General features: G+C 40.7%; 2 long non-coding RNA genes across 3 annotated transcripts; both read right to left on the bottom strand.

Annotated features, from left to right (window-relative positions):
• Positions 1-14876: 14876 nt before the first annotated feature.
• On the bottom strand, positions 14877-24808 carry LOC149915966 (uncharacterized). Of its 2 annotated transcripts, none has more exons than XR_016471219.1 (4): positions 24616-24808; positions 21623-21689; positions 17021-17102; positions 14877-15205 (listed from the first exon to the last, which is right to left on the bottom strand). It is a non-coding gene; the product is annotated as an uncharacterized LOC149915966 (long non-coding RNA). The 2 variants fall into 2 exon arrangements; XR_016471218.1 differs by having other exon boundaries at positions 24621-24808.
• A 7090-nt stretch (positions 24809-31898) lies between these two features.
• Positions 31899-54232, bottom strand: LOC149915965 (uncharacterized). Its single transcript, XR_016470971.1, has 8 exons — positions 53418-54232; positions 52794-53152; positions 51559-51666; positions 48768-48920; positions 47277-47421; positions 38179-38258; positions 36777-36869; positions 31899-32789 (listed from the first exon to the last, which is right to left on the bottom strand). It is a non-coding gene; the product is annotated as an uncharacterized LOC149915965 (long non-coding RNA).
• Positions 54233-72089: the final 17857 nt, after the last annotated feature.

Genomic DNA, 72089 nt, shown 5'->3' with positions numbered 1-72089 from the left:
AAAGCAGACATGCTTCAAGAGTTGCAATATCACCAGCTTTTGTTGTACTTGCTCAAGCAGTAAGCGTAGAGAACACACTTGCCAAACCACTGGTAAGTTATTTGCTTTCTACCAAAGCAAGCTGAGAAGAGAGGAATGGAAACTGTCAGAAATTACCTGAATCAGGCATATAGCATTTTCTTTATGCAATGTGACCTTGTCTCAGACTTAAATAGGGCACAGCTGAATTCGTAAATAGTCCAGCATTCACCCTTTCGTCCTTGTGTAAATTAAAACACAAACCTTTTGAACAACAATTCTGGTGTCATCTGCAATCTATTCTGGAGTCTCCATTTGGAGTTATCTTCACAGGTGACTTAAATCTTACCAACTCCGTATTTCAGGTCAACTGCTATTCTGTAATTTTACATCCCTCTGTAAAATTCTGTAATTCTACCCCCTCATAGCTCCCTAACAATGTGATACCTGCCTTTGGCTAGATGGACATACATGAAGTATCTACACCAATTCTACAAGTTTATGTGTTACTCATCTCTTCAGGAATAACTGGATTTAGAGTCCAGCGGAGGGCCACAAAGATGGTGAAGGGCCTGGAGCATCTTCCCAGGGAAGAAAGGCTGAGTGATCTGGGTCTGTTTAGCCTTGAGAAGAGAAGACTGAGAGGGGACCTGATCCAGGTCTATCAATATCTAAGGTGTGGGGGGCAGAATGGTGAGGCCAGACTGTTTTCAGCAGTGTGCGGAGACAGGACAAGGGGAAATGGCCGGAAACTGCAGCATAGGAAGTTCCACACCAATGTGCACAAGAACTTCTTCAGGTGAGGTGATGGAGCACTGGAACAGGCTGCCCAGGGAGGTGGTGGAGTCTCCTTCTCTGGAGATGTTCAAGACCCGCCTGGACGCCTACCTGTGTGACCTGGTGTAGGGATCCTGCTTTGGCAGGGGGTTGGACTCGATGATCTCTGGAGGTCCCTTCCAACCCCTACAATTCTGGGATTCTTGATTCTGTAATTCATCTTTTAATGCTCTATGACATTGCTGATGCTAAGATAATACAATATTATTGCATAGCAGTTAAAATCTAATACAGATACAATCTATAAGGTGAGGGAAAAGCTTAATTGAAAAAAAAATTGAAGATGGAATACTTGGAAAGTTTCAAAATGTGATAGGGCCATGTGCTAATTTGCACACGATGCAAATCCGCATGTAAACACATTGCCGTAAGAAGAAAACATTGCTGTTGTAAACCATTCCATAGAGTTCTTTTTTTTTTTTTTTTTTTTTTTTTACAATTAGTTTTATTTTCCATGGAAATAGACAAAAATGTATGAGGGCTGCTCCAAAATTAGTGTCTCCCATGTGATGCTGGCCCAGAGGCATATGTTGGTGGTGTGGCAGTAGAGGTTGAACCTTTCCACCAATATCCCATTACTTTTGTTGCCATGTGACAGATGGCAGCAGAGGGGCAGTGTGACAGCGGTGTCTGATGTGGAAGAGCGTATGTAGCAAAGGGTAGAATTGAATTCCTCCACGAGGAAGAAATGGCACCCTCTGACATTCATCAATGCTTGCTGAACATTGATGGAGACCAAAGAGTGGATGTGAGCACAGTGAGGTCTGGGCAGCCGTCACCTCCTCTAGTGCAGATTTTTACAATCATGGCATACAGGCTCTTATTCATCACTGGTAAAAATGCACAGCTAATCATGGTGACTATGTTGAAAAATAGTGTTTTGTAGCTGAGAATTTGCTCTATCAAAAAGTGTTATTGTGCACTTTGTCTGTTGTAGTTCTCATGGAAAGAAATAGAAGGAATTACTTTTGGAGCAACCTACCTATTTTAAGAACACAGAGCTGTTATTTTTAATGGGACCAATCCTCTGCTAGAGGGAAGCCATGTCTGACTTTTCATGGTGCGAAAATAAGTAAAAGCAAGAGCGTACTGCAGAGGTGACATTGCCTCAGAGGTGAGCTTTGGTTCTGACTCTGTTTCACACACAGCCATGACTGCTTTTGATAAGCATAAGAAAGCAAGTAAATGTACCTATATTAAAAAAAAAAAAAAAAAAGAGGCCTTCTAATCTTCTACCCACACCCTCTACGCACCATCTCTCTGCTGACCATGCTTGAAGAGTTCTGTTGGCACTCGTCTGTGCCAGGCCACAAACACTGTAAGCTGTATCTTGATAAATATTTTTCTCTTTCTCATTCATACCCTGACTTATGTATGATTTATGATATTTCTACTGGGAAAGCTTCATAGGCAAGCAAGCTTTCCCTTGTGAGGTTTTCTATATCACCATTTGGAAACATCTTTTCACTTTTACTATGGTAATATTTTCTACATTGATTTTCAACTTCCTTGTTACTGGAAATTGCCTAGGTAATAATTTAAAGATGTTAAAGAGCTGCTGGTATTACATGAAAAAGCCTGACAAACATTCAATTAAAAACTGTGCTGGTGATAATTAATCAGAGGGCACACTTCTCTAGTTCCTTTTCTTTATTTCAGACCTTGCCACCTGACGTTATGCTCTTAATTTCTAGGGGCACAGCTAGCCCCTGTGCCTCTTGTCTGTGTTCTCTCTGGGAGAAGGTGCTGAGTCAGAAAGAAAGAAACTTCTATCATAAGCAGTCATTCATACTGCTCAGCACAAGAGAAACAGGCCTGAGATACAACAGGGCTTCAAGTTTCCTTTACCTCAGGATTCTACAAAAAAGGCCAAGCTGAGACCCCCCACAAATGGAAAAGAGATAGCAGGTTTATTGCTACAAATGCAAGACCATCAGGTTCATCTAATGCAGTACAGTGCACAATAACAAGACGGCAAAAATTATGAGTATCAGTTCCGCAGTGTTTAAGAACTGCTTGCAGACATTTTCCACTTGAAGTTACCCTTACCAAGAGTTTTCAGTCACCATTCACATGCTAGACATAGGGTGAGGAAGTATTCATCTCCTTACATTTTTTACCTACATATGACTTTCATAGGTACAACAAATTAGCGACGTTTCCTTCCATTTTTTTCGTGAGCGCTTTGAGTTTAAGCAGAAAGTATTCAGACTGCACGGATTAATTAGATGCTTTATTAAAAAAAAACCACAACAACAACAAAAGAAAAATGAGTTGCAGAGTATAATATAAAACACAGCAGGCTTTGACTTTCTGCCTGGAAGCTGTTTAAAAATAATAATAATAATTAAGTAGGAAATGAACAGTACACTGTATTCTATGCATAAATCAGTGATACTAAAGGCAAATATTTGCTTTTAGATTATGATGAACTCAGATTTATAAGGAAAAAAATGGACTTGAGATGTTAATGTAGCTAAATATGAGCTCTAATCAGCTATTCCGCCTGCATCATCTTCCATGGCTATGCATAATAATAGTAGAGGTGTTCACACTGTAACGCAACCTCTCACTGGAAGCGAGAGCCCGAGGATGTTTTCTCCCCTTATCCTTGAATCCCCTTTGCACAGCCCTAAGCCCCATCACACATTTAGAAGAAACAGTTCAAAAACTAGATGGAGTATAATAAATTAATCTGGACTTAGTGGGTGGATAAAAGGTCCAGCAGGGGTTTGTTACGGACCCTGGGGACAAGAAGAGAGAGGAAAATGGAATATTGCACAATGACATTAGTAAGGCAAACAGAGATAATACTGCGTGTGTGCCTGTCTGTGTGTGTCTGCAGAGAGAGCTGGGGGAAGGGTGCCTTTGGCACGCGTAGCCTGGCCTCATCTTTGTGTAACAATGACTGAATGCTGCTAGCCTACTTCCAGAGCTCCAGTGAAGAAGTGTTTCGACATCTGTGCTTAAATTATCACACAAAACCAAACCACAGATAGGGGAACTCCTCCAGCAAAAGGAGAATGGCACTACAAGTCTCCATTCTGGACAGCCTTCCCTACAGATCTGAAAACATCGTTCTGTGGCCAGATCACTTAGAAAAGGGGTGGCTGTGCTGTCTGGATCAAGCCATTACTATACGACTTCCTAATGGTAAAAAAACCAAATAATTAATTGCTGCCCTTTTGAAAAACAAAGAAATGCAGGTGGTAAATATCAGAAACAAGGTCTGTTCTTCTGCATTCTCTTTAAACATATATACATACAACATATGCAGTGCCATTTCAATGTTGAGAGTCAAAGTGCCAGCTCCACTGGGTTTAGCCACTATAATCATCTTTTTTTAAGAGCAATTGACAGACATTAAAAATGCTTTTGTCCCGCACAGAGTCAGCCTTGTTACATGCTATGAAACACCTTCAGGCAGGATATCAAGGTAAAAATGTACAGTTTTATAACTGATACATCACAGAATGCAGGGAAACATGCAGCAAAGTGGAGCACAGGGAAAAGAAATAACAGGTTTGAATGCAGTGAGACTCTCACTGCCAGAAGCCAACAAACTGACAGGTTTGGGAAAGTCATTTCCAATGATCCATTTGAAATTTGTACCTAAAATTCTAACAGCAGGAGTGGAATGTTCCTGTCTTTGAATTTATATTCATCCAAAGCTAACATGCAATATGCACTTAAAAACTGAAACAAAACACAACTTTAATGTCATTTGAAAATGTACCCGAATTCCAGTTGCCCCTCATTCCCTCTTCTCACACCTATTGCAAGTAAGGGTTTTCCATCACTTACACAACACAGTTGGGCCACTGCACATTATGCTGAAGAATATAGATGTTAGTGCTTCTCATTTTGCCTTTTTCCAGCATTCTACCACAATGCACACAAGCAGTGGGAAACGCACCTCAGGTGTGCAGGAATCTCAGAAAACACAAGTGAATGTCCCCTCTGCCACCTCTGCAATGGGCAGAGCCTTCTTGCTTTCAGCTCTCCTCATGCTGCTGAGGAGCAATGTGAGTTGAAGAAGAAAGCTGCAAACTGGAAGTGACGCAACAGGAGTTTCTCTTGGACCCATGCTCTCACCCATACTCTGCCAGCAGCATTCTTTTCTAGCACAATGCCAGAGGTGCAGCAGTGTTTTACTTTTTGAAGAAGAATTTCCAAGTAAGAGCATCGCTTTAGTTTGAAAACATCATTTTTACACATTCTCTCGAAAAGTGCCTATGTGAAAAAACACCTTTGGAGTATAAGAATTACCTTTGGTTAGTGGCGTAAGCGTGTGCTGGATTCCTAATGGCCTACTTGTATCTCAAGATACACAGCTGCCACTCCTGGATGCTGCACAACATCTAACAGTTCTAATGCAAAGAAATGGCAGCAGTTCTGTTCTTCACATCAAAAACTCAGGTATAATTATCACACGAGTCTTACAACATCTGACTGACTAAAAGTTTGTAAAAGAAGCAGCTATGGAGCAGGCAAGTACATTACGCAGAAAGGTAGATGAGCAAGGGAACAAAATTAACACTTGAATTTAGAGGAGAGATGTAAAAGCTAAAATAACTGCAGTGTTATCAGGTAGCCAATATCCTAGTTAGCATCCAAAATTTGGAGATATGAGATTAAGTGGACAGTTTGGAACAGTGCTCATTTTGAAGTCACAGCAACTTCCCCCAACGGCTGGGGCTGCATCTGCCTGCTGCCAGAAAGCACTGTGTGCTGAACAGCTCTCTTCCTGCATAACTCTTATTCACAAAACACAAAAAGAACACAAACAACATTTTCCTTTCATTTATTTGGGAGTATATTTTAGATAAAGGTATTCTGATGGCTTAGGACTCTTTGTTCAGATTGCACAAGCTGTTTGATGTCAGAGTTATTTCAATCCTGAGACGAGGTATTACAATAGCTAGAAATGATGTACGAATAGGACATAAATGATGAAGATGGAAGGGCTGATTTAATAAATGGAAACTTAACCTGATAGCATGAATGAGAAAGCACTAGATTTGCAGCTCTACTAATGGGGAACATGGAGTCGGGGAGAACTGAGGAGAAATGCTGCATGTCACCATGCCAGCCAGTATTTATCATAGTACTCTGAGAACTGGACATGACATTGGGTAAGCTACTAGAGCTGCCAACTTGCAGACGATACATAAAGCTGACAACCTAATCATCTGTGGCATTAAAGATCCTGTGGCACTTGTTGTAAAAGACAAGGAATTAGCCATAGTGAATTGGCCTAATTTCAGTCTGCATAATTACATTCCGCACACCTATGATTCATTGGCAGTTTCTTGGAGTGGGGAAAGAAAGCGTTCTTCCCTTGCTGTGACCATTTTCCTAGCACATCTCAGATACAGATGCAGTTATCTTGCACTTATGTCTGATGTAAAACTGTTAAATTTGCAGCACACTTTGAGATTTATTCTAGAAGGCAAGATCATTACTGCAGACATCTCAAAGGACTGCATACTGTACCCTACCTGCTTCGGTAACTAGGCAAAAAAAGAGAAAATTGAGACTTTGATTTCTGATTCCTCCCCTTTCTTTTCCCTGCCTGTTTCTATGCTTTTGAAACATAAGTCATAATGCTGTCTGAACGTTTTTTTCGTGGTTTAATAAACATAACATGCTTGCACTTGTTTTGCATGTTAATAGCGATGCAGAGGCAGTAAGACACTTCCACAAATATAAATGCGTGCAATTACACAGGTATTTAAGTGCTAACTTTTTGTCAGACACATACATCAATTAAAATTCTCTTTGGGTTGTTACCCATGGGTTGCATGGCTCTTTGTCTTCTGGGTGGGCACACACCATCTCTCCAGCTGCAGCTGGTGGGAACTGTTGCTCTGTGGTTGTAGGGGAGTTAGCTCCAACAGAGACTTACTGGTGGTGCCTGAGAACTGCCTGTGGAAGGGGTCATGCTGTCAATCTGACAGCTTTTAGTTCTTCCCTTTGCTTTCTTACAGATGGTTTCAATATGAAGGGTTCGATCCCTAATTGTCATATACACCTGATTTCAGAGATAGTTCTGCTTGCATTTATTTGTATTTTCCCTCTTCTACTTTTTAACTACTTCTGTTGTGCTTCACATTCCTCTATACAGACAGAAATGTAACCTGACTACATACCAGCTCTGTTAACCCATCAGAGTATGGCCTCTTCCAACACAGCCCAACTATTCTGCTCCAGCAGAGGGCTATGACAACACTGCACCTTGTGACTGCTGGCAGCATCAGTTCTAAGAGCCGGAACGTACAAATACTGCAAACACACGAAGTTTGGTTCAGGACTTCAAAGCCCTGAAGTATTGCAGTGGTCTGTCCAGGGTCTGCGCTTGACCCATTTTAAATACTTTCTGTCTACTGCAGAAGTAGACCCTCATTAACCTGCCCTGAAGTCCTTAAAAATTAAATTAAATCTCACTAGGAAAGATTCAAGTAGCAAAGTGGCAGTTTTAGTTTTATGGGATATAGCTGTGCAGTGTTAGTATTTCTGGTTTTAGTCCACTACGTCTTTTTCTTTCTTGCCAGACTCAGGGTAACATTTCTACCATTTTTTGTTCAGAAGTAAATTGCACAACCAGAATTGGTGTTAATTCCAGGGTTTGGCTCAAAGCACTTGTAATAAAAAGACTCTTATTAACTTGGTAGTTCACCTACAGTGCTCAGCAGAGTTCTCAGGCTAGTATGAGCCACAGTATGAATGTGAAAACTTCAGTATTTCATAACATGGGCAACACTGAATTGGCCTGTGTTTACACTAAGTAACCTAACTTCCTTGTGTGCTTCATATGTTAACACCCATAAATCAGCAGCATGATTTTGTATTCAGCTCTATCATGTTGTTACTCTGATGATCACTATTAAATACTTTTAATAAAATATTTTTTTTAATAAATATTTTGTTATGACCCAAAGAGAAGTTTTCTGCTACAGCCTTCACTACTGTAGGAAGGATGGACACAAGTATCTTAGCTTATATAAGGAACTGCCGGAGGACTTGAGGTAGAACACCAGCTCTGTTCAGGAATCCAATTGGGTGTATTTGTATGACAGGCTGAGGGAGTTGGGTTTGTTCAGCCTGGAGAAGAGAAGGTTGCGGGGCGACCTCATTGCAGCCTTTCAATATCTGAAGGGAACTTACTCCCAGGAGGGGAATAAACTCTTCATAAGGGCTGATAATAGCAGGACACGGGGAAATGGTTTTAAGTTAAAAGAGGGAAGATTTAGGTTGGATGTTAGGGGGAAGTTTTTTACTAGGAGGGTGGTTAGGTCCTGGAACAGGCTGCCCAGGGATGTTGTGGATGCCCCGTCCTTGGAGGTGTTCAAGACCAGGTTGGACGAGGCTCTGGGCAACCTGATCTAGTAAAGGTGTATGTTTGGTGGCCCTGCTAGGCAGGGGGGTTGGAACTACATGATCCTTGAGGTCCCCTCCAACCCAGGTCATTCTGTGATTCTGTGATTCTGTGATTCTGTGATTCTAGCAATAGTCAATTATTATGTTATTAAATCCTCTCTAATCATTAACTGAATCTTTTCATAAATACCTTTTTGCAAAATGGATCTGACCTAAAAATTTAATTTCTTGGATGTTTACAGGCTTAAGAAAAGTGACTTTATGATAGAAAATCAGAATGACTTCCTTTCTAAATAACCCCAGTCGGTGCTGTAATTGAGAAGAGCAGGCTATATTTTTCCACACAATAAGCTGATATGGGAGTTTTGTTTCTCAAGAGGCTTGCTTGGTCTGCTCTTTATAGACATTCAGTCTCTGTAAATATGCTTTTGGTTTCTTTATCAGTAATAGTATTAGACCTGAATGCTTTCCTATGCAGTATAACATAATATAAAAGGGCTTTATGTAAAGTTTTAGGCAATGAACACAGATTGAAGGATATTCTTTACAAGCAAACTACCATTTACAGGGATTTCCTTTTATTACTTACTTCTTATATTTTTAGAGAAAATGACATTGTTTACTCTGTTGCTTTTTTATTTTGTAATTGTTTTCCTTTTCTTCCAGCTTGTACTTTGCTACAGAGCCATCTGACTCTGTGTTGCCATGGGAAGGACTGTAATGCCATAAATTCAGAGAAGTTACAGTGTCCTTTTTTTCATTTTATTCTTGCACAATCATTAGTGCAGATTAGCTCCTTTCGTAAGGGTGTCCTGGCACTCGAGCAGGACTGAAAAATGTTCCATTTTGGAAAACATACAGCAAAAACATTTTGCATGTTTCACAGAATGGCACCAACTGACACAAGCAAAAATCAGCACTTCCAGACTTGTAGACACCGGATTGTTGGAGAACCGAGCCAAACTGTGGGCAGTTATCTATCCTGCTTGCAGTAGCTAATGGAAGTTCTGGAGAAGTTATAAAAAAAACACAACACCGAAACACCTGTACCACAAAAAGCCTGCTACATGCCTCAGGGGATTTGTAATACAATACAGACATTTTCATTTTTGAACTACTGGTTAAATCCACAGCAGGCTGGTGGTGACTGAAGTTTGCTGCCTTCTCAATCTGCAGTGTGCTCTATCTGCAAGCAGCCAGCAGTCTCAGCTCAGCTGCTGGTGCCAGCTCTTTCCACCAGACAAAGGAGAGCTTCCTTCTACAGACACAATTCCAGCCCCAAAATAATTGTCTCTGGAAAATGACCTCCAGGAGTCACATCCACTGAAGCTAAGAAGGTCCCACTTGAGCATGGGGTAGGCAGGATCACACTCTGTACCCAAGTTCCCCAGCAATGCCAGGCAAGCACGTTTACATATTGGAAGAGGTTTCCCTTTACCAGCTGGCAGGGCCAGCCACGTCCCCGTGTTAAGGCAGCCGTGGCCCAGCCCCAGGACGGGGATGGTCCCTCTGGATGCAGCACCAGAGCATCAAAAGAGGCAAAGCTACATCCTTAGCTGGGAACTTGCAGCGAGCATCAGCTAGTCCCACTGCATTTGTCATCCAGCGTTGACAAGGGTAAGAACTTAATTGACCAGTAAACAACAGAAAGACGATTCAGAAGATACGGGGAGCAGACGTGCAGAGCTGAGAAAGCCAAGAGCAAGGAGTTACTGTCCTGACTGCAACCACGTGTTAATCTCGCTTTTGGCTGGTGGCTGTGTGCTGCGCTGCTCTGCTCAGTGTTTTGCATGTTGATTGGCTTGTTATTCACTTCTCCCTCTGTTGGAAGCCAGACTAACCTGTGGGGGAAGTGTTGGAAAACAATTACAGTGTATTGAAATGGCCATACAAGTACAGCATACTGCAATACTCTACATAATTTATTAGGTGTTACTACATTTGCTGGCACTCACATGACAAAGATTTTAACAAGACCGACAAATATGACAACATCTGCATTTCTGGGAGAATATGTGTGATGAAAATCTAAAATTAAACCAAAAATGCACTTACTCTGGTGCAAACTACAGTTGTGGTCTGTCTGGACTCTCAATGTATAATGTTAATGCAGGATGGCTGCCAGAGCATAATAGAAATGTTTGTTACAGCAGCAATTAATTGCTTACTATTTTTGAAAATTAACATTTAATGTACATTTCCAAACCAATCCAGTATTACTCTGAATTTTCATGCATCATTTCTTTGTTTCTGTCCCTATTGTGCACGCAAGGTCAATTAACTGGCAAATACAATTATTTTACAAACATAGCAAGCTGCAGCTATTATAAATAACAACTTATTTGCATGTTTCCTTGTTTCTGCAGAGAATGAGGAAATGTTACAGGACTGAAAAATCTTTGAAAATATAATACAGGGGGACACAAATTCAAGGAAATATTTATTCTGCTTAAGGATATATTCTAGTAAATATGCCATTTCTTAGATTGGAATCAGTAAGTAGAAGCCAGTTTGCAGATTCTAGAACTCGCTTCATTTGCATCTTGAAAATGGAAGGGAACTGAAAGCTTTCAAGCTTTATTGTTCAACTCTGTAATTCTGTTGCTCTTTGTTAAATGGAAACAGGAAAGAGATATATGTGAATATATCACACATTTCAGCATAAATGAGCTTTTCGAATTGTAAATGAATATAATTGTAGTCACCTTCACAGTATTCCTGAAGTTCAAGCTGTGACAGAATTTTGTGAAGGATTTGGGAAAACATGACTCACAAGATTTTAATGCTGGCAGACAAAGACCACTTTCTGATTCTATTTTTGATTCCCAGGGTCTCTTTAGATAAAGAAGATATTCAGCACTGAGGGACAATAGAGAACAGCTGTAAGGATGATTTCTTTCAAAAGGAGAAATCAAAGGGCAGCACTTCTAATGCGCAGTATATATGGCAATCCCTTTGTCTGAAGATTGAATAACTGGTTGGTACTAGCATGCTGTGCTGAAACTGCATGGCTATAGAGGTTTTCCTAGACATATTTCTTGATGACAACTGCATGCTGTTGGATTTGTTTCAGTGACTGTGAGCCATGCATATTGTGTTCCATTTGCTACTTCACAAGAAAAAAAATATTTAGTGAGCTTATGGCCAGCAGAACAACTCCTTCAGGCTGACTGGGGCACAAGGGGTGATTTGTAGATTCAGACATGCTGACTTCCAGGCGCTTTGAAAAAGCTACAGTGGGTGAATTTGAGATTTATCCCCCAGCACAATTAATGTATTGGGGTGCTCCTACTGAGACCTACCAACGGGAGCTGACAGCTGCATACAAGGCACTGGAAACACTTTAAAGCTTGCTGTAAAGAAAATAGAGCAGTCTACGCCTGGCGGGGAGGAAAATCGATGACTCGGCACTTGGCAGTGGTGACCAGCAGGATGCTTCTGATGAGTGCTGAGTCATTGATTTCCCTCCCTGATAAGCAGCAGCTGCTCCATTCACACCGCAGAAAGCCTTCTTGCCAGGACTAACTGTGTCAGCAGGCTTTATTGTCGTTAAAGCAAGAGGTATTAGATGACAAGACATCCAGTTTATGTATTTTTGGTTTTGATATCTCTACTTACACTTTCAAAGTTGCTTCTCAGCTAGCACACCGAAGAGGACACACATCAAGCATGGCGTTCAATAGCACAAGCAGCTTCACAGGCACAAGTGATATTTGTGTGATGGATATGTGAATGCAGCCCAAGCTTTCACTTCCTTTCCTTACTGGTCTGCACACATTTCATGCACTCAGAGATCAGTCAGACAGAGGTTAGGATACCTTCTGAGAAAGCAGACTACAAGTCAGCAGAGTGCTTAAGGTATGGAAAACTTCCATGTTTAAAGTTAGAGCTGTAAATACTTGGGTGGACTGAGCTCTTCTTACATGTTATGTCTTCATTGGATGCTGTGTTGTAATATAGGATAGCTGAAAAGTGAAGTATAATTGTAGTTTATCATTTTATGAAAACAAAAAGGCAGCAGGTAAAACAGGTGAGACTGCACTGGATGACTGCAATAAAAGCACAGTTGGAGCAGGTTATTACAAATCTCAGCATTTTTATGAGTATGTATTGATTTCTCAACGTCTTCTGTTGTTTATTACATTGTTTATATTACTGTCATTATTACTTAATAAGCTAATATTTTTGTTTGAACTGATCTTTGAGGGTGCAGTTTACAGGAGTCAGAAGAAAAGAAGGGGCTGTCAGGAGATAAAAGCTATCTCTGCAGATTAAAATGGACTGGCGCATGCTCTTCATAGTCAGACACATCACTGTTGGTCACAGTGCTGAGTTTCTTCATTTTGGGTTCCCTTCATCACCGAGTATACCTGACCCTGCCTCAGAGCTCCTCACAGGATACACCACAGCTCAGGCTTCCTTGCTGGGGCAGCCACACCAACCATTTTCTCTCAGCTCTGCAGTCTTTGTTGTAACCAAAAAGCCGCATTTTCCTGGTTGGTGCAGCCGCACGTGGGCTCCCCTCCTTCGGCAGGCACAAGCCCACTTCTAGTCATTTGTTTTTCATTGTGGCATCATCTTCTGGCTCCAGTGAGCCCTTGCTGCAGTTATGCCAACTCACTGTTTTGGTTGACATAGATTGTGCTGTGTACATCAGGTCCATACAACATCCACTCAGGTTTTAGTGCTGTGAGTGCATGAACTCTGGAACTGAAGATAAAATCACTGCCAGCATCTTTCCTTTGCCTTATCTCCCTACATTTCTGACAGCCCTCCTCCATTCTCCTATGCCAAGGGGCAGCTGAGGAGGCTCCTCCTTGCACTTACAGTTGCATTAGCAGAGAAGCTTTCAAGGATAACTGCTGCTCCTCGGGGAGGACGGTAACAAGAGCAGGAGAGAGTGCCCTCATTCTTTTATTCTTTTGCACATCTGGGGTCTGAAGTATCTGAGGCTGTGCTAAAAAACTGCTAACTTAAGAAACAAGTCTTTGAAATCCGATTGTCAGCTATAGCGCAGTTAATGAGCCATGTAACATCTTAAATCACACACATATCACTTTCTTCAAAGTTGTTGACCAAGGGTATAAAGAGTACAAAAGAGAAATAGTAAGTGAACTCCAAAGTATGACGTGACCCCTGTCCTGTGCCTGGGTTTCCTTGGCGTAATTCACGTGAACTGAAAAGAATCTCATAAGCGAACAGTTGAAACTGATGCAAATAGATGTGTCCTTACAATTATCTATTTAATTTTCCAATTGTTTTAGTAAAATATTAACTTTGCAAAGTGCAGGCAAGATTCTGGTACTGACTTATGGTGAGGTTACGTCTCAAGTGCTGTGGACTAAAAGAGAGATCAAATGAAAAACAAAACAACTACGACAGATACAAGATAATACTGTCATCAACCAGAAGCTAAGGATTGTGGTAATCACTATAGAATTCAGAGAGAATTGAGTGTTTAGTGTAAAACATTTAAAGTTCCTGTTAAACTGATCAAGTGGGGGGGGGGAATATGCTGCTCATAAATAATAAATGTTCAATACAAACATTGCAGTTTGGGATGCAGTCCAATTTTTGGATAAAAAAGAAGTTCCATTAAAGAGTGTTCCAGTGAACAAGATCCTGCTGTATTTAGATCATATCTGTCTAATAAACTTAAGGATTTAGTCATAATTAATGGAGATGCAGGCATTTACCTAATTAAAATGAACTAGGTAGAAAGAATTGATTATACATTTCTGTTATGAATGAAAATAAACATAAAAACTAGTGTTCTTCCAAAGATAATGTATAACTTCAATGCTTTGATGATAGAAATCTCACATTATTAGAATGTAAGATCATTACTGATTGGAAAAAATGTAAATGATTACAATTAGTAAGTCAGATCATCTAAAAGAGCGAATGAGTTGATAGAGCTATGACAACTTGTAGTATCTGAGAATGTTCTTTTTATCTCCAACCAATGAGAAACACAGAAGCAACATTCTAAAAAGGAGCACTTCCTTCAAGCCGCTACCAAACACAATCTTTTTCAGATGAGAAAAGACAACAAAGGACACTGCAATGACTGTCACTGTAACTGGGACACAGAAAGCCTGTGTATGTAAAATAACAATGTTTGTATGAACCCAATGATGTGGTGTTCTGAGAGAGGTGTTAAAGCTTTTCTTGAGCTCCAAAATCAGAAACAAATCCTTGAAAACAGTCTTTATTACAAGACTGTCAATATTTCTTGGGCTTTTCATACAAGGAGTATTAGAAAGCTTTCTCTTTTTTGGTGTGATGATGGAAAGTACCGCTGTGATGCATCTCTTCCAGCATTCCAGCTTCAACAGAGAACCAAGAGCAGGATGCTGCTTGCTTAGATCACACAACCATAGGGGCTGGAAGGGAACTTTGGAGATCCCCCAGTCCAGCCCCCAGCTGCAGCAGGCTTCCTACTGCAGGTTGCACAGGAAAGCATCCGAGTGGGTTTCAAATGTCTCCAGACAAGGAGATTCCACAGACTCTCTGATGTTCATAAAGACGTGCAGTACCATGGATATGACTACATGGTTAAAACAAAAACAAAAGGAATGCATGAGTCTAGCATTTTGCAAGCATCCTTTAATGCTTTGTTTGAATGTGGGGAGGAGATTTGGGTTATTTTATTTCCACTGGTGCAAGAGAGAACTTTTGCATTCAGCAGTGGTCAAAATCAGAATGGGAAAAATTTGTTCATAAAATTTCTAGGATCCCAGTTCTTCTGGTATGGCAAACAAGATGCTCTGTTGCACACAAGAGTTCTGAAACCAAAATATTATCTCTGTTGCTGTACCTTTGTTACAGTATGTTCATTTATAAGTAGAAGCAGAAGAATGGAAAGTAGAAAAATGAATATGAACCCCAGGGAGCATACCAGCCTGCTTGTAGACAGTAACATTTGGAGTTGTTGTGCTGTATTGTACGTAACCTTTCTGTTACATCCCTGAAAATAAAAGCAGAATATTCAGGAACAACACTAAGTAGCCTTTTGGATACAGAAGATGTTCTTAGCTTATAATCCACTAGCTTTCAAATGCTCAGAGAAACAGCAGTTCAATTTTATGTCATATCACTACACTATTCTTTCTGCAAAAGACAGACCTAGCATATTCAACGTAATTTCCTGGCGTGTGTTCCTTTGCATCCATTCTTACACTGCTAATGATAACCTGTGCATTAACAGCACTTCTGTTGTACCAAAGACGCTGAAGATGATGCTCTAGAATGAACTTTCACAGACAGATCTTCACGAATAAGCGGGCCGGAGCTGCCAGGTACCTTCTTTCTTGAGGACATAATTTTATTTGTGCTAAAGACATCTGGTCAATATTTATTAAAGCTTGTAGATTGGTTTGATGATACAGAGCTAGAAATATAGCTGATGTAAACAGGTCTGGCTATAACATATTCATCAGAGAGATGCTAGTTTAAGATCAGCACAAAATCTCTCCCTGAAAACTTCAGTATAGCAGCACAGTAAGTACGTACCTACCTTTCAGAAACTGATTTGAACTTGGAATCTTCATTTTCTCTAGATGTAACCTGGGAATTTCTGGCCCTTAAGCAAAGCTATTTGAAGCTAATGTCCTAGTGCAGATAAGAACTGAATTTAATTCAATGTGCATTCACTTGATACGTTCCATCCTGTAAAACTGCCTCTCCCCACCCAGCAAGACAAATATGTAGGGCAGGCAGTACAGAGTACTATTGCATTTTCTCTCCTTTTTTTAAGCCTTCTCCTTCAGGTGTTGTGCATGCACATATTTCTACCCCTACCCCTCCTCCTCCATCTCATGTCTCTGTGGGCACCAGAAGTGCTTTTCAGATGCGAAGGCAGAGCTATAAAATTGACTACCATTCTAGTCAATTTGCTTCAGTAGCCATTCCATGTGTAAAGCACTTTATACAGAAGGAAGCTTTATAGACACTATGAACAAAAAAATCCTTTTAAAAATTATTATTATTATTATTATTATTATTTATAGAAAGGTTTCAAGAATTCATGTGAGGACAAAATTTGTCAGGGAACATATAAAATAAAAAACAAATTAAAAAAAAAAAAAGCCCATTAAGCTCTTGCAATGTGTTTCCCCTTGTTTTTCTTATTAGCACAGGAAACACTCTCATGAGGAAAATCATTCGTTCTAGAGAAGAAAGTCTTAGCCAGGAACAAAAGGCAGACTGTACACAGAAGCACTTCTCGCTGCCTCCTACTGTCTGAAACCAAACTGCAGTGTTATTTTAAAATGAGAAAGCCAAGAGCAAAAAAATTACGTGGCTGCAACAAGCTAAAGCCTCCCATGTTTGATATATTTGCTATACCATCCACAGATAAGTAGCATTCTTTTTGGTCTTCTAGTGTTTACTCTAAAAATTTTTTTCTGGTCATATAATTTATACCTAACCCATAACTTAAATCAGTGCTGTGCCTTTAAACTTTAAGGATGTCTGGGAGAAGGAAGGTGGTTCTGTTGGTTTGCTGAAGACCAGTCTTGAGGACAAACATACTTGGTTTTGTTTCGATGTTCCCTGCAATCTAGAATGAAGGTCATTACAGCCGAAAAGATGCATCTGCTGCTTGTGTGTAGGGAAACCCAGCAGCCTCCCATGCAGCCCAGATGACATCAGGCTGCTACAAGAAATAAATCTTTGTAAGATGCAGAAGATTGATCAGTGCATACAGAGGTGCACAAAGGCTGTGAGGCTACCAGTGAAAACAATTCAGATTACAATTAATTTCTAGTATCAGAGGGTTTACCTGGCTTTCAGATATCATCCATGCTAATTCCGCTCTTGTTTGCATACTGGTAAGAAATACCTCCATGCTGATTTCAGTAGTCCTTTATATAAAATGACAGATTATAGACCTTGGAATCCCGTAGCCTTGGAAGAATATTTAGGTAAGGTTATATTAAGAAAAAAAAAACTACCCTGTGTATGTATGGTGTGTATGTGTGTATATATTTGTATTTGTTTTTACTGGAATGAGAGAACTGAAATGTCACCTTGGGACTCCCTCTCTGTGACCATGCAACTTGCTGGGACCCCAGGAAATCACCCTCTGGGATGCTCACCAAGGGAACTAGTAAAAAAAAAAACTTAGCCAAGTGCTAAAATACTGGTGTAAGACCTAGGCAAGACGTAAAGGGGGGATCTGCATTGTTGTGTAGAAATCCAGAGAGAACCCACACACTTCAGAAAATGCAGAGTGGAGGTTCTTACATCTCAAGGAGATGGCTGGGGCCCTGGGAAACTCTGAATGCTGACTGGAAGCTATGAGTCAAAGTCAGACCCAGGATGAGAAGGGGAATGAGGCTACTGCTGAGATTCCCAAAGCCTCTCAATATCCTTAGTAACAGATCAGAGAATATTACAAAATATGACAGGAGAGAACTTTAGTGTCCTCCCTACACCTCCAGACGTGATGATGAGACCCTTCTAATTCCCAGTAGGCATTTTTCTAACCTCAACTTAAAGGAAAAATTGAAAGGTTCAACAGAAATCTGTGGATAACTGTCTGCATTGTTCAAAAAACTCTTGCCTAAAGTGTGCTCCAACTTTTTTGCTGTACTTTAATCACTTATTGTCTGTCCTGTCCACACAATTACTCCCAGGGGACTTGCATCAGATTTTTATGTATTTGAAGACAGCAATCATGTTTCTTTTCAGTTTTTTATAATCTATTCTAAACAACACAAACCTCATAACCTTTTCTGATATGTCAGTATACTGCTCTGTTCAGGCCTCCTGCAAAGTGTGAGACTCAAAAATGAACTTAGCTGAGGCCATCCCAGGGCTGTGAAAATGAAGAATGTTTATGCATTTTCAGGCTATGCTCCTGTCTGTACATCTCAGAATGACATTTCCCCCCCCCCTTTTTTTTTTACCATAGCACAGCATTGCCCATTCATGTTCAAACTGTAATCAACTTCAACCCTGGGTTCCTTGATAATAAATTAGTCAGGTGTTTCTCACATATTCGATGCTAACAAAGATTCTTCTTGTCTAAGCGCAGAAACTGGACTTGTCTTTAATTCCTTCCTGCTTTTTTTTTTTTCATACCATCTCTCTAATTCGTCAAGATTCCTTGGAATTCTAATCATGTTGTCCTCCATTGCTGGAGCCTCCAAAGCTTTGTGGCATCTTCAAAGATAATAAACACACTATTCTATCATTGAATTCACTAATGGAAAGACTGTTAAAGCATCATTTCAGGACAGATCCTTGTGGAACCATGTTTGTTACATCCTTCCATATTTACAGTAAACCACTGGTAACAGTTCTTTCAGTTGGATTTCCAAATTATTTTCCTAACACTCCATAGCAGCTTTTTCTAGATCCCATTTTTCCAGTTTGCTTAAGACAATGTTGTGTAAAGTAATAATGTTTAAAATCAACTGTGAAGTTAGAAACTGTATCTTCAAGAGAAATGGTATACAAAGACTTCTCCTGGATACCTTTTCCAATACCTTAATGCTCTCATCCCACCTCTGCCCCTGGTTTTCTCCCAGCTTAGAGCACGTAGGAAAACACAGAGTGGATACAGAAATTCATGGAGCTTGGACTTTTACTAAGTCTTGAGATCAATGTTATGGGGATATGCCACCTCTGAGCTTGCTCCTTCACATCCTGGAAAAATCTCTTTTTATTTGGAGATCCCTCTTCCCACCTTGTAATTGCAGAGGGATTCTGCAGGCGTGTGCAACAAAAATTATTGCCTCCCAACTGGTTCATGCAATCTAGCCAGTTCCATCAGCTTTAACTCTTTCACCTCCACCAGTACTTGAGAACAGAGTATCCAGACCCATACCTTGTGTGCTAGCTTGTCCTAGCTGGGGATCAAAGGAAGGAATGTTGGCCTGAATTTCCTCAGTAAGGTGCATTACATTAGGCTCTTATCGTTACTTTGATGTTAGTTTTTGTGGTTTAATTATATACTGCAAAGAATTCTTAGGTAAGCCAGAAAGAGCTATCCTTATGACTCAACCATCCACTTTTTGGCCAGTTGACTATAGATTTAATTAACATCCTAGGCATCAGTTCTGCAGGTCTCCCTACCCCAGGCAAATCTCCCATCAAAGGGAATGGGAGTTACCATCTGTGAAGGGCTGAGCACAGAGTCAATAGTACAGCACTACAAGTTTGGGCGAACAGTCAATAGCTATGAATTTTTTAGTAATGCTGTTAAAGCATTCTGAGATTAAAATATTCTTTTTTTGTTTAAAGATATTTGGACTCTCTTTATCTGATACATTTGAGAGTCATTTGTAAGCAAGATATTGGTGAAAGCATTAAGAAAGGTCAGTTTCATTCAACCTTATTGTTTGTATCCCTTCCTCTATGTTGGGAGATTTGAGCATCTTAGAGGAATCTGGTAAATATACGTATATGTATAAAGTGTCTATGTACCACATCAACTGCACAGAAAAAAATTCCAATGTAGATAACTGTGTATTTAGAGTTTCAGATCAAAAAATACATTCTGGTCAATGTCTAGGGGTAGCAAATGTTTTAGCGCTTGGCAGTAGGCTAACCCACTGAAGTCAATGAAGATTCTGCTGTTAATTTAGTAAAAAATATATGTATAAATAAGCTATGCTTTCAGAATGCTTTCATATGCTTCCAAAACACTGTCCTAGAGGTTTTGAATTCTGGCATTAAATGGATATGCTTGGAAAGCAATAGCAATAGATGTTCTGCATTCAATTTGAGGGGACAAAATCATTTGGATCTTTTACAACACTGGTGTCTAAAAGAAAGTATAATGATTCCAGGAAGTCCACAATACTATCAAAGATTTTGGAAATGGCTGCGGATTTGGGGGAGCTGAATCTCGTGCTAACCTCCTCCTCTCCATGGACAATCTCATGTTGCTGCTACCAAAGATGCAGCTTCTACAGTGGTACTGTGTCCCTTCTTTAACTCTGCTCACCTCAAAAGCAGGTCAAACCCCACAGACTTGCAGACCCCCCTGCCAGCTGTGCCTCCCTGCAAGCTGTCTGGGTGACAGGGTGGAGCAGTAACTTTCAGCTCTCTGCATGTCCTCCACCAGTAGTGCATAAATAGGACTGAGTGGTTTTTTTTAACAAGCCAGTGGAGTCAGACTGCGTACCCTGCCATCCCCAGAAACATCATTTACATTGATAGAAATCAACATGCTTTGCCAGAAATGCAATCAGCTTACTTCCTGCAACCACAATGGCCACAAGAAGTACCAATAAACTGCTTCCTTGATTCAGGGGAGAGTTTCTGCAGAAACAAAAGATGCTACTTCATTTTCTGGAGCAACACATAGAAAAGATTTTCCCTGCTTAGATTATCAAAAAATAAATTAAATTTTGAGTCTAAATTTTTCTTTGCATTGTGTTTAATTTTTGAGGGGGTGGTTGGTGGGGAAGATCTTAAGGATCTAGCTCTCTGTAAAGGTTTTCAGTCTAATGCTTTAAGCACTGAACTGTGCTGGGCAGAAATCTATCTTGTACTTGTCACATCTATATTAAATTATCAACTTTTTTCATTTTACAAGGGAAGACGTGAGCAGAACATTACTCAACTGTCAGGACACAGGACTGTGCTGCTGAGCAGAGTACAAGTGAATATATTCTGTGAAGCTGCAAATCTAGCACAAAGGTACCAGCGGAGGGATTTGTGTCACCAGTTTTACCTACTGTGCTTCTTGGAAGGCAGTTCTCAGTAGGTTTTGTTTCTGCTGCTTTTTGCTGTGATAATATTTAAACCTGATCAACAACCCTTTCTCCTGAATTTGGTGTTAAAAATAAGGCCTGGGAAAATATTTTTAGCTATAGCCAATAACAGACTGACCAACATAAAGACACTATGATGACTTGTGCAGATGATCTGTACCTTGCTATTTTAAGAGTGGTAAAAGTAGTTCTTGCAACTCATTTTTTAGTACATCTTGCAGGTATTCTGGCTTATCTCCTCAAAATATAGTCGGTTATAAGATAATTAAGACACATCCTGAAAACATTATAGATATAGATATAGATGTCCTACTCATTCTTCCCTAGATTATCAGTGAGAAATTGAGAGAAGCCCACAGAACCTCCTGATATTTTTCCAGTTTTGTCTTGCAAGCAGACCTGGTCAGCATTAGGCTTCACTGCCATCCATTTTCCCACTTAAAGGAATAAAAATGTAAAAGAATATCTTATATTCCTTTCAAGGATAATTCTGAAAACACCAGTGTTACCAGCCTCCTGGGCTCAAACAAGCAAGAAAGGCTTGAATGGCTGTGCTGTGACAACGGTGGCTGGCTGGCAGGGGACATGCTTGGGGATGGAAAAATGGTGGATCAAGGAAAAATGAATGTGGAAACTGAGACAATTTCTGTGCCTACCTTTTCCTTCCAAAATATTTGCATGTCCTGAGCTTCTTACTGCATCTCCCTGTCAGGTAAGTAGTCTCTACATATAAAGAGAAGTTGAATGAAAGCTTTTTTTGCATGGGAAAGCTATTGTACAGCAAAGGCAGGATGTAATATTACAGCATGTTAGTAACTTTGCAGTATGTGGATGTACTCTGTACACTGTAAAGTAACCTCCCCTTGTGCTTGCTTCTCACTGAGAACACCAGCATGGGATGATGATATTATTCTGCTACTGCTGATTACACCACATGGTGAGTCTGTCACACAGAAGAGTGCCAGGACACAAGCAGAAGAGTAAAATAAGAGAAAAAGCAAAGTTAATGTCACTAAATAAGCAATTGGGAAGTAAAAATACCTACCCTAAGACATTTCACAGAAAAATACATGCAGTTCAGTCTCAGGTATTCCCACCCCAGTGCATCAACGGGCTGGATGTTAATTGCTTGCCAAAAACACATTTAATCTAGAAGCTGCAGCCTCTGTCACCAGATGTGCAAGAGGTGCACACAATGCATTCTCCCAGCTCATTTTCAATGGGGGAAAACACCAGACCAGCTGCCAAAACAAGAGCAATCTCGTGTCATCAGAAAGCGCTCGCTTGGGCTGTGTCACTGCTCCCTTTCATTTCCCCCTCACAAAACCCTTTCAGCTGTTGTGCTTCATGTGGCATTTGGTTACACACAAGTCTGCTCAGCTCTTGTTTGATCTTATTTGTTTGCCTTCGTCATGTTATAAGCGCTAAATCTATTTTCCAGCTTATGACAAGGGCTTTCATTACTTTTTCTTTCCCTTCTAGCATTCTAAGCATCTTAAATGCTGGCCACAGAAATGCTACTGTTTCCTAGTTTCTGTTTTCTCATTTGACAGCAACATTATACACAAGTTTATGTGCAATTTGAGTTTTAAAATCCACTGGGCTTTTCCAGTTACTTGCTGATATGCTGAAGACAGGGACAAGCTTATCTGATTTAATATCAATATTAGTTTTTAGTTTATTTGAACTACTTCGGGGAAGTAAAAAGTTGAAGTGACAATACTATTATGAACCCTCATGGATGCCTTTCATCATCCATTTGTCATCTAACTGTATGTAAAGATGGAAGAGCAGTGTTCTGCCTTAAAATAATGAGACTCCACAAGAACTTACCAAAAGTCTGTTTCATGAAAGGCACATTTTTTTGTAGTGCTGAACATCCTGCACTACTAATAATTTTGTAAAGAGAGTAAAAGACACTCTGCTCAGCAGGAAAAGGACTGAACCTTGTATTTCTTGTAAGCATAAATATATATTTTACAAAAATAATTTATAAGACAGACCTCATATCTCTTTGCACCTCTTGTGTTTACTGGAGTCACCACGAGGATGTAATTGGTCCTTGTACCTCGGAATGTCCTTAATGAACACCTATGCTCATTTACAGCGTGACTGCTTAACTGCTAATAATCAGCACTCCGGTGAAAACAGAAACTTAATATATTTCAGAGTATGTTTCCATGTATTTGTGCATTCCAAATTACTTTTCAGAGGCACACAGTTCTCATCAGGCACCAACTCATTGCTGGGGCAGCAGGATCCAGTCTGAGACACCCCATGGTTTGCTGCTCAGAAGCAGAACATTCTCCCAAGAACTTTTCCCTGACACTTATGAGTTCGGATCTTTCTAGTCCCTTATACCACAGTCTGATAGAGCCAGCAAAAAAGCAAGAATGCTCTGGATGCTTCACAGTTAGCCCTCTGCCCAGGAATGGTTTTCTTAGCTTCAGCTCTGTCCCAGCTGCTAGAACGCGAAGTGCTGAAACGAGCTTCATCAGCATGAGGTGCTGCACTAAAGCTCTGCAGACTCCTGTGATGCTCATCCTCAGTGCCTGCCTATTTCCAGAACTTGCCCTCATGCCTTTCTTTACATTTAATCTGCTTTTTTTACTATTACTTTCAGTTTGGTACATCAGAATAAATGCTCTGCCCCTATGCAAGCGAGGTAAGCAGGAAGAACAAGACAGTTGCAAGAAGAAAATGAAAAACTAAAAATAGAGATAACACTGTTAACTAAAGAATAAAACACAGTGATCTCCCTAAAAGAACCTCACCATACACTGATTCTTTAATTCTCTTTGAGAAAAATAAAACAGTTGACAAAAATTAGATAACATGATACAGCTCATCTACAAGTGATTTACCCTTTGAATTCTGCCCTCCTGGCAGTTTTACTTGTGGTTTTAGAGTCAAATGCTTTCTAAGGTCACTGAACTGGTTTTGGAAAAGGACTGTGCTTTTATTCCTCATTTACATGTCTTACACACCTACTTATTTACCTGGTAAAGAACAGGAAGGTTTCACATGGTTTGGGAACTCTGATAACATTCTGATTAGAACTTCACCTGAAGTTGAGAAGAGGCCAAAAGAAACACTGCGAAGGCCAAACTTCCCAGCAGGAGAAAAGTATTTTTTTAATCTGTAAACCTTCAGAAACTGGAAACCATAGGCTGAGAAGGCCAGAGAGGCCTGGTGTGGTGGGCAGAGAGGGTTGGGGAGGAGAGGGACTTGGCACACCTGTGCCTACAAGCACCTGTAAGCACTGAGCACATCCACCTCTCGTGCTAAACCAAACGGGTTGTGCTCAAAGCCTTTCCTCAAAGTGTGTTGATTTTGTTGTTTATGTTTGTGACTGTACAGTGAAACAAGTCCATCAGCTGAAGGATGGGAAAACAAGACAGTGGACCTCTTTAAGTGTCCTGCCACACTAATAGCAGTCCTGGAAATGAAGGGAAGGTGTTCTGAAAGGCCCCACTGTAATAATGGTGTCAGATAGGAAACCTGTGCCAGAAGCACGGCAGGCTGGTGACTGCAGCCAAGCCAGGGATGTTGGGGAGGTTCACAGGCATGCAGTCAGTGTATCTGCAGATCCAGTTACAAGCTCATAAATGTTGAACTTTAGGAATGTCACCAGAGCTGTGAAACAGACCTTACCAGTAGTGCTGCGTGGGAACACACAAACCAAACTACTGCCCAGGCGTGGGCTATTAGCAGCAATTCCAAAGAGCTGCTTGGTGTCACCAGGATGAACTGATTAATTCAAGTACCTCCACACTGCTCTGGTTACAAATCTTTCATGAAGTTCAAATCCCACAGCAAAGTATGGATCTGAGCAAACCCAGATTGTCAGGCAGTTCTAGAATGTTTGAACTATGATCTAAATGAATTGGTTTTACACTACAAGTTGCACAATTACTTCATAATATGTAATCATCTGGCATCCATATGATTTGCTTGACAAAACTGATAATTTTCAAGCACAGAAAGAAAACCAAGAAAACATCAATTTTGGAAATGAACATCAAGGAGCCACTGCAGCCACTCAGTCTGCCTGCATGGCATCCTACCTGCACAGCTCTATGCCTACAGAACTCCATACTGCACAGCACTATGCCTGCACAGCTCCCCCCCTTCACAGACCTTTACCTGCTCAGCTCCCTACCTGCACAGCACCACACACGTTCTCTGTGCAGTTTCCACACACGGAGCTTGTAGCCAAATCTATGGCTGTCTGGGTGCAGGCTCAGCCAAATTCAGCCCCAAACAACTTCATGAATAGAGTCATAGGTAATGCTTGTGCACAGCACGGATGGTTTTGTGTTGTTTGATACTGAAATTTCACATATGCCCTTCATTCTGAAATAATCAGTGATCATAATTTTGTCGCAGGCTGGGCACTCTCTACTCAGACCCCACACAGAACCCATGACTGCACCATCTGCAAATGCATTTGAACAAGGAAGTTTTGGGCACCTGCCAGAAAGAGGAAATTCAGCAGGAAAAAAAAAAAAAAAAAAGAAAGACATTTACTCAAAGAGGATGAAAATTTGCCTGGTAGCAAGAATAAGCCTAACCTCACCATCACACTGTGAATTGGTGTTGTAATGCATGTGGGTTGTGTGCCAGCTCTGACACCAAGTGAGCAGCCTGCTGTTTGTATGAGCAGGACAGCATCTCTGCCAAAAACAAAAGGACCTTCGGAAATACCAAGTCAAGTTGCCCAGAAGTGCATCTCCCCGTTTTTATTTTTTCGGTGAGAAGAATAAATTGTTTAGACAATTAGCAAAATAGTGTTAAGAGGCTCTCTCCTGGAAGTTGCTGAGAGAAAGCTAAATTTCATTTCTTTTATTGCTTTCTCTGATCGTTTCACCCGGCTTTAATTGTTCCTATGTATCTGCAGCAGTACTGACTGGTGAATGTCTCCTACATAGGCTTTATATATTTTTTCCAGAGAAGGGAAACAGAGGCCTAAAGCTATGATTTTGTCTTCATGTCTGTGTGCAACATATCTCAAGGACAGAGCACTGGACTGTAAACAAAAGGGACAGCTGTAAGGTCATGAACATTCCTGGAAGCCTGCTATTCACAAATACAATGCAGAAGGAATATGGAAATCAGACCGAGTTCTAGCAATATTCATTCTGTGCTGTTTTACATGTTTCTAAGAACTCAAGCTATTTCAGATTCTATTAGATCTTTTGTGTTGTATCATTTAATGTATTACAAAGCAGCTTTAGCTAACAGGGAAGAGGTGGGGGAGAAGCACAAATCTCACGGCACCGCACAATGCAACCTTCTTGAGTCAAAATGTTTTTGTTGTTACTGGAAAAAAACAAAATAACCCAATCTAAAAGAGGAGTTTCAGGGCTCACGATAAAGCACCACATGGAGACTACTGAGAAGTTACGAACGGGAAAGAGAGTAGAAACATCATCTGTTTGTATTCTAGGATTTTTGCCATACAGTCTTCTGTTCTGCTTCTGGACTTCCTTTACACTGACCCACTCATTCTCTAAATAAATAAATATAAATCAGTCGTCACAGCCTGGTATTAACAAGGTTCCATAATTTTGGAAAAGGGCAGAAGCTCTGCGCACTTTTTTTTTCCTACAGGATAATATTTTCAAGACATGTCTTTCCCTGCACATTGTGCTTACACAGACTTTCCGGTGGTGCTCCAGTAAAAAAATGTCTGCATGTGCAGTTCTAAAAAGTCTTTCAGAGATGTAAATCATTAAAGACACGGGGACTGAAAACCATGTAGACACAGTGAAAAGCAAAATCCCTGTTGGCTGCTGTTCATGACTGAGTTGTGTTGCTTTCTCCTTACCCTCATTAAAGTCTGCACAGGAAAATCATTCTCTGCGGTCCCCTTTCTGTATCAGGTGTTCAGCATTCTTCTCCATCCCTTTTGGAACTCTGCTAATCTACCAAAGCACAGAGGCGATGCAAATAGATCTACTTGCAAAACAGCTCCTGTTTTATTTGCTTACCGTGCTAAGCACCATTGCCACAGAGGACTTGGATTTGCCATGGAGAGCTGCCTTCATGTCCTGCCCAGCACAGTGCTGTGATGGAGCACAGGTCTCCTTCTCTCAAACTCACTCCTAAAACAGTGCCTCAGAATGGCACTAAGAGCACTGCTGTGGCATGGGAAAGCTGCCAGTATTTATTCCAATCATAATCCTGGCAGTAATAATGTAGTTAATAAATTCACTTGAATTCTTCACTAGAATTCTTCATTTCCCATGTTTGGTTTGGAAGTGCTCCCGTACACTGCAAGAGTTGCTGTCTGTGGAAGAGAAGAGAATGATCCAAGTAGATCCCAGGAATCTGTGCTGCATGTATTGATTGGCATTTGGAAAAATCCTTACGATCATTAGATGAAAACAATTAAAAAGTTATAAATGTCTAAAAAGAACTGGGATGTATTGGCAAGCAATGGCTCTTAGAATTCGCACGTTTTCTTGTTGAGTCAATAGAAAAGGATTTTCTCTGCTGATACACATTGCTGCTGAATTTGATGCAAAATCTGGAATGCATTATGCCTACATTCGCTTACATTTTTTATATCACAAAGACAGCTAAATACACAGCCTGGCTTATTTATTTATAATTGTATGGCTTTGATGCTTCTGATTCCTAGGAGATTCTAAATCCAGCTAGTTTCTTTCCACTGAAAAGCCCCATCACCTGCGTGCTGATGCACGAACCTGAGCAGCATGGAGCTGGGGCTGCCACTGCTCACTGCTGCCTGCACGGAGTTGGGCAGCCTTCTTGGCATGTACTCCTGGTCAGAATGTAACTACAAGCACTGGCTGAAACTCCCTTATGCTAAAATTCTCTCATGCTACAGCTGTGGCATTTCCACTTCCTTCAGCAGAGCAGTTCCAGTTTGCAACTACAGAAGAACCAGACCCTTTTTAGGACTAGTGGGACGAGAGGGAATGGCCTCAGGTTGTGCCAGTGGCACTTCAGGTTGGATATTAGGAAAAATTTATTCTCAGAAAGAGTGGTCAGGTGCTGGAGCAGTCTGCCCAGGGAGCGGGGCAGTCACCATCACTGGAGGTGTCCAAGAAACGTATAGATGTTGTATGAGGGACGTGCTTTAGTGGGAAATATTGATGGGAGGTAGACGTTTGGACTGGATGATGTTGGAGGTCTTTTCCAAGTGATTCTATGATTGTAAAATTTCAAATGAGAATTCACATCAATACTGGGATCGTGAAGTGCTGTATCAGTGCTGTATCACTGTGTGGGCTGTCGGAGGAACAAAAGGGGTTTCTGTAACACATGCTGAAAACTGAAACTATCATTAACAGTGATGTTCTGACTGTGAGGCGTTCCTCAGCTTTCACAGAGACCAGGAGCAGTGCTGAATGTGGGGCTCCTGTAAGCACTGTGCTGAGCTCTGGAGTCTGTTCCTCAGAGCTCTGCTCACACCTCAGAGGAGCGCAGAGCAGAGGGGTGTAATGTCGCTTTCCTATTGCAGCATCTATCCTGAAAAAAGAGCTGAGGGACACAAGCCCATGTATACGTGTGTGTGTGTTTGCGTTTCTTTCACAGACGTAAATAAAGGTACATATGCATCCAGATCACTCAAAACTAAAGCAAAATCATGTCCAGAACTAAAAAAATCATTCCAAGTGTTAAATATTTCAGAGTAAAGTGTCACTGGGGTTTTAGGAACGAAGGAGTACTGCAGGTAATTTAAATTGCAGCTTGAAAGGAATTATCCTCCAGGAGATTCTTGCCATAGAAGCAGTTTCTTTCTTAAAAATCATTTTGTCTTTAATAATCTCTAAAAATTATGTACCTGCAAACATGAAAAAACTGCTTTAGTGAAGAACTCCGCACACAATGCTCTGCTTCTTAATTTGTATTGCAAATGGAAAAATGTGTGTTGTTTTGAATTAGAACAGAAATAATGCAAACGTGTAAGGCCTGTTGTCAATCTGATCGACAGACGGCTGCCTTAAAATCATCGAGCAACTCTTATTAATAAGATCTTCCATAAAACAAATTCTTCCACTTGTATTAAGTCTTTATCAATTCGAGTACACTCCACTTCCCATATGTACAGGTCTTTCCCATTGCCAAGTAGAAGAGAAAATGCTATTAAAAATGGGTATAAAACCACAGAAAGACTGGCAAATTTCACAGCAGCTGCAAAATAACTTAATCTTGAGCTCTTATTCAAGTAAACCACGAGCAGCTTCAGACACCCTTAGGTAAGTGCTGAGAACCTCCAGCACCACATGTGCTCCATGAGAGCAGTGCTGTGGCACAGGCTGTGGCACTTCTCTATCTGTTCCTACATATTGCTACAGGCGCACAGCAGAACAACAGCTGATGGATAGAAATCTGCATTCCCTCCAGCAGTGCCAGGTTGGTGCCCTGCAGTTGGGACAGGAGCTTTCCCACCCAGGCGTGGAGTTCCATGCAAAAGCACCCGCACAGACCCCCAGCTGCACCTCTCAGTCAGGTGCAGGGCTGTCATCTCATGCAAACAAACTGATTTTTTTAGCTGCAGGCCGGCATACTGGTTAATTTGAAATCTCAATGCAGGTTTTTTCAGCAAATCTTCTCTATCTATCAGCAGGAATAAAATGCACGCATGCTCCACATGTGACTTTCCGCTCACATTTTCAATTTAATAAAAATAGAATCCCTAAGTGTTTGAATGTACAGTTCCCACTTTGTTTCTAAATTTGGGACTTTACTTTAAATTATTGCTGGAAGCATCCCTCACTAAAGGAGACTGGAAGGAAAAGGACAATGTCTGACTGCAAAGTCGTGATTGTGGAGGAGTTTCCTTTTACTTGATGCTCTGCAGAAAGCTGCTTTGTGGCATTGCAGAATGCTGTGATTTGTTGCCTGCTACTGCAAGGTGAAAGAAAACCTCATCATCTGATCACCACTGTATCTTTACAAGCCCTGAAGATAAAGTATGGAAAATCTATAACCTCAATGTTATGTCTGTTGCTGCCGCACTCTTTATTAATCAATCAATGCCTCTCCACAGAGCTCTTTCAGCCTCCTCCTACGGCAGTAAGACCTGCAATCAGCTCGACAAAAACAGTTCAGAGATGCATCCTTTGTGCTTCTATGTAATTTACATATACTAAAAAAACACCCAGCGCGCTATTCATAACATGTTATGGAGTACAGAACGCGGCATATTAGAGTGCTATAATCACAGCCATTATTCAAATAGGTTAAAATGCTTTTTACATTCTAGAGTAAATTTCACTGTGAAGACCGAATGGATTAGATCGTTGTTTCCCCATTTCCATCATAAGTAAAGCACAATGGTTAAACAGCCCCTTGCCCTCCCTGCACATGTACGTGGGACGAGTGTGCTGTAGCACAAACGACTGCTCCGACACTGTGAACACGTGTACCTGCTGCACAGAAACCTTCCAGCTGACTTCTAATAAATAGAAGAACTTGCCGTATTTTCTGAAATTGAACAGCAGACATCAGCGGAGCAGAAAGCATTTCCTGCTGCATCGACAGGAGCTGTTGCTGCTGCCATTATCGCAGCATTTCAGGCTCTGCACTATCCCATGGCACATATTGATCTGCTCGGCTTTCCCTCAGCACAGTTCTCCAGTGGCCTGGCTCACCTGCGTTTAGTCCAGTCATTTTCACCCCCTACTGTTTTAATTCAGATTTAAGAGTGTTAGAATTGCAGCTATTGACTACAAATAGGATTTGGCTTTGCTCTTTTGTAGGTAAATCATCTGGAGGGAAGGGGCAAGGAGCCTTCATTTTGCCAGCTCATCTGTCCCTCACCAGAAGGCCAGTCCCAAGCTGCAGCTTCCAGCTCACCAGCACTCTGGGCAGCCACAGAAAGGCTCTCAAAGGAAGTCATCTGTTAAGTACTCAAGCAAAGATTTATTTATAAAACCTTGGATGGGAGGCCAGTGAGGTGGATACAAAGGATAAGAGCACCAGTGAGGAGGTCATGTCCCAGGCACTCTACCTGCATTCAGTCCACGGCTCACGGTGGGCTGGGCTGCACTGTGCCCTAGAAACAGCAGCAGCATCAGCTAGCTTGGTTGTAGGTATTTTGTCTGATCCTTATAGAGCCATCATGAACCAACAAAATGTTACTCTTAGTAACACGTTTTATACTTACATAAGCTTTTCTGAAAATGTCAGCATGGTAAGAGGTTTTTTCTATCCCATAAACAACTCAGTCCAGCTCCGTTAGAAAATGTGATAGTACCTCAGTTACTGAAAGATCACGTTAACACATTACAGGAGATGCATATTTGATGCAAAAACTATAATATGAAAATATGTTATGCTCACTACATGCACGATGATCTTTGTAGATAGCCCTTGGTTAGGCTTTTTGATAATGGTAAAACCCGGGATTTCTCCAGAGAGGTCTCACTTTTATTCACATATCTGGTTCCTGTCATTTTCTACTTCCAGCTCATTAGAACACATTTTGATTTTAAAAAAAGCAAAAAAATCTAGAACGGTACCAAAGTGACTGTAAGAGTAGAGAGAGCTTCTCCCTCTGTCTTCCATCACACCTTTCATGGTAGTATCTAAGAAGATGTTAAGTGAATTTGGATGGTTAGAGGATGATTCTCAATGACTGATTTTCCCTTTGAGAAATTCACAACAGAGCACATTCTTATCTTGAATATGAATTCTTAGGAACCATCATTGGCTACAAATGAAATAAAGTACTTCCATCTCCATCTTGAGAATGATGCTGTTAACCAGGTTAGTTCAAATCAAGAGTAAAGGCGTGAATCACAAAGCCAGAGTTTAGTCCTCCAGAAGCTTCACTCGCCTGCATCACTTATTACCCAGAAAACAGTGTTGTTGCAGATTTTTTAAACTTCTTATTCCAAATGCTATCTATCAGTGTTATGATCTTGTTGATTTTCAGGGGTGCAGACTATTTGAAGGCAGTAGACAGAACTCTTCCACCAAAGAAGAGTCAGAAATTCAGAAATTGAGCAAATCGTCTCCACATCAGTGCTGAACATCCCTTTGTTATTTTAAGGCCTAAATCTCAGTCCTGACCTGAATAGAGCAGAATTTTGTGAAATCCAGCTCTCTCTTTTGCAGTCTGAGTCCATATTTACTGATGCAAATCAGTATCCGAGGTCTGATTCAACTTCATTTCAACTTCATCTATATCCCTGTTATCTCAACAATACATCTTGGGCTGTATAGGGGGAAGTGTGGCAATAAGACTTTCCCTGAGGGTGAGCTATATTGGATGTAACATGCTCCATATATTTGCATTCAGCAGCATGGCATGAAACACACAACTGTATTAGCAAATCTCATTGGACAAGTCTGGAAACCACAACAGATGCTGGCAATCACAGAGACAGTGTTGAAGCTCAGCTCACAAATTATCCTCACCCTCTGTGCTGTTATGTTGCATTCTGACAGGGGACTGACCTTTAACGTGCTGCTTTGGATAGACACAGTCAAAAGATCTTTTCTGTTTGTCTGCTATCAAATAAATGGTTTTTAATGTTTGTGCAGTATTTTAACAAAGATATCTTTAACTATGTAGTCCCAACTATATTGGAATCCTGGTTTATTTCGAACAAATACTTTGATGGTATTATTAAAATAATAATACTTTGATACTAAAATAACAAATACTTTGATAGCAGGTTAAAATTCTCAGTTCTGCAAGAGGGAAGTGTTCAGGCTGGTGGAGGTGTGGAGTACATCAGTGTCCCTTCTGTCTCCTGCCAGGCAGAACCAGGACTTCCTCTGCTTGGGATAAAGGTTCTCAAACACTCACAAGATCAGTTCTCCATAGGTGCTAAACATCTGCCAGAAGGAAGGGAGAGAATGAGAAAACCCTCTTGATGCTGTGTGAAGGACAGCTAGCTGCTTCCACAGCAAACACTGATGACAGAAGGCAAACACGCATCAGAAATATGAACAGTGGGTGATTTAGGAATTAAATAAACATTGCCTCTCTCAGTTACGTGACTAACAAAGCAGCCTATACTGCAGAAAATAGAGCATGCTGCAGACTGTGCTCAGACCCCAGGAAGTTAGCTGGGAATTTTAGATTTAAAATCTATTATTACGTTCTTCTGCAAAGTATCAGTATGTTTGTGCAGCCAGTCTCAGGTCAATGTGATACATTGGGACATGGCACCACAAATGTGCCTCTTCACTGCTTTTACTTATTAATTTGAAATTGTAGTATACATCTGCAGGGTTATATGACATCTACAGCCAGAGTGCTGACTGGTTAGCAGCACCAGCTGCCTGCTGCCATGCTTGGCGCTCTCTTTTTGTCTTGCTCATTTTTCCATTCTTCTCTCCCTGCCTCCTCGAACTCCCCCTTTCTTCTTCACTCCCTCCCTGGCCCTCACCTCTTCTCTTTCTCTCTCTATCAGGAGCAAATGCTAACAGAATTTATATTCAGCAGCTTGTCACATGGCAGACATCTATTTTTCACTTGTCAAATTGGCCAAAACTGAAGCAAAAGCATGTTAGCATGGGATCAGAACACACATACACTCTGGGTCCAACCTTCTCCAAAAGATGGGTGCAACAGACACGCATGGAAGTTATTGATTTAAAAACAAATATTCAGCTGCGCATGCATGCTCATTAAGGGTTAAACAAAACCAAACAAACCAATTAGAACAAGCCACATGATGGGTGGTTTCCAAGCATGTTGGAAAATCAATAGCCATATAACAGCGTCTCCCCTTTTTAACAAATCTGTCTGTAAAAAGAAAACTGAGACCTGTTAATTCTTTATCCTTCACTAAGTGGCTAAAAATTCACACGTGCTGCCTGTTTGAGCAGGACCTACCATGCTTAATATATGCCAGGTTATATTTTTAACTACCTTGATAATGGGCAGCCATTCCCCAAGGTGAAAATATACATTAAGAGGCAGACACACTAAGCCAAACAAACTTCACTCCCATGGTTAAGTAGTAACAGTAGTGGTGATCTTTCTTTGTGTGCGATACATGTAGGTGTATTTTATCTCCAGTGAAACATCAGTATGCAATGCAATAGTGCCAAAGAAGCCAAATGACACTCCTCTCCATTTGATGCACAATACTTCCTCTTCCATTATTGATTCTTCCACATAAGTGGTCTGTGCAGAGCACAACATGCTGTTTGGATTATGCTCTACAATGCTGGAGGCAGAGTGAAACCTGGAAGCACGAGGTTCCCAGCCGCATAAGCAATCATACCCTCTTACTGCCTGATATGATATAAGAATGAAACAGCTGTATTAGCCTTGGCAGAAAATTATTCCAGACACAACTGCACTTGATTTATGTAGGGGAACCGCGGACATTAAGGTAGACAAGAATTTCTAGAAGCCAGGATGGTCAGACTCACTTATCTATGGCTGCTGTTACGAGCAGCTGGGGTAATGGATGATGAAGCAGCAGCAGCACGGGACTGGATGCACTCCCCCACTGTCACACAGTACTGTAACTTCATTTAAGGGAAGGCAGTTATTTTTTCCCTCTTCTACCAAAGGCGCAGAGATCAGTTAAGGCATTTTCTCAGAAGAAATCAGAAGAGATTTTCATATTTTGAGATACACAAACAAGAAACATAATGACTTCAGCTTCAGACTGACCGAGGTCTGGATGGATGAGACAGTCTGGAGCCTTTCAAGGACCCACGCTCGCTGTGTTTTGCTAAACCCTTTCCTTGGAACCCCTCTGCAGCTGCTCTGCTGTCAGTCCCACTGCTGTACAACCAGCTCTGAGGACACAGCACGCTCAGTGCAGAGGAGGCTATTAAATCCACGAAGCCAAACTTGCTAGTGCATCTCACCATCTCTTCACGTTTTATGAATGCTTTCAGCCTACAGTTCTCTCTGATATTACCAACATCTCCAGGAGCACAGGGAAACAAAGGATTGAACTTGAAGAACTTTTCTTATATAGAAAAGCGTTTAGGACTGCTCATCTGATGAAGAAAGTGATGGTATTTGCTCTCCTATATGGCTGTAGACCGAAGCTAAAATGACACAGTGCCATTTTTAGGCTATAATTTTGTGAACACTGTAAAGGCTATAAAATCAACAGGCATAGAAATCTTTGAGAACAAAACATGCTGAAAAGAGATGTGTTCAAAGCTCTAAGATTCTATCAGTGCAGAGGCTCCACCTCCATTGCATGCCGCTTCCATCCACTGAAACTCTTCTACATATGAAAACAAAATTGAGTTATAATAGTTAATATTTGGGGGGGGGGGATGGGAAGGAAGAGAGAGGGAGGAAGGAAGAGAGAAAGAAAACAACGCAAATTTCAAAAGATATTTTAATTCTTCTTTTTGGAGGACTAAAATAAATCAGAAATAAATCCCAGAAATTAATCAACCATAATAAACCACCACCGAGTGGGCAAAGCACTTGGGAGCCTCAGCTGCACTCAGAGCCTATATGGGACTGGATGGATGAGTAAGCCTGTCCCACAAGACAACTCCTTTGTTCCCTCACACAAAGCACACTATGCAGGATTCAGGACTGGGTTCCAGTATTTTAAAAGTGGCAAACTGTGAAATGCCTGGAATGCCATGCTGGGATAGGGGGTCCTGCTGTGCCTGGCCCTGCAGTCTGCAGTGTGGCTGTAACAGCATTCATTTGCAGGAAAAAGGCATTTTAAGACTGAACAAGTGCAGTATGGTTTGAGAGTCTTAAGTAGAAAGCATTACATAACTGCACTGGATTTGATGATGAGGAAGATGAAGCTTGAAGAATTCTTTTCAGTTGTTTTAAACTATTGGCAAGAACAACTTTTAAAAACCATTTTGTTGAATTTAAACATACATTGGGAGGGGGGGAACTTTGGGGCTAAAGTTTCTAATTCCTTTTTGATTATTTGCTTTTATCAAGTTTAATTCACTTGCAAGAATGGGAGAGCAATAGAATTGTGAGCCAAGAGCAGTCATGGCATATTGTAGAGGTGTGTGAACCCCACCAGTTTACAAGCTGCAAAAGCTTCCATTCAGAGAGGAAGGCAACCTGCCACACGTTGCAAAAGCAATCCATTTTGATAAAATGCATGCCTTTGTGAATCGTAAGCAGACTTTCTACAAAACTGTCTCTCTTTTCTCCAGATTCCCTGCAGACGTGTGCAATTTTCACTGCCTGTCAGTTTATCAAAAAGACCAGAGCATCAAATTTCAGCTCTGGATTGTCAGGTCTGATCCCTATTTCCTTTCAAATTCCAAAATACTGACACATTGATTGGAGTTCATAGTGTCAGACAACAGCACTTAAGAGACATTTTTGCTAAAATATAGCTTCTGATCTATCTTTTATGTTGGTTTTTTTTTGTGTGTGTGTTTTTTTTGGTTTTTTTTTTCCCTCCTGCAGCCTCAAGAGCATTGATCTGGGGCTGATTTCTATATGATTTTCACAAAGTAGCAGGCAATTCACTCAAACAAAACAGTTCTTTTGTATAACCTTTTAAAAGGGGGCCCATCAAAGGGGACTGACCTAGCTTGTTTGGTTTGCCCAGCCATCCCCTCACCCTGCCACGAATTGCCCATCCCTTTAAGTTCCCAGATGCCAGCAAGGAAGATCTAAAACGAGATCGCAGCTACGGAGCACTCAGTGCATTGCAAAGTTGTGGCATATTAGCATCATGCAAAAGTTGGGACTCCATAGCAAGAAACATTTATGTACATACACATACCCTGATAAAGCTGGGCGTTATCTGCTAAGTTTCTTTAGTGAATACATCATCACAATGGATTTACACTTTCAGCTGTTATCTCAGAAGATTATTTTGAATCACAGACTCCTCTTTAACTTACTCATCTCTGAGCCATCCAAACAGTCATCCTGCCTCCTCAACAACTGTCCTCTTTCACTGCAGACTGTCAGATTGTGTTGGAAGCTGCACATGCCTGTATTTCAGAGGTAGCAACAGTGTTAGGTGGGGAATACAGTAGTTGTATTAATTGTGTAGATTTTGAAGCACTCCAATTCATAAGTGTGTACATTGTGATATACTATAAATGGTTAATTTGATTCTCCCTCAAGTGTGGAAGTCAGAGAATGCTTTAATATTTCTGCAATTGCACGCTGTGCTCGCTTTTCCTTTTGGAAAAGTGTAATGTATTTATTTTTTAAACATTCTCACTCTCTCCCTCAGCACACTGAGCCATGTGTGTAGCATCCAGCTGTGACTCAGAGTGGAAGACTTGCTGCTACCTTGCCCTTCAGGAGACACATTTTTGAATCCTGCATACTTAAAGCAAGCACCCCTTATGGGGAACTTCTCTACAAACGGCATACAATTGTGTTTTTTAAAAGTGTGTGTGTACGTGTTTATATGCACATGCAACAATATTGGTAGAATAAGTACTTGTTTATCAGATGGCCACTGAGGGAACAGAAGGGGAAACTGCCGCCAAATCTCTGCTTGCAGCTTGGCTCTTCATTACAAAGACAAAAACTCAAGGCTACTTTTGAGCTGTAGTTGCACGGAGAAAGAGATGAAGAAAGGAGAAGCACTACCTGCACTGACTGAATGAACACTTAATGGACTTTCTTAAAAAAAAAAAATATTAAAGGGAAGAGAAATAAGAGTAAATGGGAAATTTTGCAGCGATGGGAAGTCAACCAGGTGCTTCAAAAGAAGAAGTAATAGCTAGTGTAATACAACATATATCAGCTAAACTCCTGATCCTAAAGCAAAAACAGATATACCAATTTATGTACAAGCTAGCCACCTCCTTCAAGAAAGTAGCATGAAAGTTACATGAATTTTCTTATGTTTACTCCTAAAGCTTCTCATGTCTGAGCAGTGAGAAGTCCTCACCCTTTCTTGCCTCTACATGTTCTGCACTATGCTTGTAGTTCATTCTCTATTTGCATTAACCTCAGAGAGCTTCAAAACATAAAAGTAATTTTTAAACTGATACTATGAAAACAGTCTAGGGAAAAAAAAAAAAGAAATAAAAACAAGCAAACAAACAAAAACACATCCTCTATAACCAGTAAAATTGCAAATCTCCAAAGCAGAAACACTTTTGTCAGCCATCTGAATGAAGCAAAATATTCCACGTGCGACTCAAGCGCACCATGCAGTTATGGGAGCAGATAAGCAATGAACTGAAGAGTAGGCTAAGAAATCACTGCTCCAGCAACTTGCAGAGGCTGTGGGACCCAGGGCTGTGCACAAGGGCACCACATTCTGAAGCACAAACTGACCTGTATTTCCAGCAGGAGCTGAGGCTGCCATTTGCTCATCTTACTGAAGGAAATGTCTGTCTTCAGGCTTCTGTATGACACTGGTTATAGAATAGTCAAACAATGAAATCATGAGAAGTTAATATCTAACTATGTGCATATATGAAACCTTTCTTTTTAATAAACTGTATATTGTATATCACAGAATCAAAGAATGGCTTGGGTTGGAAGGAACCTCAAGGATCATTGTTCATATGGCATAAACACACATACAGCTATAGCCACGTTAACTAGCTGAAAGAAAAGCTCTGTTTTTCATTGTCAGGCATGAGGGAAGTTGTGAAAGCTATCACAGATAGAACAAGGAACAAATCCCGTGCACTTTTTTCTATGCTCTTGGTTGTAAAGCTTCTAAAATACTGTGATTGTGTTTGAATATGGGATGGAAAAACAGATGACAATACAGGATGTGTGATCTCTGTCACTCTGTTCTCGCTTTATTTCTGAGCACTGTTTTTACTTCAGTAAATCAGCTGGTGAGCACATTCCCCAAAAGGTAAGAATACATTTGGCTAAATGAAAGATTTCCTATGAAGTCTGCAAACCATTACTTTTAATCCATTAGCAACTGAATTCCACAGCAAGATCAGGGTAGAAGACTTGCTTCCGAATCAGAATTAATTAGTTACTTAATACCAAAAGTAAATCAAGACACAGAGAAGTTGATGACTTGGTAAGGGTCATTAAATAGCTCAACAGCAGAGGCAGTAAAGGAGACAGGCCTGGCCTGTGGCTCGCTCCTGCTCCCACTGCAACGCACAGGGCCCAGTCTTCACTTCGTGTTGTCCTGTCCTGCACAATGGAATCCGGTAACGACTACTCAGCAGGCCTCTTACAGCAATTAACTGGCATTGGCATTTCAGCTGTGAGAGGATTCCACCATTTATCTTTCACGGGACAAATTAGAGTTTGTAATTATGCACACTGCAGAAATTTCAAATAAAAATTCATTCCTGAAAATCGGAAACATTTCTAACAGGAGGTAGGCAGCATGAGGTGAACCTTCACAATTTCTCAACTCCCAGCATCAGGTCTCTAGAACCAGAAACTTGTTTGGAGTCAGCAGGTCTGAGGAGGCTTTGGAATCTCTCAGGCTACGAGTGTCCCCAGGGGCAGAATAATCTTGTATACGGAGGTATGAGTACACGTGCATGAGCTGGGACGTGAGCCCTTTGAAGAGCATAAACCAGCTGGGCATGAGGTGGCTGAGGAGTTCGGTGCCTTTACTTTTGGGGAGGAGCACCGTGGACTTTGCAGAAAAGAAAGCATGGAGTAAAACTACATCCTGAACTTCGCTGCCCTCACCACAGTGAGGCCGAGCTCTTCCTTGCTTCTCCAGCTGTCCTGAAGTGCTCTGCACATCCAGGCCTCCTCTGTCACCCATAAAGCACTTACATGGCAAAGTGCTGGACTCGGTGCCAGCTGACAGACCCATTTGTTCTCCTGCACCTCTCCTCCAGTGCAGAGAAATCATATTTCAATTGCTTTCCAATCATATTGTTGGTAAAGGCTACCACAGTTTCAATGAGATTAAGATTTTGCTTATGCAACACTGAAAGTAGAGCAGGATCAAACAAACCCATAACACAGGCTTCTGTTTACTAGAAAAGTAAGACTTGCTAGCAGAAGAGCAGCAGTAATGCTATGTCAGCTGTCCATCTGAACCAACCGCTATTTGGCAGCAGTGCCTTACAGAAAATGGCCGGTGAGCAGGGAACTGGGCACAGTGCCATCCAAACAGATGGGCAGGGGTCTCAGGCAGCCAAGAGACCGTGTATGTGTGTCAAGTGAGGGTACTTAGGGCAGGACTCCCAGCTGGCAATACCCACATGGCTATCCATTCTAAGCTCGCACTTCAACAAAGAAACACGCCATTGTTAATCCAGCTCAAGGCTGGATTAACTCAGAAGGAAAAAGAGCATCTTCCAGAACCACTGAGGATGCAGGAGGGCAGGTTGTTAGGACCAGGGAAAGAGCTATTTCTCTTCCTCTGTCTCTCACTGCAATGCCACCATGGACAATTGCAAGTGAATCCCACAGCAGCAGGGTAAAACCTCACTTCTGAGGACCAGAAAGCATAGAAAATACAGTTATTGTCTTCAATTGATGAAAATCTTTACTTACTCTTTTTAGCTTGCATACACAATTAAGGTTACTCTTACCAGCCCCCATAGTTAAGTAAAATAGTAACTATCTGAAGCACCAGTAATTGCCCCTTTTTCCAGCATAACTTTTGTTATGTAATGCTGTGAATAACTGCTAAGCATAATGTACTACAGGCATTCCTCATAAAATGTTCAGTTTTCTAGGTTCCTGCATGGAATTCCTATGAGATATTCCAAGTCAGAGGTGTGGAACAAAGTTTAAATTCGTGTGAAAACCCAAATTACATTAAAAGTGAATATTTTTGGTCCAATTTTAACCTAATTCAAGCTCCAAGTAAATCACAAAATAGTCAATGGCATTGCACAGGGGTAAGTGAGGGTAGAATGTCTATCTTTAGTAACTAAAGTACCAAAGTGATTAATTACCTTTAATTTGGTGTTAGCATGTTTGTTAGCCTACTGAAAAGAATACCACAAATAATAGATATTTGTCTTTTCACGCACAGAACAAACTCCATAACCAGGAATAGTCAGATGATAACATTTAGTACTTCTGGGTCACTTGAGATTTTAAGCAATTTTCATCACACTTCTGAAAGGCCAAAGGTATTATCATTGCACCACATATAAGGAACCACCACCACAAGCAGCTTTAAGGGCTTGCTTACTTTGGATGAAAGAAGTGGCAATGGTTTCAGAATGACAAGGAAGTTTCTGGCTCCTAATTCTGTGGCCAAACCACTACATCTTAGCAAAGCTTTCAGAGGCAGAAGGATTAATTTTGTGATTGCTAGAATTGTAGCTCGTGTAATGTATGCTATAGAAGAAGCACTCAACCTGAAAGTTTAGAAACTGCAAGATTTGATTCAAGTGGCATTTGTAGGGTTTGGAACAATGGGCTTTGGGGTCAGAGAGACTGGATGCTGTAGAGGATGGAAAGGAAGCAGAGCAGAAGAGGTGAGTGCACAGCCTCTTCAGATCTTCGTAGGCTTTTGGGTATGTGAAATATACACAGCTTTGCAACAAAGGTTGTCAGGAGTAGGCTTGAGCTTGAGTGCAAGTATTTCAAATGTCTTTAATATCAATTGTCTTCATGAAATTGTGCTGTATTTCGTATTATTCTGTTCCATATGTGATTATGCAAATCACGATGTTCATGTTCCCACTAGTACATAAATCATCACTTTCACACAGAGTTCCCCAACATTTCTCTGAGGTTTTGTTGCATGCTCTCAGGAAAGAAGAACACACCTCAAAAATAAATGATATCCCACTCTTCCATCTAATCACCAAAAATCATCCTAAATTTGATCTGTTGGCTTTTCACTGACACGTTTTTTGTGAACAGCAGTTCCAGTCCCGTACAGTGGGAGCTAGACTTCTGTGCTTTGCTCACGTATTTCAGTAGCTACATCTTTATACCGATGATTAGTTAACATTTTCAGCAGTATGCCACAGGAATATCTCTAGCACATCTGCATTGTTTCACCAGTGCCAGTCATCCTACAGAAGCAGTCTTCAGACAAAACAGTAAGCCAGAAGGAGCAGAATGCCTTTAACACAAGGACAATCCCACCCTCGTAAAATGTGGATTGATGAGCTGGGGAATACAGAATGCTTTTGGAGTTGCCTGTCTATAAGTGGCTCTGTGTGTAGAACATAACATAAGGTTTGTGAAGCTCTCAAAAATTAGAAAAGCATGTTGCTCTGTATCTCATTTCTATGTAAAATTAATGAAAATAAAGCAATGCACTTCCCATGCATAATGAATAATCATGCCAAACCATATCAACTTTTTCAGACTTTTCCTCTAGAGGGCTTTTAAATGAGGTCAACAGCAACCATATCTTTTCATTTGATCTAAGAGTGAGCAGCACAGAGTAACAGAGCTTGTCCATGCAAAGCACAGTAACAAGCTCTTCTTGATTTTGATGATGAAAAGTAGAATACTAAATGCCACTCTTGTATTAGTACCAGATATGGATTTTGCAGACTCTCTTTTAGACAGAAGACAGGAATGTAAGTAGAGATACACAGTCGTCATTAACAATGCTGAAAAGATCAATGCTAGCTAAGCACAAGAATGACAACCCCATATGTCAGATGCAGCAGGACCGGCAGCACGTGCCTCCAGAGGAGACTTATTGTACAGAGGAGTTTCAAAGAATTGGGTAAATGCTCCCATTTTACATCAGCAGCTGATAATTAGCATGCTGCTGTAACAGAATGCAGCACTAGCTCAGCCACACTATGAGGACAGCCGCTCATTTTTGGGAGAACTGGGAAGTCAGGGTGCCCTCCTACCACTGAATGGAGCCCTGCACTGCACTCGGGGAGCCGCTGTGCCCAGACACTTCTGTGTAGGGTTCATTGTAGGTGCTTTATTAGCAGATGTAACCTTAGTAAGAGTCAATCTCCTACACCACTGAGGCTAGAATTGAAAGATAGCATCTCTACTTAGAAATGTTCTTACTAATGGCTTATCATATATTATTATTGCTATTTGTACTATTACTATTTAAATTATCATTAAATAATTTTTCAGTAAAACTCACAACATCTAATTTTTATCAAAAGAGTAGTGCATCAGACCTTGCCAGACACATTCCAACTCCTTTCTAATGGAGCACTTGCAATATAACTAGATGAAATGGGTGGCACAGGAAAGGAAGTACAGCTTTAATTTTTCCTTCCTTCCTTCCTTCCTTCCTTCCTTCCTTCCTTCCTTCCTTCCTTCCTTCCTTCCTTCCTTCCTTCCTTCCTTCCTTCCTTCCTTCCTTCCTTCCTTCCTTCCTTCCTTCTTTCTTTCCTCTCCCTTCCTTTCTCTTTTTTCTCCCTTCCTTTCTCTTTCTCTTTCTCTTTCTCTTTCTCTTTCTCTTTCTCTTTCTCTTTCTCTTTCTCTTTCTCTTTCTCTTTCTCTTTCTCTTTCTCTTCCTCTTCCTCTTCCTCTTCCTCTTCCTCTTCCTCTTCCTCTTCCTCTTCCTCTTCCTCTTCCTCTTCCTCTTTCTCTTTCTCTTTCTCTTTCTCTTTCCCTTTCCCTTTCCCTTTCCCTTTCCCTTTCCCTCTCCCTTTCCCTTTCTCTTTCTCTTTCTCTTTTTGGAACGGCTTTTGTCATTTTTTATTATCATTATTAGCATTTAAAATGCTTCCCTTTTCAACATCATTCCTACTTTACAAGGACATTCGAGTTCTGTAGTCAGAAAGCTTTTCAATTTAAACTGGCAACTAACATGATTTTTCATCAACCAGTACATTACAGCCAAATTAAAAATAAAATGCCTACATTTCTCAACTTCCTTTTTGTGTTCTATGAAAAGACATCATTGGGGTATTTCTCCACAGCATCCCCTTGCAAACAGAGAGACAGGATCCTACATCCAGGCCATCAAAAGTTGCAAACACTGATACAGCTGCTTGCCCCTGAACATAACTACCCATAAATCATAAATCACTTCACAGTTACCTCTTATCAAAGATTAATCTCCAGTTTAAATGGTATTAAAAAGAAAGAAGCAGGATTTCTCCCCCTGCAATGCTGGGCCATGGAGTGAGAGCCCCACAGACCTTGACAGACTTCATTTTTCACATTTGCTCACATAATTCAAAACTTGCTCAAAAGAAATGTTTACTGTGGTTGAAACTTAGGCACTTATTCAAGTTAGAAGAAAAACTAACAAATACAAGCAGGAAATAAAACTACCTCAACCCATGACACATTGGGCTTTTTCAGGCAGAGGACACACAGCCATGATGGCAAATCACAACACTGCCATGCTGCCACTCAAATGATAATTCCATAATTCTAATACTTGATTCCATCGTTTACTTTATATACGTTTTTAAGACAGAAGTTAGTAACTAGTGATCCATCTGTAGCAACCGTGACACTAAACAGGCAGAAAAGAATTTGGAAGGAGAAAAGAGAATCTAAAATTCCTGGAGAAGAAGCTGCAACTGTGCAAATTGTTCACAAGCTCAGTATGTCTGGACAGAATTTGGGAAATTCAGGTTAAGCTCTCAAAGTGAGCAGAACCCACTGGGAAGGTGGAATGGCCAGGCTAAGTGATCACTAATTTGGGCTCTCCAAGGTAATTTATGATATAGCAATTAAAGTTGAGATTCCCTTGCTATTCTATTTATGAACACTATTAACCTATGACCTTTCTCTTAAGTTTACATCCAAATGTTTTCAATTTTTTTTCCCGAGCAAAAGGAAAGCAGTTGCTGAGGAAGTTATTTCTCATAATAATTAATTATATTTGGGGCCTGAGAGGTGAATACATACTTTAAGACTATCTGGCTGTCGTGTTGTCTGTGTAATTATATTAGAGATATGTCTTTGGGATCCCTCAGCTGAGCTGTTGCTAATACCCTTGGTTTTATTTGTATTGATTTTGCTTTAAGTGCAAAGGTGCCAGATGTTCTTCATTTAGTTGAATATAAAATGATGAGCAAAATCCTGCTGCAAACTTTAGTGGTGCCAACAGAGCTTTGACCCTACATTAATATTTGGCTTTTATTAAGTCAATTTTAATGACATTTCAATAGGCAAATGCAATAATAACTCTCATGCTGAGGATAAGCACGCTTTAAGGGCAAGCAGGAAAAGCGGAGCAGCGTGGCATCCACCTCTCTGAACACACCTCCTCTTGTGTCTTATTCAGCCAGTTGTTAACAAGTTCATTCTGATCCACAGAATGACTGGAAGAAAGGCCGTTGTTTCTTATACCTAGTCTGGAAAATTAGGTTTTAACAACTATATTGCACACCGCTATAGCGTGTTACGATTCCAAGGGTGCTGGTTTCAGGGGACAGATAGTTAATGCTGGCAGCAATTATTCATTTCCAGGATGCTCATCATGTGTAATAATCATATTAAGAACACAAAGTAGCATAAGTAGCACAGTGAATAGTGCAGGGAAAAAATATTCCCAAAGAAAGGAGTTAAAGTGGGAATCCTCTGCTTCGGGGAGCTGAAAGTGTGCAACACAGATGCTAATTTCTGGAGGAAGGGGCAGGTGCTAGGCTCAATGAAGAGCACAATCCTTTCACAATTGAGGGAAACACTGCGCCAAGAATTAATGAGCGTGCTGGCCACTGGGGAATAAAATAACATTGTAAACTTCAGTAAACAGCAAAGCTCCAGGATTGGACTTAATTTGTGATCAACTAGGCTGTCGAAATCAACTGCCCTTTTGTGGGACCAGCCCTGGAGGAGACACATGCTTTGCAGCAGGTATCAGTATAGTTGTATCTGTGGATGAATACAGAAATACATGCAACTTGTAAGAATAGCAGAGAGAGATGAGCACGTTACTGGAGACATTGCCTTGCTGTTGTGAGATGTACGACAGAATGTCTTATATTTGGCTCCAGAATGGGATTCATGCAGATATCTCATGGATTATTTTCAGAAATAACTTACTATGAGATTTCTACATAAAACAAGAAGCCAACCATCCTTCAAGTTTATATTTTCCCCTGAGCACCTGGATTTGCTTTTCCAAATTTACATCACTAAGCATAAACCGCATGATCATTTCCACCGTTGTGACAAAGACACGACCATCTGCCACCTCAAGTTACCTACGTGAGATTGGCAGTTTTCTGGGACAACAATATACTCCTATCACTTTTGGTGTCACATGGGATAGACATCAGCAGCTTAGCCACCAGCATTTCTGAGACAAAAAAGTATTGTGCACCTATTGCTTTAATGCGCCCTGTATGTTTGTCTCCTCCAAACTGCAAGTGAATTCATAGTCAGTGCATTAGGTATGTTAAAAAAGTGTAAAACTTTGTTTAATGAAAGTTATCTGCAATTTCAAATTATGATTAAAGCACTTTCCTTTTGATTAGTGTGTATAGATCATATGTGTGTCATCTATCTGTTGCTCTCTCCTAACAAAGGGTTTATTTTCACAGAGGATAAATTTCTTAAGAGTGAATGATGCTCAGGAGAAGATACAGAGAAGATCTGTGTCCTGAAGCAAAATTGAGGTATGAAGTCAAAGTGTTCTTATGTAAGATGTGAAGCAGCAGCCTCTGCAGAGGAACGCTTAGGGTATGTGCTCAGAGACCTGAGACACTGTGCTTCTGATACACTCAGCAACAAGCTACTTCCTAGGCTAATCTTTTCTCTCCACTGAAGCACGAGGCGTTACTGTGAGCAGAACAGCTACCGTCTCCAGGGCACGACTTGAAACACAGATCTTCAGATTTCAAACAATTCTTGCTCTTTCTCTCACACAAATTCATTACAGAATGTATTGAACTAAAAACTACGTAACTGTTTAAGTTTTGTACTTGTGTATTAGTTTGAGATATATTCAAGCAAAACCCAGAATGGTATAAAACATGACTTCTAATTTTTCAGGTTTTTATTAATTCTAACAAACTAATTAAGTGTTCTCATGAAATTTATGTAAAATATATAGAAAACATGCAAAATGCAAGTTATTACACTTTTTAATGCTGTATAAACAATGAACTCTTTATTTTAAAATAGATATAAATGTGTAAAGGCAACTCTTTGAAAGGGTTGATAACAGCAGGACAAGGGGAAATGGTTTTAAGTTGAGGGAGGAAAGATTTAGGTTGGATGTCAGGGGGAAGTTCTTTACATAGAGAGTGGTGAGGTGCTGGAACAGCTGCCCAGAGAGGCTGTGGATGCCCCGTCCATCCCTGGAGGTGTTCAAGGCCAGGTTGGATGGGGCCCTGGGCAGCCTGGGCTGCTCTGAAATGTGGAGGTTGGTGGCCCTGCATGTGGCAGGGGGTTGGAGCTTCATGATCTTTGAGGTCCCTTCCAACCCGGGCCATTCTGTGATTCTGTGATTAGGTAAAAGCACTGATCTGTAAATTGCCAACTGGCTTAGTTGCCAATTTGCCAAAGAGTGGTAGCAGTGGTAATTATGACATTTCACTTGACAGAAAACACTAGCTTGTTTTGTTCACCTCTGGCCAGAGGAGTAGTCCCAGAAGTTCTTTTCCAGCCACAGGAGATTCCACTGGTCTCCAGCAGAGACAAATCTCAGCTCTGACACTGTTGGCAGAGCTCAAGCGCACTTCTTCCTCTCCTTCTCTCCTTCTTCCTTCTTGCCTAGGAGAAGTCGTACATACAATATACATGTAGGCATAGTATATCCTTTCAATGTAAAGCAAATGTACAGTATATGTATACTATCTAGTATATAGTATCAAAGTTCAGCATGTATTGCACATGCTAACGTGCATAATCAACAAATAAAATATCCTTTTATGGCCTGCTATGACATTGTAACCATGTCAGTGGACAAGGGGAGGGCCACTGATGTCACCCAGCAGGACTTCAGTGAGGTGTTTGACACTGTCCCTCACAACATCCTTCTCTCAAACTGGAAAGATACGGATTTGATGGGTGGACTTTCAGTGGATGAAGAACTGGTTGTGAGATCGTACCCAGAGAGTGGTGGTCCATGGCTCAGTGTCCAGATGAAGACTGGTGACCGTGGTGTCTCTCAAGGGTCAATCAATACCCTTTAACACTTTCATTAGTGACATCGACAGTGCAATCAAATGTGCCTTCAGCAAGTTTGCAGGTGACACCAGGATGTACAACATGCTTGAGGGACAAGATGCCATCCAGAGAGACCCAGACAAGCTGAGCAGTGAGCCCAGGAGAACCTCATGAGGTTCAACAAAGCCAAGTGCAAGGTCTGGCACTGGGTCGTGGCAACGCTCATTACCAGTACAAGCCGGGGGGGGGGGTGTAAGTTTGGCACAGCCCTGCCAAAAGGGACTGGGGGTACTGGTGGATGGCAGCTGGAATGAGCCAGCACTGTGCCCTCACAGCCCAGAAAGCCAACCGGATCCTGGGAGCATCCAAAGCAGCACAGCCAGCAGGGCGAGGAGGGGATCTGCCCTTCTGCTCTGTGCTGTGAGACCTCAGCTGGAGCGCTGCGTCCAGATGGGGAGTGCTCAGCACAGGAGAGACACGGAGCTGTTGGAGCATCAGAGGAGGGCCACAGAAATGACCTGAGGGATGGAACACCTCCCTGCGAGGACAGGCTGAGAGCTGGGGTGTGCAGCATGGAGAAGGGAAGGCTGTGGGCAGAGCTGAGAGCGGCCTGTCGGTATCTAGAGGGGCTGTGAGATGGAAGGGGCAGAGAAGTGGTGGATGCCACATTCCTGGAGACCTCCAAGGTCAGGCTGGATGGGGCTCTGAGCACCTGATGGAGCTGTAGAAGTCCCTGTTCATTGCATTGCATGGGAGTTGGACTAGGTGGTCTTTAAGGGTCCCTTCCAACTGAAACAATTATATGATTTTATGAAACAGCTAAACTGCTAAGGTTATTCTTCACATTTATGTTAAAATGTGTCTCCTTCACAGGCTATGTCACAATTTATTTTTATTCATTACATTGGAACCACCAAACAGCCAGACTTGCCATTTGCAAGTAGCCTTACCTTGAACAAGAACAGCACCAGTTAGATCTCAACAACAGCACTGGCTGAGAGTGTGGAAACATCTTACTCTATAGATTCTTCTTTCCAAAACCATTCCAGGATTTGAATCCATTCTAAAAGATGCTTCGGAAATGCACATAAACCCCATCAGTCCTGTTGGGATGAAAGAAACCTATCTTTTTTCTCTGCTTGATTTCAGACTGTGCATATCACATAGTATCATTATTAGGTATCAAGAACAAGTGCGATTTTCTTCCTTGGGGTGAAAAGAACATGCAATCACTTAGTTTCCAAACTAGAGTATAGGCTAGAGAAAGAACCTATCTGTTAGGTAGTTTCTCATCTATAATTTCTGCTCATTCCCTGCTGGCATTATTTCTCATCTCCTCTCTGTCCCCTCAGTAACATATGAGGAAGCATTAAGCTAACTAAATTAAAATAAATAAATAGAGAAAGAGAGGAAGAGAGAAAGAGAGAAAGGAAAGAAGGAAGGAGGGAAGGAGAGAAGGAGGGAAGGAGGGAAGGAAGAAAAACAAAGAAAGAAAGATAAAAGAAAGAAAGAAGAAAGGATGGAAGGAAGAAGGAAAGAAAGAAAGGCAGAAACAAAGGAAGGAAGGATGGGTTGAGGAGCATTCTTCACTTCAAAAATGTTAACAAAAACCCAAACCACAATCTTCCTGCCCCCAGCCTTTCATTAACCACTCACTAACATTCAGTACAAAATAATTTTTAGCACACTAGGAACGAGAGTAATTTTATTAACTACTGTGTATCTGACCAGTGTTCTACAGATGACAGTCTTGTCATGAGCACTATAGAGAGTGCATTAAATTCACTGCTTTCTGTTTCTTCATTTGTAGTCTTGTTAAACACAAGAAAAAGAATTATCTAAAACCACAGCCTAAATTTATCTCTAGATTTTGCACCATTTTTTAGCAGAGCTAGAGCTCAATTTGGAATACCTGAAGGATAAATTTTAACTGAAATGCCATGTACAAAAACTTTTCCCCCATCTCCCTGTCCTCCTGAGAAAGCAGCTCTGTTGTTCTTGCATTCAAAATGAAAACTTCTGACTGTTATCAACAGGAAAGATTGTTGATATGAAAACTACTGGTGAATAAGTTAGCTTTTCTGATTTCACAACAGAAAACAGACACATTAAAATTTGAACTGCTACCCAAATCCAAAGCACACTGTTAACCACCTCAGTTCCAGGGAGCTCCCTCTGGACAGAACCCACATGTACAGCTTTCCCCAGCACCTTCTGGGAACTGCGTGTGGCAGCCCAGCTTATCCACTTCAGAGTGATGCAGAGCAAAGGATAATGGAACAACATAACTAGAAAATGTCTCATTTTGCATTCAAATGAAAGTCTGAGAGATGAGCCAGCACAATCTCTTTCTCTAATTTTACATACTAGCCTGCCCTTGAAAGTGCCTCAGAATCACTTAGTGCAGAAAGATCTTGAAATCTGAAGACCAAGTGCCCCATTTAGCGATAGCTAATTAGTCTACACATTGTGCAATGCAAAAATATAATTGACTCTGTGTGTAAAACTATCTGAGGGGAGCCAGGGCATTTGCATGCTAATACAAGGCACTGTTTGTAAAGATAGACCCTGCCATTATAAATAGGATATCAAAAAGGTGCCAATTACGAAGAAGGGGTGTGCTGCATTATAAACCAATCGCCTTGTGCAACTAACTGATGGCTCTACGCGCCATACAATCCAAAAATATAATTGACCCTGTCTGTAAAGCTATTTTTGGGAACAAGAAATCATTAGCATGCAAAATCCAAGTGCTGGTTACAAAGCAGGGAGTCTGACCACTGCGACCATCTGCCTCCTGTGTGAGTCAGCTACGCTTTCTGGAGAAAGAAACAAAAATCCCTCTTTTTTCCTACTGCTGTCCAAAATAAAACCAGGGCTCATGAGGTTTTATGTATAGGGCATTTGCAGTACTCTGTGGAAGAGAAATATCTTTCAAAGGATTCCTCTGTTCAGATGGGAACCCTGCTGGCAAGGATCTCTGCTGCTGGGAGCTCTGTGTCTTTGTACGCTGCCTTGACTTGACAGCGATTCTTTTCTGGGGGTGTTCCTTATTTCCACCTGGAGAAAGGGTTCTGCATACACACATGCAGAAAGTCCTTTAGTCAGGCAACACACTAACTTTTTCCATTAACAAACAATAAACATTAGCGAGTTAAAGATGTAATCAGCGCAGTCCCTGTCCCCAAGAACAGCAACAAGGTGACAGATGCTGCAGCTTACACGTTCCCAACCCATTGTGAATTATCAGCTACACCACACAAGTACCCAAGCTTTTTGTCTTCAGCATGCAAAAAAGTTCAAAAACACCTGCACTACTGATGTCAATAGCACTTAGGTATTTCCACCACCCAAAACAACTCATGTCTGCAGTCATCTCTTTTGTCAAAATTTCTTCTGAATTGAGACAGTACAAAGAAAAATCTCACTCTACACAACTTTGTTACCCTTGGGGTAAACTGCTGAGAAATTGCACCGGGGCTGCAGCATTTTCAACATTCCTGGCAAATGCTTCTGTTTACTTTCCTCATACCATATATTCTGGTGGTAAAACAACCCAAATGTGTTTTGATACATGAATGCTGTGAATAGCTACTGAAAGGCAATGAAAGTATAAATGGAAGTGAATCAGCACTTTTTGCAGAGATCCACACGTGTCTCAGCCTACGAGTCCTTTCCCGTGCATTTTGCCATGGAGCAGATCAGTGTAAGAAAGTTTATGACACGTGCATCATTTATTACCTGGCTTCAGGGATTTCCCAAAGCGCATTGCTCACGTGAGATGGATTCTGCAGCCTGCACAAGGGAACCGCGGCTCGTGGGCTTTGATCCGCAGGCATCAGGAAAATCCTTGGTGAAAAAACAATGCATAAACTTCTTGTAAAAGAGCTTATATGTGTATACAGAGGTAAGTTCCTATCGCTAAATATTATTTCACTAAACCCAAACATCTGTCTACTGTGGAGTGTATGTAATTTTCTTCCATCACATTCTGCCTGGTCGTTTTTCTTTGCTCTTTGTAAGAAATTTTTACATTGATGTACCCTGGTCTCCCTTCCCTTCCCCTCCCTTCTCTCCTACTCTACTCTACTCCATCCCATCCCATCCCATCCCATCCCATCCCATCCCATCCCATTCTGTTCTTCTATTCAGATCACTGGGTCTCCACTTTAACCATACACTGAATTAGTTTGATTTCATAATACTTCAGAACAAGCATGCATCTCTGGGCTCTCCTTGGAATGTTTTTTTTTTACTTTTCTGTCTAGTTAAATGGAGACTGAATTGGCAGGAAAGAAAAAAAAAAACAGAAAATAATAATTAAAAAAAAGAGAGAAAGTCATCAGTGAGGATTTTTTTCAGAGAATATTCACTAACTATGAAGTGTCTTTTCTGACACTGCTTGCTAATGATAGATTTTTTAAAATTTTTTTTTAGATTATAAAAAGTCTGAATGAGCTTTCTTTTTTCATGGCCCATCCTCTCTCCACATGCCCATATTTCATTTCCTTGTGTCAGGAGAAAGAGAAGATGAAGCAGAAGTTTGCCTTAAATTACACTGCAGTGGTGTATTAACCAACACTATTCACCAGAGCAACTGCCCAGCTTTCCCCCCCCATGCAGGAGTCACACAGTAAAGCAAGATTTTACAGATGACAAACATGTGGCTGTCCCCAGAGCTTCATGGTAAGTGGATTTGTTTTTTCCCCTTTCTTTACTTCACTTTCCTTCCAGTCTACTGAGATGCACTGGAACATGCTTTCCTGCTCTGTGGTTTTGGGTGGATTATTTTTTTTTTGCAGTCACACTCTGTGTTAGCCCCAGTCATTATTCATAACTTTATCAAGTAAGTAAACAACTGCAGCAATAAAGATAGCTTCACTTGCATTGCCTTACCTGACACCCAAGCTGAGAGCAGTGGATGTCACCTTCTCACCCAAAAGACTAAGTGGATGGAGTGACAGTGCAACACTCACCTCTTTCGTGGCTGTGAAGGCACGCTGCTGCTTTCCTTTCCTTCTGGTTTCTGCTGCTTTCTGGTACCAATAAGCAGAAGAAAACAGCACATCCAGGAAAGTCCAGGATTGGATGTTGCAGAATAAATGTGAGGTTCCTGATGATGTAACCAGCATTTTTCTGGAAACCAACCATGTGGGTTCTTAGCAGCCACTACATTTATTTTGGGAGATCATTGAAAAGAGGAAGTGGTTGGGAGTGGAATACAGGGAACTGGTCACTTCTACTTTCCTCACAGACTTTTGTCTCCTCCTATTGCAACAGTGTCTGTAGCTGGTGCATCTTCACCATCCATGGCTGGTGTTGGAATAAGTTTCAGCTTCAGGAGTTTATAAATATTATTAGAGTTCATCTCTCACACAGACATCACATTTACAAGAATTATTAGCTCTGCTACAAAACTTGCTTTAGAATTCAGTCTCCTTCCAACCTATGTTGCAGTCAGCTTTAAAATCCTGGTTACTGTGTTCTGAACTTCAACTACTATTTTACAGTGCCATTTAATAAGTAAGTGAATAATTAAATAAATCAGCAGGACCGTGACATCTTTAATAACAACAAATTTAAGAAAAGGAAATACCTACAGTGAGCAGGAGCCAGTTCTGAGAAGTAGGCTCTCCCTGGTCAGAGTGACCCATGAGCATTACTGTGCATTCCCAGACCACCTTAAATAATGCCAAACAAACCAGCACAGTTAGCAATAAATATGTGCAATCAAAAAGTATGAGTAGAATGACAACTGGCAAAGAATTAATTTTCCTTCTGCCTTAAACCCACCGCCCTGTTGAGACGAATGCTATCGGACTTTTAACATAATGGAAAGTAAGGTAAAAGTTCTCATCAGACTCTCCACGGCATCTGCTTCACTGGTTCAGCTAAGGTAAAATGTTAGTCTTCATTTTTTAGGGTTTTGCAGGGACCCGCAGATGCTCAGCTACTGTCTCACACAGGCAGAGTCAATACATCAATGATATTGCTTCTACTTTGTGAAAGCAAAGAGCCAGGCCTGCTACCATTGCCTGCATAGCCATGGTAGAACCAGTCCCACTCAAACACTGCTGCCCCCAACACAACTACTCTTGGATCTCTTAGTCGACTAGCACTTAATCCATTTCAGGTGGGCTTTACCAGTATCGTAGAGAGTTAATTTTTTTATCAGACTGTCACACAGTAGTAAGTCAAACGCTGTACAAAAGCCTAAGTGCACTGCATTTATATACACAATAAACCCCATCATTTTATCACCACAGTTTTACAATCTGGACTTCCAAAGCTGCTGAATGCTCTTCTATTTTTTAGCATTCCACGCCTAAGTTTTCAACCTTGAGCAGTAACTGAAAAAAATGGAAATTAAATAATTTACCAGTTTCAGATTCTAACCAGTAAATTGCTGTGAATTTGTAACCGTACTATCATTTTCATTGTACTACATTGGCCATTTAGATGAATGATAACCCAGGAGACAACACCATGCAGGGCTAGCAAACAAATAAATCATTTAGATTGCGCGCTGCTTTCAGCTGCAAAAGGGGCAGTAAATCTGTCCTGCCATCGCCTTCTTTTTTGTTGAATCTTCAGGATGGTGCAGCTTCTCACTGAAACAAATAAAAAAAATTCTACAGTTTTAATTTATTATCTGGGTTTTGAGCATAATGGCTGAGGCTGACCAATACAAGTCAGTGTGCTAGAAGAATAGGTTTAGTCATTTAAGATCAGCCAGATAAAACACACGTCTAGCTTTAAGCGGACAGAGAAAATTCTGGTTGCGGCATGGCGCCATCTAATGGCTCTGCCTTTAACTGCAAGATTCCTAAAAAGCTCCAAGTTATGAAGGTGCAAACTGCCCTAATATCAGTATTCTGCTCACCTACCCTCCATGTATCATAGGCAGATAGGGAAAAAAAAAAAAAGAAAAAAAAAAAAAGAAATAACATCAATTTAAAATATTAATCTGGACTGACAACTTAGAAGGAACTACAACTTCTTTTCAAATATGGGTTGAATATTTTAGTTCCAAGATAAATATTTAAACACAAACAAAATTTATGTATAAAAACAATTCAGTGTTTGTGTATAAATACAGACACATAAATATCAGAAGTCCACATTTGCAGAGATTATCACATTTTTCTTTCCAATTAAAACTATCTGGCACATCATAACATTACGTTTCTTTGAAAAGTTTGACCAGAAAGACAAGACTTTGTACAATTCATTGTCAACTTCTGTTTTGATTTTGTTTATTTGGAGTAAGATAGAGGTGGGTAGGAGATAACCAAGACTCTTGGTTTGCATGGCTAATTTGCTTGCATGTTTTCATTGCAGTGTGGAAAAACCAACATGTAAATTCCTTGTAAGAATGTCAAAGATTTATTAATCTTTTAAATACATTCAAAAATAAAACAGTAAGAGGTACGACTATGCCCTGAATAAATACAACAGGCAGAAATCTTTATCTGAATATGAAGTGTAGTTTAAGAACATGACCCTTCTTGGAGGTGTTCAGGAAACATTTAGATGTTGTACTGAGTGACACGATTGAGTGGGAAATACTGGTGATAGGTGGGCAGTTGGACTGGGTGATCTTGGAGGTCTTTTCCAAGCTTGGTGATTCTGTGATTCTTTCTATAATTCTGACTGCCATTCAGATGTTAACAGAAAAACAAGTCCTACGTAAGACACTTAACAGTGAAAGGTTCCATTAACTTTACCATTCCATCAATTCAAGGCATTTAAAACCCAGTTTCAAACTAAGAGCATACTTCTTTCCCAGGAACAGGCAGCCCAGGGCAGGGCTGGCCATCCTCCCACCCACTGCAGCCATCCTTTGGCTCTGGGATTCCCTACATCTTTTATTGCTGCTTTTGAAATGAAACTCAAAACCTCAGCACAGAATTGCACTGAGTTCATCTGTAAGTCTTCCGCTTGTTCTCCAAATTTCCTGGGAATCAGCAAAGCTCCCTCTCTGGTAAATATTTAGTCGTCTGAGGCTAGCCAGGGAGTGCACAACTGGAAAGACTTGATGCTGAATTTGGTGTGAACTCCATGGCATCAAAGAGAAGCTGAACATAATGAAAATGTTTCAAGTGACTGTGGTGGAATTTGGTCACAGTTGGTGTAATTCAAATTATACAGGTCTTTTCATCTGCAAAAATAGCCCTGTGAAAAGAACAGCAAAAATTTAAAGGCAGATCTATAAAGTAATTCAACAGTTCTCACATACTGAAAATATACTTAAACGTGCCAGGAAACAAGAAAATAATTTTTGAAGAGAGTGAATAAAAGTACCGAATGAGGTGATGTATTAGAAATAAATCTGATTAATCCTTTTCTTCCTCCTTTGGAGAAAGACAATCACAAGATCTACTCCCTGCTTTTTCCTCCACACAAAAACTTTCACATGTTCCACTCATGCACAGATAATGAGTTATTTTTATGATTACTGCTGGATTAGATCCTATTCATATCAGTAATGCAAAAGCATTTCCTGACTCAGCTATAATTTTGCTGTCCCCTCTTATGAGCATAGCATGAATCTGTTCGGAAGTGCAGATGGTTCTGAATCATGTTTTAAGAAACAAGATGTTCATGACTATGCGTGCTTTGGCAAAGCCTCAACACAACGTGACAATGCGTTTCTATTAGATCTCTGCTGAAGACAGCATTGTAAAAGTGGATCCCAAGGCCTGTGCTTTGGGGCTGCAATAATGCATTTGTCCAAGTAGCAAAAGTCCTGTGTACGGACAGGGAGCCTCTATTCACTGCTGAGAACATGACTACTGTGTCAGACACCGAGTAGTTATGATCTCAGTCATACTTGGACAGTATAGTATGTAAATACCTTCATAGAAAAGGTCTAAGCTTCAAATGTTGTTACTTGTAAGTTTATTGTACCAGAAGTGCTAGTAGGAGAAAAAAAGAATAAGTCACACAATCATATATTATAACTTTGCATTTATACATATGCTTTATTTAGAGGTCTGTTCTGGCAGTCAGAATGCAGAAGCCCTCTCGCACCATGTAGATCTAAATGCAGACATAGTTCTTGTTTACTAGGATAGTTATAAAAGCAAGAAACAGCAAGAACAGCCTGAGGCAGTGACAGGTTATTTCCAGCTGGAAAGCCCATGCACATCAGCTAGATTACTTCACTAGGTAAGCAGAGTGGTGCATTTACCATGGCTGTACCAGGACATAAGCAAAGGCTGCAGTGGGATTTGAGCTGGGGAAACAACTGAGCGCTGAAGCAACATAAATTGATGGCTCAGACTGAAGGACATCGCAAAGAGTAAAGGGCAGCAATTTAAACATCACTTAACGGAAGGACATAAGAGGAAGAGTAGAGCAAAGTAAGATTGTCAGAGAAGTGAATTATGCTATTTTTGTATAGAAATATGGTCCAGTTAAAGTACTGAAAATGACTACAGTCTACTGAGGAAGTTCACAACTGAGTAGTTTATGCTTATGGCCCAATACCTCCCAAAATATACATCTACCCGTATCTTTTAAAATACATCAATTTTTCCCGTCATTGCCGTTGATCACTTTATCATGCGCTTTCTGTTGAAAAAAAAAGGGGGTTAAATAGCAACTAATTACATATTTTCTAGCTGCAACCTCCACACACAGATATTCTGGCTAGTTTCACAGTGATTCCAAAACCTGGGTGATTCTGCATTGCTCAGACCACATCAGAGTCACACATAAGGGGAGATGGAGCCAGAGAGAAAGCTCTGTCTTCCTGCACTCTTGCTTCACTCTACTGTGCCCTACAGGTTTGGCAAAGGTAAATCACAGTGAGAAAATTCTTATTCTTCTTTGCACTGACCTCCCATAGCTCAGATAATTATTCTTTTTCCTCTCTGAAAGAAGCATCGCTGTATTCTGCTTTTTGTACTTCCTTCTGCACAGGGCAGTGCAGAGCTGCAGGTAGAGCACGGCTTCCTGCTGCTACATGATGGGTAGTTCAGTGCTTCTATAGCACGAAGCTGCTATAGGTCACTGCCTAGGTAGACAGTAAAACACTGCTTGAAAAAGCACATTGGGCTTGCCATCCAAAAGCTGGCTTTCAATCCTTCCAAGATCAGGAACACTGAAATCCACAAGAAAAAGATGATTGAGTTCCCTTTTCCTCTGTCCCTCCTTCAAATGGTAAGCACATGGTCCTCAGTTCTTCTCAAGTCTGCAAGAGACTTTCCTCTCCTCCCATCTACCCACTGTCGGTACGGCTCATCTTTACTTGCCTTTCTCTTCCTGAATCAGAGTCATAACGTGGTCAAAAATTGAGCTATTAAAGAACTTTGCAGTTAAAGAAAATGAAGCCGAGCAGTTGAAGGTGCAGCTGCATTCTAGTGATACCCTGAAACTACAAAAAGGTGTTATGACAGAGACATGGAATAAAACCTGGGAGATTAGCAATAGATCCTTAGTTTGCATTCCTCAAAATCTGAATCTCTTCCTCTGTACCACATTCCTCAAATAGTCGATCTCTGCCAGCTTTTATTTGTGTGACCCTGTATGGCTGAGAAGGAGGGGGATGGAATGCAGATTCCAAAAATAGGGCAGGAGACAGAAGAGGCATAAAAGCAGAAGTGGGAGATAGGCAGTAATCGCGAAAGAAATTCAGCTCAATTCAGTTCATTTTGGAGGAAGATAACAGCAAGTCATCTGCCAGTCTCTAGCAAAAATACTCGAGTAGTAATTCTCAAATGGAAGGAAAACAATTCTACCAAAGTCATGCAAGGGAAAAAAGACTGATAAATAAACTCGCTTACAGAACCTTGAGGACTAATGTATGCAGTAATGAGAGTAACTGCATACTGGATTGGTGTATCTTTTTGTATGAGAGGAAATAACAGGGTTTGGCAATGGCTAAATATCAGGCTAGCATTAAAATAAGGGGAAACGATTCACCTATTTGTACACATAGAAGAAAACACCTCAGATCCAGATTTGGTGGCATTATAGATTGCTTAGTGTTGAGTGGAAATATATGTAAGGATGCTCCCGTATGCTTACTTTGAAATTTGCCTCTAATGAAATTCTTCCTTTCCCCTGAATCCATCCATGAAACTTGATAGCAAGGAGCAGGCCTTTCAGCAAATAGCACGTTTCCCTTTCTGCATAAATTAGACACATCTACCTGGACAATCTGCAGCCAAAGGCTGAATAACCCAGTTTTGCAAATATTATCCACTCTGCACTTTAAATCATAATCTCTGCCCTTTCCTGTTCTTCAGAAACATGTCACATCCTATTGAGGCGTTAAGGAGAGAGAGAGAAATTTGCAAATCGCTGTTCACGTTGAGAGGAAATCACAGTTTAGTGGGATATGTGGAGCACACGCTTCTGAGAACCTACATGCTGCTCCCAGCTCCCAGTTTCCAACATGGCTTTCTGAAACCTGACTCAGTTTGCCCAGTGCCTCAATCTGCCAGCAGTGACCCAACAGTATGATCCTCACACCAACACCTACACAGCTCACACTGCCACCAGCACATCCTGGGTGCACAGCCCTCCTGGACTTGTCAGACACTTGTCCACTACTTTTCTGCTAAAGTTGTGTTGCTTGCTATTTTTGAGTATTCTATGATATTCAGTGATACTAGAAATTAATCATTTCACCACTTAAACAAGAAAAAAAATCTTTTTTTTTTTTTCCTTGATATGAGAAGATGTCATTTGTATGCATGTACATGCAAGTTTGATACCCCTCCTAGAACTGAACACATCATATCTAACCAGCCAGGACAACAGCAGCTTAGCAGCAGCTGCTACCTGCCGCTTCTCCTCTCCACATTTTGCACAGAGGTCTTACCTCAGCCAACCCTCTGCACCTTCTCCAGGTGGGCCACCTCGATAGACCTCCCTATTTCCTCAGCTCTTGCTCCACACAAAGCTCTCCAGGTCACTTTTTTCCTCTGGCTCTCCTAATACTGATGTAAGAGAACTAATTCCTCAGACTGGGCTAATTAAAGTGACTAGCATGGATTGATACCACAATGAAGACAGGAAAGCTGAAAGAGTTGCAGAAATGGTCACAACTCAACCACAGAATCACAGAATCACAGAATGGCCAGGGTTGGAAGGGACCTCAAGGATCATGAATCTCCAACCCCCCTGCCACATGCAGGGCCACCAACCTCCACATTTCAGAGCAGCCCAGGCTGCCCAGGGCCCCATCCAACCTGGCCTTGAACACCTCCAGGGACAGGGCATCCACAGCCTCTCTGGGCAGCTGTTCCAGCACCTCACCGCTCTCTCTGTAAAGAACTTCTCCCTAACATCCAACCTAAATCTTTCCTCCCTCAACTTAAAATCATTTCCCTTTGTCCTGCAGTTATCTACCCTTTCAAAGAGTTGACTCCCCTCCTGTTTGTAGGCTCCCTTTAGGTACTGAAAGGCTGCAATGAGGTCACCCCGCAGCCTTCTCTTCTCCAGGCTGAACAAGCCCAGCTCCCTCAGCCTGTCCTCATAGGGGAGGTGCTCCAGTCCCCTGATCATCTTTGTGGAAACCACCTCTGAATGAAATAGCAAACAAGGCACTGAGCATATTCAGTGCTTACAAACGTTATGTTCCTAAGACTCATTTCTGGTGGCACAATTTTCAGACAGTCAACACAATACAACATTTGAGGAAATTATTACACTGAATTAAAGTTTTAGGTTCGTTTTACACTACTTAGGAAGAGTATACAAAGTTATGTCTTAATGAAAATCTTTGGAGAAAAGCTGACATACGTATTTAATAAATAAACCATTTGTGACTGTTAACTGACAGGGGAAAAAAGGCATTTTATAAGAGTCAAAGAAGTGTACAAATACTGAGAAAATTGTTTCTAGACTTGCTCAGTAGTGTCTCATGGCCATATGAGACCTTCTGAATAAAATGGAGTATGCTAAGAAAGGGTGATCTTCTATGGAATACATATACAAAGCTAGTTTGTTATGGTTGTTACAGTGGTGTTTGCTTCAGATTACCCTGTGCTTCCTCACCTCTAATTTCCCCACCGTCTCTACACCTGCATTATCAGGAAAGACAAAGGAGGCAGACAGCGAAGGGGAAAGGGGCATAAAGAAGGCCATGCCATCAACTCAGAATGAAGAGTCACTCGTGGCACTTCAAATAGATCTTAAAATTCCTGAAAAGTTAAGTTTTGCTTTCTCACAGTCTTTGAATGACAGGTCAGCCCCAGCACTGAGAGGGTTCTGCCCTACTTGTGCTGCGACAGTTGTGCAGATGCCCACCAGACTGTGTGTGCATGGCTGTAGGTGTGTAACACTGGGAACAGGGGGGAGATTATTAATTATTTTCCATAACCTTTTTGTCATTTGCTCCCAACGGGACAATTTTGCCACAACACAATGCAGGGTTTGTACTCCCCATTGTGAGAGCCTGGAAGAAGCTAATGTGCCTTCGGGTACCTAATCAGCCTCTCCCAGAGGCAAGCGGCAGACTTCAAAGGAGGAACAAAAAGGAAGAGCTCTGCTTAATTAGTGCTTGGCTCCGAAGGGGAGCAGGCCTGCGGAAGACACAAGGATAACTGCTCCCTGTCACAGTCCCTTGGAGAAGCAGGCCTGCCAAAAGACGTTTGCTTTTCTGGCTGCCAACATTCAACTTCAGCTTGCCCAAGTACCGTCTGTGTGGAAATTTTTCTGTATTCAGGGAAAGGGACAAAGATCTGCTGTCAACACATCCCAGAAGCAAAATGAATGGAACCAATCTGCACACGTAGCTTAAATCTTACATACAGCACAGGACAGAGGTTGAATATCTTGAATTTATATGTTGGATATATGTTGAATAGCAAGCTCTGCCCTCCAACATCCCCAGATGCCACAAGGCCACAGCAATTCATTCAGCCTAAATGCCTTATGTGTATATGCACACATACATTTAAATAAAACTGCCTCCTTTTTCTGTTACAACAAGTTTTAATTGTTCTCTCCATTTCATTTTTCTCTCTCCAGCTGCATCTCTGATCAAGAGTAGTATAACTATGTGCACCAGCATCAACAGAACAGAGATCTCCGAGACCAACACTTTCTCTTAGAAACCTTTTATTTTCTTGCTTGTGTCTTGTGGTGGTGGAAACAAAGTAGATTGATTTGTTGTAGCACCCAGGAGAATACAAGGCATGAACAGCTGAGAGGGGACAGAAGCTTTGGAGACACTGCAATAACAGAAACAAGAGCTTAAGAAGCACATCTTTACAGACGGCTTCACATCCTGTGTTACGAAACCTACTCACGTCGAGAGGACACCACTTTGTTTTCAAAGACCAAATGAAGCGCACAGTCAGATTTATTATATGCTTCAAAAAGAAGAGATACACTCTCTGAATAAAGAATCCATGCTCAAATGCACAGCAAAATGAATGTACGATTTTCCTGTTTCACATTCTTCATCCTGAGCATGAAGCATACACACAAGCCTTTCTATGCAGGTTAGTTCATAGACAGAAAAATAAAACTTGTGTTAATAACAGAAAATTAGGAAAGCTCAAGCCCTTCAAGGCTTTAAAAGCAAACAGTTAAAATTTGCTGTTCACCACAGGGTAACTAAGAAGAAAAAATTAAGGATGGAGAAATTGAGACAATGTCTGTTTCTTTATCTTAAGACTAAGCAAGTAGGGCACGATCAAAGTATTATAAATTAAAAAAGAACAAAATAGACAAATGAGTCTAAATGAGTCTGAAGTAATATTTGCTATGAGCATCTGGCAGTCAAGGGCCTTGTGTGGAAACAGCCAGCTTCTGGGTTTTAAAACCCAATGAATCAGTCTAATTTATAACCATCTGGTCTTTGTGTTAAAACAGAAAGGAAGGAAAAAAAGTATCATGGCATGAAGAGGGCTAGAGCAAAGACAGAGCTAGGGGAGCACTGTTCAAACCGAACACATTATTCACTTTTCGTTTAGTACAGATAAAAGTTCAGCATGAAGACTGTCATTAAAACATAGCCTAAAAGTAAAGGGAAAAGGCAATCTCTTCTTCGGTATGAGCTTCAGCTGTTTCAAAAGGATATCCTTATCGTTAAAATAGTCACTAGTGTCTATTATGAATTAACTTTTAGCTTTATTCACTGCTTATACGGAGTAAGTAGCAGAAAAAAAAATAGAGTGAGAATGTAGGAAATTAAGATGGCCATTTATCATCTTTTCCTGGAAGTCTTCTGAAGAGCTACATGAAACATAAAGCTAAAAAACCTCTGAATTTAAGAACGCATGTTGCTAATTAAACAGAATTAATATATTTTCCATAGTCCTATGACATGAGATTTCATTAAAAACTAGTGCTTTGCTCTCCTAGTTCTGTGTTAGGAGGAAATCCATTTAACAGATGGGAATCTTTCAGAACTTGACATAGGGCAACCAAGTTAAAGGTCTCTGGTCTACTGAAAGAGTTCTTCAGGGTCACCGGGAAAGTTCTGTAAAACCTGGAACACTAAAAGTGTTCCAACACCCAGCAGAGCTGCTGCTCCAGTCATTAGAATGCATCTAAAGCCTCAACACACTTTCTGTTGTTACAGCACAGGTTCCAAAACTTCTGTTGAACGATCTGCTGCCAGCACAGACTATTTGCTGAAGGCCATGTGCACACTGCACATGGACATTTCCATCAGAAGAAGATGAGCACAGGGCTGCTCCAGGTAGCATCTCTGAAGTACAGGCCTAGGTGCATTCTGTTCCCTGCTCTGTAGGATTTCTTAGCATCAGAGCAAAGGAAATCGTAAACAATTTGAAAATTCAGCCCTTCTAATCAACTGCAAGCATTGTTGACAGCAAAACTTCTAATTGCCTTCCTAGGGAAGTCTTGCTGGCATTTCACCCCCTGTGTTCTTTGAAAAAGACAAACATACGCGCAGTATCAATAAATATAAAAAGCAGAAAGATCAAAAATAGACACAAGACACCAGTATCAGCAAACACCAGTGAGAAAATCTGAAACACTTACCTGGTTAAAAAATTCAGATGACCGTGAATTGGATGGGGCTCCGAGCACCTGATGGAGCTGTAGGAGCATGTGTTCACTGCAGGGGAGTTGGACCAGCTGGTCTTTAAGAATCCCTTCCAACTCAAACAATTCTATCATTCTAAGAACTTTCTCTTAATGGCCTTATAGATGCCTACTGCTTTGGATGTTATAAAATTATTTAAGTATTTCTTACCATTCAAATATATATTTAAATGCATTTAGAACACCTATTCAGACACCAGACATAGCGTATCTGTATTCTCCCTAAATATAATGAATAACTATTACAATACAACAATAAGATAAAACTCTCTATTGCAAAGAATCCCACTGCAGTTTATTTGAAGTCATGGCCCACTTCCAATAAACAAAGGTTAAAAAAATGCTAAAAAAAAAAACCAACAGAAATACTGCTGTTTCACAGCCTTCAATCCCAAGTCCTGCTTTTGAAAATCTGGGATGGCAATCATCGCAGTGTGCTCTTATAAAGAACAAACCCAGTCTCCAATTACAGAGGTGGGTCATCTCACAGCTCAAGTGACCCACCTTGCACACATCACTGCTGTCCCAGGTAAGCAAAACCTTTCAGATATCAAGCTCAAAATACTTGCAATATTTAATCCTAGACACAACTATCTTACATTGCAAGTCTGAGAGAACACATGGGAAAAAGGACATCACTGACCCACAGTTGCTGCATGAGTATGACCTCTCACAGCTAAATGCAATGAGTAGCGAGCTGGCAGCCTCAACCTTTTTTTCAGGGGAAATTATTATTCAGGTGCTACTCTACATATTGAGTATTTCTTCAGGCTTCTTTGTCAAACCTTCAGCCAATTAGCTCTGCAAATCTCATTATAATTCAGAGAACTGTTCATCTCTGTTGGTAAGATTGGCTAACATGAAGACATACACCTGAGTAGCAACGTTTTATAGAGGATATCACAACACTTCTGCCTTGATTCCTCCTGTTACTAACCTATGTATCCAGAAAGGGAGGAGTGGTAGAGGTGGGTTTATGTTACTCATACTGCAGGTGTTGAGAACCAGTTCTTAACAGCTGAGGAGAGCTGTGCCATTTCTCAGAAGCCTCGTTACCAGCAAGGAAGGGAGAAGCCCAAGGGGTTGTGCAGGCACCATCACAGCTCCTGTCCACAGCTGAACACACCTTCCACATTTATTTCATCCCATCTCAAATCTTATTGCCAGTTCTCCAACAGAATCCTCAGATTCTAGCAACCATTCTCCATCTGCTTTACAGTATCAACGGCCTTTCATGCCCTTACTCCCCTACTACATTCCCTTCATTTACTGGAAAGGCAAGACGATGAGCTGAAATACAACCTTACAAGTGACAAAAATGAGGAAGGTTATTAGGAAACTCATTCTGAGTTACTGCAATTACAATAGAGCTGGGTAAAAATAAATAAAATGAAAATGGGCTGTTAAGGAACATTATATATAACACAACACCTTAAACAGGGGCGTCATATATCACATAATACCTTAAATAATGGTCCAAACTGCAAAAGACAACAACTGCCATCAGTTTGCTACTGTAAGAAGTCTGGTTCTGTCGTCTTGGTGAAGTTAACATAAGGCACACAAGGTCAGTATGTCAGGATATATTCCTATAAGACCTCCTCATTATATCCCCAAAGTTATTTCCCCTCTCCATTCAAAGGAATCCATGTTTTCCACAAATAATCATAATTCTTAATTGTAAAATGATGACTTAGTCAGTGAACCTGTATTTCATGTTAAAAATATTTTAATAAAGCATGTGTCTCCTTTGTTATTTCAAGGAAACCAAGTGTAGAAGAGTATGAACATTAACAGTCAGCAAAACACCGGGAGTTTTCTGGTGATGAATTACACCTGTGAAGTGGGCTACTCCAATATTGTTATTTCTGGAATTTCAAGTATGAACTCTGCAAACAGCCAGACTACAAATTTCTATTCACTGGCAATAAATGTCCGCTACTTTGGTACCAAGTACAGCAGGATATTATTGTTTACATATAGTCTTTAGATCCTAATTAGGGGGAAATCTGCCAAGTTATGTCCCTACTAAAGGGAGTTTTAGAAATGGATGGAGCAGTTCTCTAATTTTTTTCACTTTGAAGGAAAATGTCATCCTTGGAAAATATACTTCAGTGCAGAATAGATTTATTAGCCTTTTTCATTTGATCTTAATTACAAAACATTAAATGGATGTTGTGTTGTACTGAATGCAGTTTTGACAATGGGTTCATTCACCCATTGTAGTTGCTAAGAAAACGTCCTTGTATCCCTGTGTTAAAATGGCTTACAATTTCAAAGAATCATCTCAAAAGGTGATTAATTTATATGTTAGCTTACAGAAATCTTTTCATACTCATTTGAAGTTTTTTTCCTTAAAAATAATCAAAACACATTTGTGCACTGCAACACTATGGGGCGCCTCTGCAAAATCACAGTGCTTAAATTACAAAGCAAGCCTTTTCGCAGCAAGCAGAGCTGAGCACAAATCATAATAATAATCCCCAAAGCAGAGAAGAGCTAAATGCATCTTTAAAATGTTCAAGAACTGTTACCTTTTCATTTTGCTTTGTTTTAACTATACTGCAGCAAGCTTAAATTTCTATCACTGCATTGCTGCAGGCAGTGTGTCTCTGGGTGTGCATGCTTTCATCCTTTCAAGTTGGGTGAGAGGAGTTCTTCATGGCATGTGTGCTTTGGTTCTAACTGTAGTTACACTGCATCGTTCCCTGCTGCAACTGCTTCCACTTGAGGTCCAACAGCAACTTTCTTGTTATAGCTCAGGTAATACTATGATGCTCTGTATGTTTACTGAGTCTCATTACTTATTTGTCATGACTATATTAATGTTAATTTCTGAAACTTTTAGGCATGGAGCATTCAGCCCCATAATGAGTGTCTGAACACTAGTGCTCCAGAATGGTAGGCTCTACTGTATTACAAAAGAATACAGTAATCAAAGTGACTTTGGTTATAAATCTTGATTGAAAGGATCTGTCATTGCCAGTCAGTTTAATATATTCATTACATTACTTTAGTAAAAAGATTTGTAGAAATATCCAGTTGCTTAGTCATTCTTAAGCTGGCACCCAGTCGTACTCCCTTTATACACTGTACCAGCCCATGTCATAGCAAATTCACAACACTTTTTTGTTATTAATCTATGCATTTTGTGTTTTTAACACTGCCTTTTCCCCAGCAACATAGGAAATTATTTGATCACAAAGATTAAAGAGCAAAATACGACCTGGGAATAAATATCCTAATATGATCAGCATATCAGGTCTGCCTGACTCTTCATTCACAAAAACCAAACTCATCACTAATGAGGTATCATTAACGAGTTCAGAACTTGCAATGCCAGCCCCTAAAGAAAGATAAGACTTGGTTCATACTCTGGCCAAAGCACAAGCCAAAGGTAAGGCTGTGCCAAGGCATCAGATACTGCCTGAGTATCTCCTGTGACTCCTCCACTCCTGGTCCCTCTGGCAGGTTACACAAATGCAGGAATAGCAGTAATGCTGTCTTGGGCTCTGGGAGGAAGTTTTTCACTCATAGAGTGGTGAGGCACTGGAACAGGTTGCCCAAGGAGGCTGTGGATGCCCCATCCCTGCAGGCATTCAAGGCCAGGCTGGATGTGGCTCTGGGCAGCCTGGGCTGCTGGTTGGCGACCTGCACACAGCAGGGGGTTGGAACTGGATGAGCATTGTGCTCCTTTGCAACCCAGGCCATTCTATGATTCTATGATTCTATGATTCTATGATTCTATGATTCTATGATTCTATGATTCTATGATCTGTTAGACCTGTAGCTCACCTCTTGTGGAAAGCATTAACACCCTTTGTACCCACTGTATTGGTCTATTTATGTGGTAGTCAGCTCCCAGATGGATGGAACCATTAAGGTCAAACCAGTTGTTCATAACAATACGAAAAGAAAAGGGAATTTTCTTATCTGCAGATACTCTACTTAAAGGCTGTGCCAGGAGATGTATATCTCAATCAAAAAACATCACCTTTTTTTTTCCCTGCTCAAAGGTTGAAATCCTTCTATGTGATTTTTATGGTGCTTGGGAAATGGATGAAAAATCACAAACATTGCCAAATGTGTAACTAGAAAAACTGCCTTGAAGTGGGAGGGAGAGCTTAGAAATAAGCAGCTGCTGTGTAATCAAAAACTTTTACAAAAATTAATTAAGTCTCTTCACTGAGGCTGACTGATTCTGGAAGTTATTTTCCCGCAGACACTATGAGATGTTTAGCTTACCTTTCTAAAGTGCACCTCATGTCCACTGAAGAGGAACCATCAACAAGCGCAAAAGACACCTGAAGCTGCACAGAGTGATGCTTTTGAAAGCATAACGTAGTGAGAAACTGAAGCTCCAACTATTTGTGGGTTCTATTTTCTGATTTCTTAGAATCTAAGTCCTGTTAACCAAAGAATGTTGTCTGGGCTAGAAGTTCAACTTCTACAAGTGTCACTGATATGCAGTACATTTTCACTGATGGCAATGGCACAATACAGAGGCACGGAATTGAAACTGAATGTAATCTTCATTTAACTGGTTGGCTGCATTTGAACGAAGAGATTGCTGATGGCTTAGGAGAAAAGAAGGCATAAAACTCCCTAGATATAAAACCAAGATTAGGCTACATCTCATGAGATGTCAGAACACCTGATCAGCATTGCCCCAAAAGGCTCCTGTAAGGCTTCACATGACATTGTTTGCTACACAGATGTCACTAAGGAGAGAAAGTTGAACCTGCACACCAAATCCTGTCTCTCAAAACATCCTTCCCCACTTTTGGCCATCTACACTCCAAGATGGCGCCAGGCAATATGATAAGGAGAAGTTGCTTCTTCAGATATACTGGCATCCCACTGGGTTGGAAAAAGCCCCAGCACTCCTAATAGATTTAGTACATGCTTACAGCAAGAATAAGGCTTTATTGGTAGAATGGGATTTTGAAATCTGTTTTGACCCCTGGTTTAATGGAACTACAGAATGTGGAAGCCATCTGCATCTGAGCAGTCAGACAGAAAACTTGTACCCACAGTCTACAAAGCACCATGCAGATTCAAACTTCTTGTTTCTGCTTAGGGATTGAAGTCAAATAGCAAATGTAAGTAACTTAAGCACAATCCAGAGTAGTGCTTTTAAAAATAGAAAATGATTCCTCTCCCAAATAATAGATTATAATTTGGTATTTATGAATCACATACTTAATTTTCAGGTGTTTCCTGTGCTATGTATTGAGTCAGATACCATCAGGCATTCACAACAAGTTTTAAAAATACCTTTTTAAAAAAATATATATATATAATATGAAATGCACAGTAACTCACCAGGCAAATTCCAACAATATAACTGGAACACCTATGTAACTCTTTTTTTCCATGTAAACAGAGACCTACAATTAAAGTGTGAGCTCCCATGGTTTTGATGCATAGAAGTATGCATTGCACACACCATCTCAGCAGGCACTCATTATGCAGTCATAGCAGAGAAAAAAGTAAATGCTTCACTGAACAAGGAGGAAAGGGGAGATTTTTCACTAGTTCTCTTGAAAGGTAGCAACAATGTAGAGAAAAGAGAAATTATTGCATACTTCTTTTTTATCCACAATTTGTAATAAAATTATTCGTTGATAATAAATGGCTAAAACAGAACTTCAGCTAAAAATTCTTTCTGGAATCCATAAGCTTCAAGAATTTCTTGCCATTTGAAGAGTAGCTACATGAGTATATGAAACTAACTAGGTAATGTACAACCTGAGTAAATTATTAATTCAAGTTAAACCAGAAATAACAATCTGCCCTTTAACGTTTGGGGGTAAATGATAAATGTTCAGTGACTCCAGACACAGTTGCTAAAAGCTAGAGTTAGCCCAGGATATATGGTTTTGTTCTTTAATTTTTCTTCTACAGAAGAGGTAAATTAACCCATTGGCTTCAGCTACCACAAATAACACAGATTATGTCAACGTGTACACTTAGAAGAAAGCTACTCATAGATGACATCATCCGTTCTTTCTCCAAAGCACACAGCATGCACTACCTTTCAGAAGTTTCTCTGGTTGTGTATAGAAATGCAGGTTTCAAGCACTACAGATCCTGCTGCGCTCAACTCTGAAGTATCTGGATTTGCTTCATTCACCAAATTGCAAGAGGAACGCACACTCAGTATGTCAATAGCTACCAAGACACCCAAATTAAACACATCTTGCAGCTGCAAGTATCCCAAAAGCTCCGGCTTGCACTGTGCCATACCTGAGCATCAGTCTGGGAAAGGCAGAAAGAAGTGTGGTTGGCTTCCGCCGCACTTTCATTCACTTGATTCTTCCCCTGCATCAAAACCATAAAACTCTGAACCAAAGCATTCCATTTCCTGTTGTGCAGGACGGGCTAGATCTGAATGAGAAACAGCTGTTACTGTCTCATGAAAATCAAGATTTAATTGATTTTGTCACCTTGCACTGCAATGAAGTTCTTCCTCCTTCCAAAGGTACAGATGAAACAAAGCTAAACTCCTAGTGGAACATTCCACAATGCACTGATTAGGGCATTGTTTTGTTGAGAAAAAAAAATAAATCAAAGCACTAATTTGATTAATACATTAACCATTTACTTATTAAAAAAATAAAATAGTCCATCCATAGGAATTTTGGGAACTTCCTGCCCAAGCTGGAATACAGACATTAACCTCAGCACCCTGGAGCTCCTGGAGCTGCCAGCACTCCTCTTCTGAAGCACTTCCTCCAGTAAATAAACAAGTACTGACATGATTTTACAGAAACTTTTAAGAAAGCAACGCTCTCTCTTACAGTGACACGTGGTTCAACATTTCAATGTACTGAATTATTTTGAGGTGTATTTTCAAAGAGTTGCACCTCTCTCATCCAAACCAGAAAACCTGTTCTTGACAGAACTGCCTCTTACAGCCCTCTGTCGGTTCTGCAGTTAAGAAATCTGACAGTTGCTCACCAGTTGCACAACTCCTGAGCACCAAGACCAGAACTACATGGCAGTTCGAGGGCTTCCATCACCTAAACGTAAGACCATTACTAAGAGTGTAAAAAAAGGTTTATTCTTCAGCATGGAACTGAGATGGGAGCAAACTAACATTGGACATCTCCAAGGAAGCAGTTTAAAAATACAAGATAGTGACTTGCTACACATCATAAGAGTGTGATCTGCTGTCCCTATTGGTATAAATGAACATTGTTGATATCTGAGGAAAGAATTCATTTTTAAGAATGCAAACAAACACAGATGATTATCTGTTTAAATTAATGAAGCATGTAATGTATGTCAAGGACAAATCATACAGACTTTTTCACTGGTTTTAATCTGCAGCAGTTTTCACACGTTCTTAAATTAGTCTGGACATTTTGAAGGTTAAAATGCAATGAACTCTGAGAACATTAACATGAAGTTCAGTGTGATGAACGTCAGTCATACACTGCCAGTATAGCATTTCATTTTTTGCCAGGGGCAAGGCGAAAAGCATAAAGGAAACTTGTTACATTAAAAGATAAGAAGGAATTAGTAAGCACTAACGCTGAAACAGAAGATTACACAATTTTCTGCAGCATTTCCCCAAGTCAAGCTTTACAACCAAAGAAGTCAAAGACAGTGCAGTGACTGTAAAGCTGAGAAGCATTTAGTAATAAGAGCAGCTAAGACCTAAACTTTGGGGGAATGCTCTCAAAGTCTGCTTCTGGAAGAGCAATGCTGCCCAGTGCACCAGGAGTGGCCTCTACACTCATTACTACACACTGATTACCCCATAAATTCTTCCACTTATATCTTGCCACTACAGGTTCATAGATGAGACGAAGTCAAATAATCCCTGAGAAAAATAGCAGCTGGTATTGCACTACTGAGTCATTGGGTCAAATGCTTTTATGAAAGTCCAACTAGTAAGTTTTTAGACTGCTATGTGTTGAGCTTCAGCCTAACCATCTGAAAGAGGCCCTACATTCAGCATACAGCCAGCCTGGGATCACAGATGCCAAAAAATACATGAAGTATGTAACCATGGGCAGTGAGTCAAGCATTTAAATAACCCTACTATCCATTTAAGGATAACATTTTTAACAGATGCATTTGGTTACTAACTATACAGCAACTCCCATTCCCCTCCAGCCTCCTCTGCCTTGAGGCTGTTGAAATTTTGCCACTCTGTTGGCAACATTATTTTTCATCAGTTGTTAACATGAGGTCTAAGGTAAAAAAAAACCCCATTGTGTCTGTTG

Source organism: Phasianus colchicus, chromosome 14 (assembly GCF_987193195.1).
Source record: "Phasianus colchicus chromosome 14, bPhaCol1.hap1.1, whole genome shotgun sequence".
Lineage (NCBI taxonomy): Eukaryota > Metazoa > Chordata > Aves > Galliformes > Phasianidae > Phasianus > Phasianus colchicus.
Note: the sequence above shows the minus strand (reverse complement) of the source record. Positions and strands in the feature narration are given on the sequence as shown.